The 61,695-nt window shown below is 40.2% G+C and overlaps 6 non-coding genes across 6 annotated transcripts; 2 read left to right on the plus strand and 4 right to left on the minus strand.

The window, feature by feature from the left end:
* Positions 1–14,072: 14,072 nt before the first annotated feature.
* On the minus strand, positions 14,073–14,154 carry TRNAL-AAG (transfer RNA leucine (anticodon AAG)). The gene has a single exon. It is a non-coding gene; the product is annotated as a tRNA-Leu (tRNA).
* A 4,271-nt stretch (positions 14,155–18,425) lies between these two features.
* Positions 18,426–18,497, minus strand: TRNAE-CUC (transfer RNA glutamic acid (anticodon CUC)). Its single transcript has one exon. It is a non-coding gene; the product is annotated as a tRNA-Glu (tRNA).
* Positions 18,498–28,890: 10,393 nt separating this feature from the next.
* On the plus strand, positions 28,891–28,963 carry TRNAM-CAU (transfer RNA methionine (anticodon CAU)). The gene has a single exon. It is a non-coding gene; the product is annotated as a tRNA-Met (tRNA).
* A 5,218-nt stretch (positions 28,964–34,181) lies between these two features.
* On the minus strand, positions 34,182–34,254 carry TRNAM-CAU (transfer RNA methionine (anticodon CAU)). Its single transcript has one exon. It is a non-coding gene; the product is annotated as a tRNA-Met (tRNA).
* Positions 34,255–36,875: 2,621 nt separating this feature from the next.
* TRNAQ-CUG (transfer RNA glutamine (anticodon CUG)) lies at positions 36,876–36,947 on the plus strand. Its single transcript has one exon. It is a non-coding gene; the product is annotated as a tRNA-Gln (tRNA).
* Positions 36,948–37,315: 368 nt separating this feature from the next.
* TRNAL-CAA (transfer RNA leucine (anticodon CAA)) lies at positions 37,316–37,421 on the minus strand. The gene is made up of 2 exons: positions 37,384–37,421; positions 37,316–37,361 (listed from the first exon to the last, which is right to left on the minus strand). It is a non-coding gene; the product is annotated as a tRNA-Leu (tRNA).
* Positions 37,422–61,695: the final 24,274 nt, after the last annotated feature.

Below are 61,695 nucleotides of genomic sequence, written 5' to 3' on the forward strand. Positions count from 1 at the left end.
AGTACATGCACCTCCAGTAGAACTACATGTAGACCCTTCAGTAACCCCCACGGGAAGAGGAGTAAAATTATGGTGTACTAGATGTGGATGGGACCCCCTTCCTGCTGCAGTCCTATCACAGGACCACTCTCTTGCATGCATCCTCCATGATGGACAATGTTTGCTTATGTTGGTTGCATTAAAACATGTGTCTTATTGCACCTAAGCTTTTGTGTATTGGGAACCTCCTCTGGCTTGAGGACTATTGTAATTTTTGTTACCTATATCAAAACCTTGTTGTATCTTAATTTTTGTTATTATCTCTAAGTTGTTGTTATCCTGTTGCTGCTGTGGAATCTGGTTACAGTGTTCCAGCTTTCTCACACAGGGACCACTGTGGAAGATTGAGAGTGTGTAGATTCTGAGGCTAGAATCCTGGAGGGGTGCAGTATGGTGAAAGTTAGGGCTCCTATGGCCCAGATCCTTTCGGAACCTAAACCATGTGATGATGTAACTGGCCTGTTGCTAGGCTACAGCTTTTACACCCATATGCAATAAGCTATTATTGATTGAGTCACTATATCAAAACTTCAGCCCAGTGCTCTGGGCAGAGGCAGAGACGCTAGTACTCGAAAACACACCAGTTAATAAAACACCCTTTTGCCCCAAGAACGTTCTACTATCATTTCTTTGGTTACATTGAATCCATAATTAACTTGCCCAGGGTTGAAATTCATTGGTAAAACAGACTGTAAGGAATAAAAACCTTTCTCCCAACCTACACTTTCCCTTGACTTCTTTTGGTTTCACTGGGGGACTGGCCCAGGGCCAGAAGCACCCTTTCCCCTGGAGCTACGCCTACATTTTTCACAGGTGTTTTTTGAAAGTTTTTAAGTTTGGGAAATGCTGGCTAGGTGGGTTTTTTTTATTTCCTTAAAAGACCTCTCAGGGTTTATAATATACTAATGTCCTTTCTGAATCTTAAAAGAGCTATAGGAAGCATTGCTTTCCAAAAGTAATAGACCATGCAATCCTGTTCAGAGGAGCAACTTTATATTTTCTTATTTCTCAGAAAACATTTTGGGAAATGGTTACACATTAACAATGAAGAAGAAATGTGGTTTTCAATAACAGATTCCAAATTGAATTACATATTTCTTATTAAAAAGGTGGACAAAACATTGTTCCTTGGGTACAGTTTCTAGAGGAAATTAGGGCATTTTCTTTACATGACTATTTCTTACATAGTTTATGAAAGTCAAGAGAAAACATTTAGGACATAACTCAGTGAAAACTGTGGAGGATGAGAGGATCAAAGCCTAATTTGGCTACACAGAAAACGAATTAAGATACGATATGAAGAAGAACTTGCAACATCAACATTCTCTGGAAGAGTCATTCCAGAAGATGATCATCAAAAAAACTTCAACAAAGATCCTGGCGCTGTTGCAGTTGTAGCTGCATTCATCCCACCAGTTCCTGGACTTGCCATTGGAATGAAGAAGGAGATATCTAAGCTGGCCTGTGCATACAGTAAAACAACAAATTTGTCTGGATCTATACTGTCGGAACTCAACCAAGAATTAGGAGAAGTGCAAGTTGCAGCGCTCCAAAATATTGCGACTATAGACTATCTACTGTTAAAAGAACATATGGGATGTGAACAGTTCCCAGGAATGTGTTGTTTTAGTTTGTCTGATTTTTTTCAAAATATTCAAATTCAGTTAGACAATATCCATCATATCATTGATAAGTTTTCACAAATGCCTAGGATGCCTAACTGGTTTTCTTGGTTTCACTGGATATGGCTGGTAATTGTAGGTCTGCTTTGGTTGTGTAGCTGTATTCCTATTATGGTAATGTGTGCACGCAATCTAATTAGTAGTTTAAAACCTGTACATGCTTATCTTACACTACAAGAAGATATGTCAAAGAAATAATCAACCTTCCCATGTTTTCTTCTGTCTGCTACTTCTATAGCTTTTCTTCTTCCTTCCTAATTACAACCCTTAAGTAGAATTCATGCCTCATATCAAAATTACCAAGTATCATAATTCTTCCAAGTGGTAAAGATACCTCAAGACAAATGCTGGGCATAGAAGCCACAGGGCATAAATCTGCAAAGAAGTAAAAAGCTAACCTTTTCAAACAATATTGCTTCTCTCTCACCTACCAACTTTACATTTCCCTGTATGGCCCCGGAAGATGACTGGTTAGCCAGAGACGGGTAAGATTCCTCAAGGGAGGGACAACCTAAGACAGGCACAGTCGCAGGGGGTGCATCAGGTGAGAAAATGGGGATCAACAGAGGTGAGGCTTAGAACCTCACCCCCCCTGTTTTGAGAGAAATCTTCTGCATCCGTGGATGTTTTGTTGCCCTTATCTAGCTCGGATTAATACTTAGTCTATAGACACACACCTGTCATCTACATTTGCCCTCTTACAGCACTAAACTATGTTTTCTACCTTTATCTTGCATCTACCTACCACTTCAGCATTTTATTATTATTAATAATAATAATAATAAGGGAGAAATGTGGGATTCACATATAAATCAAGTACAAAAATCAAACGAATAATCATATTTGACCTGATTGTTTATAGTTCATGATGCGTGATCAAAACCGAAAGTTTCTGTGATATGACTGCCTTGCACTGTTCACCATGTAAGAACTTATTCACTATGTAAGAACTTGTTCACCATGTAAGAACTCGTTTGTTATTGTTTAGAAGATTGGAGACTGTTGAAAATTAGGCTTGGGGTTGATTAATGATTGTGCATTGAGTCCCCTATACAGAATTTTATTGTTGTTAACAACCATCTGATCAATAAATATGAGAGATGTCCTCTCAAAAAAAAAGTTTAACTCAAATATATACTAAAACATTAGCGAAAATAAAAATTAAATCATCTTCACTGTACAATAAAAGACAGGAAAGTATAGGGACTTTAAAAAATTGTCTAAGCAGTTACATTTATATTCAAGAAATACATACTTATTATTATTATAAACATAAACGTAATATAAAACATGACAGAAATCTGTTATGTCATGAGGAAGGTTAAAAAATATAAGGTTAAATTAAATTTAGATCCTTATTTTGTTTCTTTAAAAAATGACTATAAATTTGAACAAATGGGCACATGTATATTTAAGAAATTGGGTAAAAGAGCAATTTAAAATGCTATAGATTATATATACAAAATAATAATCTAATATATATGATATGTATGGTGACTTCTGATTATAAAACATAAATTTGCTTGAATTTAAACATGAAAAAAAACTGTGGAGGATGAAACTGCTTATATGGCTTTTAGATGATATAACATGATGAAATAAGAACAGAGTTCAGGCTATGTCTGGAAAAGTGGCAGTGGTTTTATAATCTTTTTAAGTATAAAGAACTCTTATTTGATGATCAACATATCTCACCAACTCCCTCTCCCCCATGCATGCACAATGACAGTTACTGTACTTTAGTGCTTGATGACAAAAGATTGTCATGCTCTTCTAGAGAATCTGACATTTGTTAATCGTAAAAACATATATGTGATGTTGGAAAGTGTACATACATGTTCAAGACATTTGTTGTGTGCACAGGCTGCGATGTGCATATGGATTTTGGACTCAAAAGTCTTCAGCTCAGCCTGATAATCTTGCGGTTCATCTCTTCACATCATTTATTTTGTCAATTTTAACAGAATCTGGCAAAGTGACAATTCCAGTTTAAATTCTGGACCACCCAGGAGTGTTGATGTTTTGCGTTGTTGAGTAGAGCTTTTTTCCACAGACACCGTTACCTGGAGGGGGTGGCAAGCCTAACATCCTGTTGTGGAAGTTGAAAAACCTGTGTATCAAGCCCAACTAGAATACTCCTAGGCTCCATCCTCAGCAGTCCATCTTAAACATGATCATCACCTTCCTAAAATATTGCTATTATCCTGATATCTGCTTTAAAAGTCCCAGTTGACACTTAATCCTGCAGTAAGAAATCCGAAGTTCTAGATTGAACTCCAGAAATCTTTTGATGTTTCCTGAAGATTTAAAATGAACATCATGAGATAACATTGAAGAAATTTCAGGTATTTTACCTGGGAAAAAGTCTGTAAATTTAGAAGGAATCCTAAACTGGAACAGACTCTGCCATAAATTAGTGAGTTCTGTAGGTATAATGTAGAAGAAAATCAAAGATCAAATGCCTGGTTGAATGATAAAACTCATTAGTATTTCCTGAAATCTTAAGATTCTTGTAACTAATTATGATGGGTCATCAAAACAAGAGTAACTTATTTCACTATAATTTTCTTAGAAAAATCACCAGGTGAAACCATTTTTTAATCCTATGTGTTTTCTTTTTTTATTACAATTTTTTATTAAGGTATTATTATTACACACTCTTATGAAGGTTTCACATGAAAAGCAATGTGGTTACTACATTCACCCACATTATCAAGTCCCCCTCCATACCCCCACTGCAGTCACTATCCATCAGTGTAGTAAGATGCCACAAAATCACTACTTGGCTTATTTGTGCTGCACTGTCTTCCCCATGATCCCCCTCACACCATATGTACTAATCATAATACCCTTCAATCCCCTTCTCCCTCCCTCCCCACCCACCCAAACCAACCCTTTCCCTTTGGTAACCACTAGTCCCTTCTTAGAGTTTGTGAGTCTGCTGCTATTTTGTTCCTTCAGTTTTGCTTCGTTGTTATACTCCACAAATGAGGGAAATCATTTGGCATTTATCTTTCTCTGCCTGGCTTATTTCACTGAGCATAATACCCTCTAGCTCCAACCATGTTGCTGCAAATGGTAGGATTTGTTTCTTTCTTATGGCTGAATAGTATTCCATTGTGTATATGTACCACCTCTTCTTCATCCATTCATCTACTGATAGACACTTAGGTTGCTTCCATTTCTTGACTATTGTAAATAGTGTTGCAATAAACATAGGGGTACATATGTCTTTGCATTATCTAGGAATTTACCCCAAGAGAACTTGTATTCTTTGGGTAAATTACTAGCACTGGAATTCCCAGATCAAATGATATTTCTATTTTAAGTTTTTTGAGGAACCTCCATACTACTTTTCACAATGGTTAAACTAGTTTACATTCCCAACAACAGTGTAGGAGGGCTCCTCTTTCTCCACATCCTCACCAACATTTGCTGTTCTTAGTCTTTTTGATGCTGCCCATCCTAACTGGCGTGGGGTAATATCTCATTGGGGTTTTAATTTACATTTCCCTGATAATTAGCAATGTGGACCATCTTTTCATGTGCCTGTTGGCCCTCTGAATTTCTTCCTTGGAGAATTGTCTGTTCATATCCTCTGCCCATTTTTTAATCAGGTTATTTGCTTTTTTGGTGTTTAGGAATGTGAGTTCTTTATATATTTTGGATGTTAACCCTTGTCAGATATGTCATTTACAAATATATTATCCCATACTGTAGGATGCCTTTTTGTTCTGCTGATGCTGTCCTTTTCTCTACAGAAGATTTTCAGCATGATGTAGTCCCGTTTGTTCATTTTTGGCTTTGTTTCCAATGCCCGAGGCAATGCATTCAGGAAAAAGTTGCTCAAGTTTATATTCATGAGATTTTTGCCTGTTGTCTTCTAAGAGTTTTATGGTTTCATGACTTACATTCAGGTCTTTGACCCATTTCGAGTTTACTTTTGTGTATGGGGTTAGACAGTGCTCCAGTTTCATTCTCTTGCATGTAGCTGTCCAGTTTTGCCAACACCAGTTCTTGAAGAGGCTGTCATTTCCCCAGTGTAAGTCCATGGCTCCTTTATTGTATATTAATTGACAATATATCTTTGGGTTTCTATCTGGACTCTCTAGTCTGTTCCATTGGTCTATGGGTCTGTTCTCGTGCCAGTACCAAATTGTCTTGATTACTGTAGCTTTGTAGTAGAGTTTGAAGTCAGGAAACATAATCACCCCAGCTTTATTCTTCCTTCTCAGGAGAGCTTTGGCTATTCAGGGTCTTTTGTGGTTCCATATGAATTTTAGAACTATTTTCTCTAGTTTGTTGAAGAATGACATTGGTATTTTAATAGGGATTGCATTGAATCTGTACATTGCTTTAGGCAGGATGGCCATTTTGGCAATATTAATTCTTCTTACCCATGAGCATAGGATGGGTTTCCATTTATTGGTATCTTCTTTAGTTTCTCTCAAGGTGTCTTATAGTTTTCAGAGTATAGGTCTTTCACTTCCTTGGTTAGGTTTATTCCTAGGTATTTTATTCTTTTTGCTGCAATTGTGAATGCAATTGTATTCCTGATTTCTCTTTCTGCTAATTCATCATTAGTGTATAGGAATGCAACCAATTTCTGTGTATTAACTTTGTATCCTGCAACTTTGCTGAATTCAGATATTAGATCTAGTAGTTTTGGAGTGGATTCTTTAGGGTTTTTTATGTACAGTGTCATGTCATCTGCAAACAGTAACAGTTAGCTTCTTCTTTACCAGTCTAGATGCCTTTTATTTCTGTCGTGTTTATTGCCATGGCTAGGACCTTCAGTACTATGTTGAATAATAGTGGGGAGAGTGAGAATCCTTGTCTTATTCCCGATCTTAAAGGAAAAGTTTTCAGCTTCTCACTATTAAGTATGATGTTGGCTATCGGTTTGTCATATATGGCCTTTATTATGTTGAGGTACTTGCCTTCTATACCAATTTTGCTGAGAGTTTTTATCATGAATGGATGTTGAATTTTGTTGAATGCTTTTTTGACTTCTATGGAGATGATCATTTGGTTTTTGTCCTTCTTTTTGTTGATGTGGTGGATGATGTTCATGGATTTTCTAACATTGTGCCATCCTTGCATCCCTGGAATAAATCCTACTTGATCATGATGGTTGATCTTTTTCATGTATTTTTTAATTCGTTTTGCTAATATTTTGTTGAATATTTTTGCATCCATGTTCATCAGGGATATTGTTCTATAATTTTCTTTTTTTGTGGTGTCTGCCTGGTTTTGGTATTAGAGTGATGTTGGCCTCATAGAATGAGTTTGGAAGTATTCCCTCCTCTTCTATTTTTTGAAAACTTTAAGGAGGATGGGTATTAGGTTTTCACTAAATGTTTGATAAAATACACTGGTAAAGTCATCTGGTCCAGGGGTTTTATATTTAGGTCATTTTTTGATAACCAATTCAATTTCATTGCTGGTAATTGGTCTGTTCAGATTTTATGTTTCTTCCTGGGTCAGTCTTGGAAGGTTGCATTTTTCTAGAAAGTTGCCCATTTCTTCTAGGTTATCCAGTTTGTTAGCATATATGTTTTCATAGTATTCTCTCATAATTCTTTGTATTTCTGTGGTGTCCGTACTGAGATTCTTCCTTTCTCATTTCTGATTCTGTTTATGTGTGTAGACTCTCTTTTTTTCCTGGTAAGTCTGGCTAGGGGTTTATCTATTATGTTTATTTTCTCAGAGAACCAGCTCCTGCTTTCGCTGATTCTTTCTATTGTTTTATTCTTCTTGGTTTTATTTATTTATGCTCTTATCTTCAAAATGTCCCTCCTTCTACTGACTTTGGACCTCATTTGTTCTTCTTTTTCTAGTTTCATTAATTTTGAGGTTAGACTGTTCATATGGGATTGTTCTTACCTGAGGTATGCCTGTATTGCAATATATTTCCCTCTTAGCATGGCCTTTGCTGCATCTCACAGGTTTTGTGCTGTTGAATTATTGCTGTCATTTGTCTCTATATATTGCTTGATCTCTATTTTTATTTGGTCATTGATCCATTCGTCATTTACAAGTATGTTTTTAAGTCTCCATGCATTTGTGGGCTTTTCCATTTTCTTTGTGTAATTTATTTCTAGTTTCATACCTTTGTGATCTGAGAAGTTGGGTGGTAAAATTAAAAAATTTTTAATTTACTGAGGCTCTTTTTGTGCCTTAGTATATTATCTGTTCTTGAAAATGTTCCATGTTGCACTTGAGAAGAATGTGCATCCTGCCACTTTTGAGTGGGGTGTTCTGTAGATATCTGTTAGGTCCATCTGTTCTAATGTGTTGTTCAGTGCCTCCATCTCCTTACCTATTTTCTATCTGGTTGATCTGTCTTTTGGAGTGAGTGGAGTGTTGAAGTCTCCTAAAGTGAATACATTGCATTCTATTTCCCCCTTCAATTCTGTTAGTATTTGTTTCACATATGTAGGTGCTCCTATGTTGGGTGCATAGATATTTATAATGGTTATATCCTCTTGTTGGACTTAACATTTTAACACTATGTAATGTCTTGTTACTTTCTTTGTTTTGAAGTCTATTTTGTCAGATACAAGTACTGCAACACCTGCTTTTTACCCCTATTAGTTGCTTTAAATATCTTTTTCCATCCTTTCACTTTGAGTCTGTGTATGTCTTTGGGTTTGAACTGAGTCTCTTTTATAATGCATATAGACAGGTCTTATTTTTTTTTATCCATTCAGTGACTCTTTGTCTTTTCATTTAGGGTGATTATTGACAGGTATGTACTTATTGCCACTGCAGGCTTTAGATTCATGGTTACCAAAGGTGCAAGGGTAACTTCCTTACTATATAACAGTCTAACTTAATTCACTTAGTATACTATTACAAACATAATCTAAAAGGTTTTATTTTCTCTCCTCTTTCTTCCCCTTCCATTCTTTATATATTAGGTGTCACATTCTGTACTCTTTGTCTATCCCTTGGGGGTAGTTTATTTAATTTTGCATCTTTTTAGCAATGAATTGTTCTGCTTTCTTTACTGTGGTTTTTATTTCCTCTGCAGACAGCTATTTAGCCTTAGGAACACCTCTATCTATAGCAGTCCCTCCAAAATACACTGTGGAGATGGTTTGTGGGAGGTAAATGCTCTCATCTTTTGCTTCTCTGAAAATTATTTAATACCTCCTTCAAATTTAAATGATAATCTTGCCAGATAAAGTATTATTTGTTCAAGGCCCTTCTGCTTCATTGCATTAAATATATCATGTCTCTCTCTTCTGGCCTGTAATGTTTCTGCTGAAAAATCTGATGATAGCCTGATGGGCTTTCCTTTGTATGTGATCTTATTCTTCTCTCTGACTGCTTTTAATAGTCTGTCCTTATCCTTGATCTTTGCCATTTTAATTACTATATGTCTTGGTGTTGTCCTACTTGCGTCCCTTGTGTTGGGAAATTTGTGCACCCCCATGGTCTGAGAGACTACCTCCTTCCCCAGATTCAGGATGATTTTAGCAACTATTTCTTCAAAAACACTTTCTATCCCTTTTTCTCTCTTCTTCTTCTGGTGCTCCTTTAATGCAAATGTTTTTCCATTTGAATTGGTCACACAGTTCTCTCAATATTCTTTTATTCCTATAGATCCTTTTTTCTCTCTGTGCCTCAGCTTCTTTGTATTCCTTTTCTCTAATTTCTATTCCACTTACCATCTCCTCCACTATATCTGATCTGCTTTTAAACCCCTCCATTGTATGTTTCCTTTCTGATACTGTATCCCATAATGATTGGATCTCCATGCAGAATTCTTCCCAGAGTTCTTGAATATTTTTCTGTACCTCCAGGAGCATGTTTATGATTTTTATTTTGAAATCTCTTTCAGGAAGATTGATGAGTTCAGTTTCACTTGACCCTTTTTGCCATGTTTGTGGGATTTTGGTTTGACCCAAGTTCCTTTGCTGTTTCATATTTGTTTGTGGCGCCCTCTAGTGCCAGGAGCTCTACTCTCTGGAGCTGCTCTGTCCCTGGAGTGGTGTTGGGGGTCACAGGGGAGCAGCACTGGTGCCTGGGGGGGCAGGGAAAGAGCTGTTTCCTGCTTCTCGGCTGCTGTGCCTGCCTCCACTGCCAGAACCAGTGGGCCAAGCACACAGATGCAAATGCCTCTATGCTTTGTATTTGTAGCTGCCATAGATGGGGCTTCCCTCTGTCTGGCCTGAAAGCAGGGAAGGGGCTGCCAGTTTGTGAGCCAGGAGGAAGGTGCAGCAGGCTGAGTAGAGTTCCTTGGACTGCATCACCAGCCAGAGGGGTGGAACACCTGAAGCTCCTGAAAGTTCCCACCTTCTGAGCAGAGTGTGCCTGGACAATTTTGTCCACCTGTCCTTTCTCCTGATCAGCAAGCTCTGTGCAATCCTTGCCCCTTTAGGAGCCTTCTCACTGTTAGGAAGTCTCTCAGACTGCCACCTTTCTTTTTTCCAAGAGCAGCCAGATGTGAATCCTTGTTTTCCACAAGCTGCTGGAATCTCAATCTCTCCAGGTATTCTGCCTGTCTTGGCTTTCCAAACCCACTAATCTCCAGAGTTCCATGCAATGTAAGTTCGTGCTCCCAGAGAAGATCTCCAGGGCTGGGTGTTCAGTAGTCCTAGGCCTCCACTCCCTCCCTGCTCCATTTCTCTTCCTCCTGCCCAGTGAGCTGGGGTGGGGGAAGGGCTTGGATCCTGCCAGATCGTGGCTTTGTTGTGTTACCCTTTTCTGTGAGGTCTTCTCTGTTCTCCATGTGTGTGCAGTCTAGTGCAGCCTTCTTTCCTGTTGCTCTTTCAGGATTAATTATTATTTATATTTTCATATTATATGTGGTTTTGTAAGGGGGCCTCTGTCTCACCTCTCACATCACCATCTTTAATCCTTTTTAGCCTATACATTTTCTAAATGCAAAAACCAACAAATTTTACCGAGAACATTTGTATTATGAAATTGTTTTCACTTTACCTTCACAAAAGTAGTACAGAATGCCCATTTCACTCAATTTTTTTAAAGGGGAATAAGGTACAGATTTCAGATTTAGAACCACCAAAGTTTAGAAATGTCTTTCTGTAGCTTTTACCCATAGATTGCTGTTCTGTACCCTGGGATAATTGCAGAACAAGATTAACCCATTGCTCACAACAAGGTAGTCCTTCAAAATTTTCAAGACAAATCAAAAGCTTTTTCCATCAGGTAAAATATATGAGATTTTTTTCAGCGTTGTCTCAGAACATTCATTTTAAATGTCCAGGAAACATCAAAAGATTCCTAGAATTAAGCAAGGAACTTGAGGTTTCTTACTGTATATTTAAGTGTCAACTGAGAGTTTTTAAAATAGATATCAGAATCATAGCAATATTTTAGGAAGACAATGTCATTTGAAGATAAATTAATAAGGGTGTAGTCTAGAAATCTTGGTCTTTCTGCCTGTTCCACTGGTCATTGTCTATCCTTACACCAATGTCACACTGCTTCATTACCAGAGCTTTAAAATACCATGACATCTGGTAATTTAAGTCCTATTCCTTTGTTCTTCAAGACTGACTTGGCTATTCTTGGCCAAAAAGAAAGAAGTACCTAAAAGGCCAAATAAGCAAAAGCAGTAGGAATATGTTATTTTAGCTGAAACTAATTTTATGCACACATAGTATCCTGTATATTTCCTTTTACGGCATTGTAATTCTTAAATTTGAACTGCAACTTACACATAAATGGTAACAATTTAGACACCAAAGTGTAAAAGTGAAAATAATAGTTTCTGTCTCCATTTCTCTGCCTGTTGACAGTATGTAACTATCAAGAACTGTGAACAATCTGGTATTTACTGTATTAGCCTGCTACAGTTGCTCGTGGATGACAAGAAACTGCTGGGTCAGAGATGTAAATTAGGAAAATTTTACCTCTACTCTCTCAGGATTTTCAACTGGGCCTGACATAAGATAGATGAACAGGGGAAAAGCATACAAATTTATTTAATATAAGTTTTACATGACATGGAAACCCTCATAAGGAAATGAAGACCCAGAGAAGTTGCAAAACTGAAATGCTTTTATACTAGATTGAACAAAGAAGAGGCAAAAGTGCAAAGTAATTAAAATAGATTGGGAGGCTAAAGGAAGATAAGAATTATTTTAACAAGGTCTGTACAGAATTCTATCAGCTTCAACTTCCTGTCTTTGATAGGAATATTACTTTCCTGTTGGTATAGAGAGGACGTCTTCTACATGGGGGCTTTTATCTCCTGCTTCCCAGAAAGAGAAAAGAAAGGATCAGAGCATCTTTCTTGTGCTTTTTTTAAAGTGCCTTTAGCGCAATAATCCTTATACCAAAGTGCATATTCTGGTAGCCTTCAGAGACGAAGGATATTTTATTTTTCACAGCAGTAGCAGGAGCCAGAATATCAGCCTTTGTGCAGATTCTTCAAGCACCAGTTCTCACAGGATGACTTAAATGAACCAAGATGAATGCCTGCACGCAGAGGATGTTACAGGAGAGGAGCCATAAGTGTAGGAAACTCAGTAAGAATGCCTGTCCTGTGCTTCAGATGGAGTGCTATATCTTCCAAAGCTGTTTTTATATAAATATCCTTGAATGATATTCTGAACAAAAGGTAACTATGGGCTCTGTGGGACAATAAGAAATAAATATTTGGTCCCCAGTTCCTGGCACAGCTTCTAAATCCTTTAGAATTTCCTGGGTGGGAGAAGCCTCTTTTATTCTAATGAGGCCATGTTAGGTGGGTCCCTAGATAGTTTCAGGATGGAGGCTGAATACCAGAAAGACCAAGCCATGATTAGAAGCCTAGAACTTTCAGCCTACTCAACCCTCAACCTTCCTAGAAGGGGAAAGGAAGCTGGAGATTAATAATCTGTCATGCCTACATGATGAAACCTTCAGATAAACCACTAAATAACAGAATTAGGAGAGCTTCAGAGCTGATGAATCCATGGAGGTGCTGGGAGGGTGCATCACCTACAACCAGCATGGATGCTCTGGGTACCTCCCGCGTCCCATACCTTACTCTGTGCATCTCTTCCATCTGGGTATTCCTGAGTTATATCCATTTATAATAAAATGGTAAGTGAAAGTCAAATGTAGTCCTGAGTTCTGTGAGCCATTCTAGCCAAGTATCCAATCTGAGGAGCAAATCAGCAACCTCTGATTTACAGCTGATGATGGCCACCTAACATGGCCTCATTAGAATAACAGTAAGGGAAGCCTGAGACTTGCAAATGGAATCTGAAGTAGGAAGCAGTCTTGTGAGACTGAGCCCTCAACCTGTGGGATCTGCACTAACTCTGGGTAGTTAGAGTCAGAATTTAATTGAATTGTTGAACACCCACTTAGTGTCTGCAGAGTATTGATTATTGATCAGTAAAAACAGCACAGAGGCTCACAAGACATTCAGAAACTGAGACTGATGGAAAAACCACTGGGAACACTTTGGTATGTGTCTTCTATCTAACATGCAATGCCTATTATTTTCTAACTTTATTCTCTTAAATCTGGGACTTCATTCACTGTCTACACAGAGAACTCTTTTGGTAGAGATTGTACATTTAGGCAATAATTTTCCTAGTGCTTGTGAACCCCACTAGACTCTAAGTTCCATGAAGGCAGCGACCCTCTGCACTCTTCACCTCCATAGCCTCCCTAATTGTAACTCCGGAGCTGAGCTGGTAAAATGGAGAGGAGCAGATCAGGGAAGGTTTCCAGAAGGAAACAACGTACAAGTTAAGGTCTAGAAGATAATAAAGAGACGCGACGTGTCCGTAAGGACCTGCTCAGAGCAGAGAAAGCCCACGCCCACAAGCCACAGGAATGTGAGGTGCAGCCGAGTGCGAAAGCGGAAAAGTGCACAGAGAGGGGAGGGCAACAGGCCCTGGTGGGCTGTCTCCGCCAGTTGGGAAACAGGCGCTGAGGCTTTCTGTAGTGCCTTCTCGGATCCGAATACCTAGGGATCCAAACGTGAAATAAGCACGCTGCACAGAGGCTAAAGGAAGAACAGCGAATCTTCTGAATATAAATTATTCCTTCTGGTCATTAGCATGATCATGATCAGTCTTGAGTCACAAGCGGATTCCAGGAATCTTGACATCCATCCATTTGTTTGTAGTAAGGACTGCATGAGTAAAAGCACGTTTGTCTGTGTTGCTCATTGTTATATCCGCAGAGCCTAGAATATTTTGGCCTCTCAATAGTGGAGTACACTGAGTGTTCATTTTAGGTTGACTATTATTCTAAGGCAGTTGTCCCTGTCCCTGGGTAGACAAAAGTCAAAGGAATGGTCCTGATTTTGAAGAAAGAAAGAGAAATGTGTACAAAACCAAGGATTTTAGGCCAGACTTTTCTAAAGGAGATCATTGGCAGCGGTGGGATTCGAACCCACGCCCCCAGAGAGACTGGAGCCTTAATCCAGCGCCTTAGACCGCTCGGCCACGCTACCACTGCCAACAACTCTGCTTTTGCACATTTTCCCTAAGATCTAATGTCCTTCTGGCTCCCATTCCCCTCCCTTTGAGACCCTCTCTTCGCCCGTGCTTGTCCCAGAGCCACCAAAGAACTTCTGCCCGCTAGGCAGCCATCCCCCAGCCTAACACATGACACTCTGCTTCCCAACAACTGGAAATAGTGCGGGAGGAAAGTGCAAATCCGATATGCCCGTCCCTTTTGTCACCAACACTGGAGGAAGGGGCCGCGCAGACCGAGTGGGTTTCAGGTCCGCCGTGGACAGTGACACCGCCTGGACTCCGCTGAGGGGAGCCGGGAGTGGTTGCAGTGGACGGCAAGCTATGAAACAGCAACCCACCGGAAGGGGTGAGCGCGCAGCACTGGCCGCTTCCGGAGGTAAACTTGGAGGCCCGCCTCCACAGCAACGCCCCCACACCCACGGCGTTGAGCGGTTCGTTTTGAAAAGCCGACATTGGAATCGTTTAGAACTATAGTTGCTGCCATAATATACTTTAGCAGCAGTTTAGTAGGACTGCTGACTGAGTTTCTCTTCTTAGTGCAGGCGGTAGCGCGTGGGTTTCCCTGACCCACGTTTTGACTCAGACAAAAGTGTCCTAAAATGAAAATGCATTGTGCGGATTGTTAGAAATAAGGTCGCGATAAGGAAAGTGAGCTAACGCTGAATTGCTCTTTGTTTTATCATTCATCTCTAAGAAATTCAGCGCTTTGTCATTCATCTCCAAAAAATTCAGTGCCGCTAAGTGTTTTTATCCAATATACCAATGAAAATAAAGCTTTACTACAAATTCCTGTGCAGGGATTTTTCATATGGAATTTATTGCATTGTGCCTAAGTGTTAGTTTCCTCTGGCTACTGTAACAAATTACCACAAGCTGTGTGGTTTAAAACAACAGAAATGTATTCTCTCACAATTCTGGAGGCCAGAAGTCCAATCAATATCACCTGCAAAAATCAAGGTTTCTTCAGAGACAACCTCCCTCTGGAGACTCGAAGGGAAAATGCATTCCTTGACCTTCAGCTGTCAGTGGCTGCTGGCATACCTTGATTTATGGCCACATCTCTCCAATCTTCAAGGACAGCCTCTATAAATCATGTGCTTTGTCTTCATATGGCCTTCTTCTGTTAAAAAAAAAAAGTCAAAAATCGTTGCAATAATTTCTCATCATCCCTAACTGCTTTACTTTAGCAATTACCATACGTTATTTCCTGCGGGAATTACTTTAGGAAAATGATGAAGAAAAAAGGATTCTCAAAAGAGCAGAAGCAACATAGTCACCCCCTTCTCTTTCCTCCTAGCTAAAGCCTCACTTTCCCCTGTTCCTCCATAGCTAGGAGGCCAAGCTAGAAGCCTTTTTTCTCACCTGCTGTGTCAGTCTGAGCTCTCTGCCTGATTCTCTCAGTCCCTCACAACAGCAGTACTCTCCTGTCCACTCTCAAGACTGTGGACTCCCACCAGTTCTGGATCTCTTAGGGGAAGATGGACAGATATTGATGGAGACTGACCACTTTGTAACAACTTTAACCCTCAGAGACACAGAGCAAGAGCATTCTCCTACTAGGTGCTAATTGGTTTAATGCATCATCAGCTTTATCTAGACCCTTCAATCCAGGAACCAGTTTTCTCTCTCTAGTGTCTGCATTTCTGCATGGTAAACTAAGAGTGAGAAAAACAAAACAATGAAGAAATAATTTGAGATAAAGTGCTTATATCTATGAGTGGGCATCAAGAGTCCATTCATTCATTCATTCAACAAGTATTACGTGAATGCTTACTTAAGACAGACTAAGAAGCTCAGCACTGAGTATTCAGCAAAAACACTGCCAGTAATGGGTGGTCCTCACCCTCAGAACTGGCAGAGAAGGCAAACACTCATCAAGTAATAAAATCCTAGTGTTGTGCTTGAAGGGCTGGGGTCACTCTTAGTTGGGGAAGATCTGGAAAGGCCTGCTTGGAGGAATTATTAATCCACTGAGAAGAGGTGGAGGTAGGAGATTGGAGTGAGACAAGACTGCCCAGAAGCCTAATAATAAAAGAATAGTTTGAGTTTAGGGGGCCAGGTCAGGATTGGACCCAAGGTCTCTCCCCAAAAGGCCCTTTCCTATAGGGAAGATCTAGATTCCTGAAGGAGTCAAGGGTGACAAGACGGAGAAAGAGGTGAAGAAGAATGAAAAAAGGAGGGAGCACTTCTCCCACAGCCCCATAGACCAGTTAGGGTGACAGGGAGGTGTAGAGGTGTTCCTGGAAGCTGTCACTACCTGACTGTTTCCAAATCTATGATTCTGTTACTCCACTCTACCTTGGAATGTCTCTCTTTCTAGTTCCCTTCCTCTCTCTCTCTCTCTCTCTCTCTCTCTCTCTCTCTTTCTCACACACACACACACACACACATCACTGTACTTTTCCACATTTCCTTTTAGCAGATTACTCTTTCTGTCCAGTAGAAAACTTGTTCACAGTATCTGTCTCCTCCACTCAATTTAAGTTCCACAAGAGTAGTAATAGTAATGATAATAAAAACATATGGATTAGGATAGTACTATGGCTGTGTGTTATTTGTGCATTACTTGTGCACTTACTCCTCATAGCAACTCTATACAACAAATATTTTTATTCCCATTTTATAAATGAGAAAACTGGGTTTCAGGGGTGTTAAGAGGTGAGACTGTGTCTTGCTCATTGTTCATCTTCCATTGGGACTATGTAGTGCAAACCTACACTGGCCCTTAAAATTCAGAGATTGATTTATTGACCCTCAACTGTTGTCCTTTATCTTACAGCTATTCATGTTTCCCTTCTTCCTCTAGTCCTGATGTAGACTTTGGTTTTGTTATATTTTTATCATTTTCTCTCTGAGTTGACAAGTAATCAGGTAGTAGTCTGGTGAGTGAATATTGAAAAACAGAAAAAAAGAAAAAAGTCACATAGCTTTCAAAGAAGACTCCTTTGTCCTTGATCTAGTTAGCTTTATATAGAAAAGTTTTTAAAAGAGAAGAAAACTTAAGCACATTCAGGGTTCCCACCAAGACTGTTCCCTGAAAAAAGAGATAAAAAGAAATGAAGCAAAGGATTCTTGCTACATACAGAAGAAACCAAAAAAAAAAAAAATAAGACATATCTGTCAAAGTGTATTAACTCAAGGAGAGTATTGGCAAGATGACAAAAAGGAATGTCCCAGCTCAAAGAGCTTTTGGAAACTTTGACTTTATATGGGGGAGGAGGGTGTGCAGAAAATATGCAATTAATTAGAAAAAGTGCGCTGCTTCCTTTAACAAGATTATAAAAACATCATTTCCTCATCTGTTGGTAAAGTAAGATCAGGGACACCATGATCTTTGGACACTTGAGAAGAAGTCATATGTGAATCGAACTCTGATAAGAAATGAGAAGGAAATAATACATCTGTAGCTACTATTTAAAAAAACCAACTAACGATGATTCATGTCAGGAGCCAATTAGCAGACACACCAAATATTAAACCTTGTCAAGAGTAAAGAGAATAAGAGAGTCTGCCTTTTCTCGAGTAGCTATCAGTAAATGTCGCAGGTGAGCGTTCAGAGATGCTGAATACATTGTTTGCCTGTTTCTCAGTTTTGTGACAGCAGTTTTCCTTTGTTGCTATTGGCCTTCCTCTAATCCTTTTTAAGGAAACCGCAAACAAGTTATAGATCGCAGGAAAAGACAGGTGGGAGCGCTAGAGAGACAAGGCAGTCTCAAACGGCTTTGGCCCGGCATTAAGTCACTGTGTCGGGATTTCTAGAGCGGTAACCCGCACCCAGCTGGATCTGAGCAACGACAAAATACGCGGGAAACGGGGCTCGGTTCAAAATTCCAGCCGCACCCCAGGATTCAGAAACTCCCACACAACCAACCAGCTAAAACAAGTCTCCTAGAAGTGACCCCGACTTCTACTCTCTCATCAACGTGTCTCAACCAACTCCTGAAATTAACAGTTGTCTCCAAAATTTCTTGCTCACCTAATGATCCAACTGAATGAATTAAAATTTTAAGCACTTAGAATCTTAGGGCCAGGCTCTCTGTCAACGCCAAATCAAGTGTTTATTAACAAAATTTTTTTAAACCATTGAAAATATATCGCTTGTCACTTTGCACTTGGAAATCCAAAGCTGTTGCGGTTTCTAGGCGATGAACTCTTTATAAGAACATTTAAAACTTTACTTATGTACATTTTAATATTTAGTCTTTACAAGTTTTCCCTTAAGCCGGAATGAAAATTAGAAAAGGCATTCCCTGACCGGGAATCGAACCCGGGCCGCGGCGGTGAGAGCGCCGAATCCTAACCACTAGACCACCAGGGACCGCAAGGAATGCTTTCGGAAATAAGTTTACCAGTCAATTATTCCATTCATATAAATGTGTTTGCCGTTTGTCTATTTCTCAACAAACTAGTGTGAAATCGTATTCATTTATCCATAGGTCTACTGTTCCGCACCAACCAATAAAATCTGAACTGGGTGAGGTGTGGCGACGTCGAAAAAGGAGTAATCAGTGCCTGTCGTTGGATGGTGCCTCTGCTCCAGAAAAATGCAAATTTCAACTAAATCGTCATGGCAGTTCTTATGATACTAATTAGTAATTGTCGTGTTGTCTTTCTTCTCATTAAATGGTGAGCCGTTTGAAAACGGAAACCATTTTAAAATTTATCTTTGGTTTCTTCAAAAAAGCAAAAATCTACGTTATTTGCTACATAACTTTATTTATTAAGTTTATTAAGTGACTAACAATAGTTCGTGAATGAAAAGACTTCAAAAATAAAACCATTACACCTTAATTTTCAGAAAGGTGAGCGAAGTTCAAAAAGCTCAGCTTTGGAGCGCGTTAGGCTGAAAATCCGAAAGATATCTGGTTCGATCCCGGGTTTCGGCAGGAAGTTGCAGTCTTTTAAACCAATAATTAAATTACTGAATTCTCCCCAAACAAACAGGAAATTATTCACTGAACGGAAAACAATAAGAGACTCTTTTTTTCTCAAATTCATGAAGACCCAAGAGGATTGTGCAATAAAATGATTGTTCCATTAGGAGAAGCCTAGGGATGGGCTTCAACTTCTCACTAGAAATAGGAGGCAAAGCCAAACGAGCTAAAGAAAAAGCACTTCCTCTTCTTCTTTGTAATATTTAGTATCTCCTTTCTTGGTTAGGTCTCCGCTCCACTTACATTATGTTCCTCTTTTTCCATACCTACCTCACCTTCATTCCATGGAGTTATTCCAACAACCATAAGCCAAAGCAAGAGGCCCCGAATCACTCCTCTTTCTCTTGTTCGTTTATATTTCATGATTCCTCTTTTCCCCTTAACCTTACTCTGTGCCCATTACTAATGCAAAGGGGACCGATCTTCCAGAGAGATATGGAGCAGTCATATAATATGAGGAATACCAATTACATTTTATTCTCGATTTCATGCTCCTTCATAAATATTTGAATTAAGTGGATTCCTGTGCAACTCTGAAGAAAGAGAGGCAAGGCAGGGGAACTGGTACAGAGAGAGAAAGGGAAAGGGTCCTAGTACAGATAGCCATCTGAGTTGAACTGAAAAAGTGGCTCTTGCCTAGAGGGTGGGAGAGAGAGGCCGAGCCCTCAAGAGCCAGAATATTTCCTTAGCTTCCTTTTCCCTTACTCCTGATTTACTAGTTCTTCACATATCCCAACCTCTTCCTTCCTTTCCTCAGAGGAAAAGTTTTCCCTCGTTTCCACGGCTAATTAATACTCCATCTGAGCTTTTGGCTTCTCTTCCGGTTCCTTTCTGCCCTATCTTTGATCGCTTACCTACCTCTCTTCAAACTACAGAATGCCAAAATCTCAACAGAAAGGGAATACACGCCTTCCTGTCTTGTGTTCCTGCGTCTTCCCCCAGACTCTCCCACCCACCACCAAACTAGTGCAAAACAGTATTGCTCTCCACTTCCTTGCCTCATCATCTGCTCACCAGCTGAAGTCGGCCTTCCAGTGCCAGGAGACCACTACCTACATCTTTCAAATGCCCTGGCTCTTTCTTAACCGTAAATTTAATTTTGTGCTGTGCAGGATACAAGCTCCTGACAGCCCTTTCTTCCTTAAGCAGCCTTCCTTAAGTTATCCTCCTGATAGGCTCCTGCCATTCGCTAAAGGAAAGTAACCTTGCAGTAACCAACCGGCCTTTTTGCCTAGTATAACTTCCCTTTTCCTGCTTCTTCCGCCTGTAAGTCTTTCATTTTCTACATCTCCTCGGAGCCCTTTCTCTGCTGGATTGGATGCTGCCTGATTGAAATCGATTTTTCTTCAAATAAAATCTTCCAATTCTGAATGTGCCTGTTTATCTTTCGCCAGTAATGTACAGAACCACACCCGTGAAGTCAGGTGGTCCACTGTGCACAAAGCAGACAAGTAACAGTTTTAGAAAGGAAAATCCTGAAAAGGGAAGCCAAAGAAAAGAGACCGGGTCTCGTCGGATGTCCGAGCGGAACTGCAGGCATTGCTCGCAGGCGCGGTCCCACCGCCGCCCAGCACGGGGAGTTTGACCTGCTCCGTGTCCGGCCTGGGCCGGGTCCCCCCTCCTTAGACAACCTGGTACCCCCCGGGCTCCCCCGGAAGTCCCATGTTGGTGCCAGGCCCGATGCGGACGCCCGCTCTACACAGAGCCGCAGCTCCGAACCCCCGGACACCCACGATCCGCCAGCCTCAGCCTCCCGGGAAGCTGGGATTACAGGCGCGCGCCACCGTGCCCGGCGTCGGGTGGAGAAGCTCGGCTGGCCAGGAGGCCGCGGCAGGCGGTGCGGGCCTGGGGGGCGATTCCCGGGTGCTCACCTACCGCCACTCCAGATTGCCAGGAGTGGCTGATAGAACCGCGCTGCGCAGACGCAGAAAGCACTGGCGGAGATGTGACTAAACATCCCCTATCACATTGTCCTCGGAATCTTTGCTACAAAGATGGTTAAACAAATGGCGGTAAATGTAATACGAGAAAGGGTGAAGGACTATGTTGAGGAGGCCTCGAAAACTTCAATGCATATGTGAAATCACATGGGGATCTTACTAAAATGCAGGTTCTAAAGCTGTGGGTCTGGAGTGGGGTTTGAGATTCTGCACATCTAGGAAATCCCAAGTTAGGCCAATGCTGCTGATCCGCGGACCATGCTGCAAGTGACAAGGTCGTTGACGCTTTGGAACCTGATAGTTCTATACTTTTTCATTTAACAGACATAGCTTTATTATATTAGAACACAAGAGTAAAGAGAAAAATAAAAGATACCTACAGTTCCAGCCCACAACCAATTATGGACATTTCCCTTACAATTTTTAGGTCTTGTACTTAACGCATACATAATTTTTTGCATGGTTGAAACCATGACATTTGCACAAGGTCATGTTGGCTGCATTTCCATTTCATGGTAAGTGATAAGTATATGCAGAGAACTGTCCAATTACTAACTTTTGTCAGCCAACATTTACTAGGACCCTTCTTGTGCCTATACTAGGTCCATCTGGGAACTCTAAGAGTACAAATAACACTCTTCTGTGGAGTTTATGGCTGTGATAAAGAATACGAACAAATCACTGAAATTAAGATGCTCTTATTGGGGAGGAAAATTTGTCCTCTACCCTTCAAGGTTCTTCCCACTGGTCTAAGAATTAAATCGATGTGAGACGGATTAACAGAAGAAAATCAAGTTTAATTGCAAACCTATGAGAACCCTACATACTTATGAGGTCACAAGACAGGTTAAATCAGTATCTCTGCCATCCTGAGCTAAATAATGTGGTGGAGCCTGCGCCTTCAAAGGGAAGGAAGGCAGTTCAAGGGTAATAAAGAACAAATGTTTGGTAATTAGATGTTTCCCCAGCCATACTAATGGGTCACTCTGAGTCACTATCTAGAAAAATATTACATTGGAGTCTTTTCCCAAAAAGGGGTTATTATCACTGTAATTTTTTTCTATATAGTTAAAAGAGAAGTTAAGAAGGTAGTTAAAGCAAAAAATTTCTCTTGCGCCTGCAGAGTCCTGATTGCCTTCAGCTCAAATTGGTCCACATGAAGATGGGGCACATTTGGGGGTGGCTGCCCTTGGCCCAGCATACTCATATGTTCTTCATAGATGTAAGAGCAGGGTACTGTGTAAAGGATCACCAATACAGGCACCTAACCTACAAGAGAGATGGTTTATAAGAGGAGATAACAGCTGAAATGTGTCTTAAAGATGAGCTATAATTAAGTAGGTAAGGAAAGTGTGGTAATTGTAACTTATAATAAGAAATGTGTATTTGGTATTCATTGTATTCCCTGGCCACAAAGCTCCTAAAACAGTTGGAATTTCCTAAGTGATGAAAACCATAATAGTACCTTTTGTTATGTTAATATGTGGCTTTTGGAAAGTGACTATGTCACCCTTAGGTTAGGGTCTGGTTGCCAGGGGAACCAACCTTGTGATTAAGGGGTAAGAACTTTAAGTCCCAGCCACCCACCTCCCAGGAATGGAGAGGTGCTGGAGATGCAGTTAATCACCAATGGGCAATGATTTAATCAATTGTGTCTATGTAATAAAGCCTCCATAAAACCCCAAAAGGAAAGGGTTCATAGAACTTCTGGGTGGCTGAACACATGGAGATTTGAGGAGAGTAGTGGACTTGGACAGAGCATGGAAACCCTTTGCCCTTTCCCCATACCTTACCCTCTGTATCTCTTCCATCTGGCTGTTCTTGAGTTATATACTTTTAAAATAAACTGGTGATCTAGTAACTAAACTGTTTCTCTGAGTTCTGTGAGCTGCTCTAGCAAATTAATCAAACCCAAGGAGGGGGCCTTTGGAACTTCCCAGCCATAGCAGAAGCACAGGTGACAGTCTGAACTTACGATTAGCATCTGAAGTAGGGGGTATGGAGCAGTATTATAGGACTAAGCCCTTAACCTGTGGGATCTGATGCCATCTCCAGATAGACAATATCAGAATTGAGTTGAATTGTAGAACACCCAGCTTATGTCAGAGAATTGCTTGGTGGTGTAGAAAAACCCATCACACATTGGATGTCAGGATAAGAGCATGAAAAGATTCTTTCCATGAAGCATCGGCAGGAGAAAAGCTGAAAAGATGTGGATATCTAGGAAAATCACTAGTTCCTAGTTCACTTAGACCTGATGTCTTGCCAATGGTTTTCAGCCCCAGGCAAGTTCACTATGGATTCAGTGTGACCAGAGAAATAACAGTAGAATGTTCTTGGGGTGAAAGGGTTATACCCAACTTTATTTCCACAATGGCAGGTCAATCACTAAAATCCTGTTCACTCAGAGTGAGTCTGCATACAGCAAGCCAGTCTCTGCCTCTGGGCCCCTCTGCCCCAACAGCTGTTCTCTGGGCCTCTCTACCTGTATGACTGTCCTCAGCGCTGACACCACTCCAGCCTCTGCTCTGCTCTCCTGCAGGCTTGCAGCTGTGCCACCGTGTCGCCCAGAGCACTGGGCGAGCTCTTTATATAGAAACAACAGCAACGTATTGCTCACATGTGTGTAGTGAGATAGCCAACCAGGGCCAGGTGAGAATCCTGACCAAGGAACTTTCATTTTATCCATAGATATTATCTATGACCTTACAATTATCCTAAACTGTAGTCACCAGCCTGTCTTGCCAATGGGTTTCAGCCCCAGGCAAGTTTGCTATGGATTCAATGTGACCAAAGAAATTGACAACAAAATGTTCTTTGGGGTGAAAGGGTTTATCACCTGGCTTGTTCTCCCAGTGGAAGGTTGAGCACTAGTGTCTGCTGCCACCCAGAGCCCTCGGCGGAGCTCTCTACATAGTGCAATAATAGCTTATTGCTGCAAGATGTGGAAACAGTAGCCTAGCAAAAGGACAGTTACATCATTAGGTGGTTTAAATTCAGTGAGGATCCTGGCCATAGGAACCCCAACTTCTCCACACAGCCCAAGATTAAATTTCAATTATGTCTTATACTGAACAACACTTTTGTCTTTTTAGGTCATTTTTTTCTTGCCCACTGGTCAGTTATTTAATGCATCTCCTTCCTCCTCACATCTTTACTTCCCTCTTCCTACAACTTAGATTTCATGAATAATTACCAGCATTACTAGCTTGCATAATCTTCATCTCCTTTCCCCACTCCCAACCTCTGGTCAAATCAAACACACCACCACTTTCTCCAAACATGAATCTAAATAGATGAATAGAAAGTGAAGACCTCCTAACTTTGCTCCTGTCATTAATTCCCCCGAAACAAATTTTATCCCCTCTACTTCACTGAAAGTTCCTTACATGTTCCAGAAACTGCCATATTGCAATATTCAATGGTTAATTCTTAATCTTCCATGTGTTCACCTTCTCAGTAGCATCTGCCCAAGTTGATATTCCTTTTTATGGAAGCACATTCTTCACTTGACTTCTGGAACACCACATTCTCTTGGTTTACTTCCTAATTAAATGTTCTTCTTTGTTTCCTCCTCTTCCTAGTCTCTGAATTTTGGTACTCACTAGGGCTCTGCCCAGAGTCCTCATATATTCTCAATGTACATGCTCTCCCTAAATGAGCTCACCCAATCAGGTGACTTTAAATAACAAACATCTCTACCCTGATGTTATTATCCTTGACCTCCATCTCTCCATTGAGCATATCCAATTACATGACTGGTTTCTCCACTGAATGTCTTAAAATCTCCTCAAACTTAACGCATTCAAAGATCTCTTAATTTCCTCCCCACCTTCTGAAACTGCTTCTTCTCCTGTTCTCCTCATCGTGATAAAAGCAATAATTTGAACTCATGAAATAAAACCTGAATTCCAAGTAAGCTACACTTTTGGTAAAGAAACCGAGAAAATCCTGTTTAACTTGACTACTTGGTTGCCTTTTCAAATAACCTTTTATTAGTAGTAGTAGTATTAGTATCAGTATTATTTCATTCTGAAGCGGTCTTCTTCTCCCCAAAAATGAATCATTTTTTCACTGTATGAGTTTTGTCACCATCTACATAACATAATATCAAACAATGTTGGAGAAAGAGCATATATGTTTGTTTTACTGTAGTCCTTTTCTCCATTTTCATCTTCAAACTATTTCCAAATTTAAGGACGTTCTTCTTACCCCACACTTTGAAAATAAAGATTTTACAGCAGGCGAATATTTCAACATTTCTTCTTTGGCCAATAACAATGATAGCCATCTTGTAGGCTCATGTCTAAGGAAGCTATCTCCTTCAATTTCTGTAACATCAAAAATACCATTAAGTGCTTCTGCACATTTTGAATAAACTAAAAAGTGACCATAAACCTCAACAAACCATGAAAGCCTCAATATCATGAATAAGCAAACCACAGTCTTTTTAAGCTGTGTTGTGTACACAGTGTGCAGGGCATTTAGCAGATAAGATCCTTTTATTTTCTTTGGTAAGAAGTTTATAGGCTAATAAGAAAGAAACAAATCCTTCCATTTGCAACAACATGGATAGAGCTAGAAGGTATTATGCTCAGTGAAATAAGTCAGAGAAAGACAAATACCAAATGATTTCCCTTATTTGTGGAATATAACACCGAAGCAAAACTGAAGGAACAAAATAGCAGCAGACTCACAAACTCCAAGAAGGGACTAGAGGTTACCAAAGGGGAGGGGTGGAGGAGGGCAGTTGAGAAGGGAGGGAGAAGGGGATTGAGGGGTATTATGATTAGTGCACATGGTATGGGGGTGGTCACGGGGAAGACAGTGTAGCACAGAGAAGACAAGTAGTGACTGGCATCTACTACACAGATGGATAGTGACTGCAGTGGGGTATGGAGGGGGACATGATAATATGGCTGGATGTAGTAACCACATTGTTTTTCATATGAAACCTTCATAAGAGTATATATCAATGATACCTTAATAAAAAAAAGTTTATAAGCTAAGTGGAATTTGCCAAAATTTACATTTGTCTTGTCTGCCCAATATGAAGATAATAGCAAAGTCTAGTTTGTATTTGAAGAAGTTAACAATTGTGTGTTTTGTGAATCCTATGGCTTCATTAAATATACATATAAATCAAGAAGACAGTTTTCAAAGCAATGTTGCCATGTTTCAAATTAAAGCAGGTAAGAGCTGGGGGAAACATTTTTTTTTGTTGCCACAATTTGACACATCACTTGAAGCCAAAATTTTGCAGAGAGCATGTCATCTGACAAAATCAGAAACAGCTCCACAATGCAAAGGGCCAATACAGAGTATAGAAATTCCTCTTGTTTGCTCACAGGTAACAACCTTTGATTCAGGCAATAGAATATTCAATAAGATAATTCATGTTTTTAGGATTATACCCAATGTTATTTTCAACTAAGTGTGTCATTTTGGAAGAAGAAAAAAATTTTGATTAATCCATGAGTTCTTGCCTTGTCTTTTTCCAGGTTTGTGAAATTCAATCTCCCTATACACTTTGACACCTTGTTCCCCAAGCCTAATACCAAATCCTTTTCTATGTATTGTGTGGTACTCTGTTTTGGTTATTCACTTCCCGAATCCTGTTGTATGTGCCCTTCCATCTGTTACTAAATAATATAGCCTTTTGACTTTTTCAGTGATTTCTGGGTCATGCTGGCATTCACATGATAATCACTCTAACCGTCATTATCTAAACCCTTAGAAAATATGCTCATAATATTCACAATATTAAAAATTATACTAGCACTATTTCCATACAAAGCAGAACAGTTCACCTGCAGGCAGAGCCAAACTGTGTAATGCTCACGACTTCAAAATACTTTCTTCACATATTGAAGTCACATCTCTCAGACTGAAGCAACACTAAATGGTCCATTATTGGGAACCAAAAATTGCCGTTGTGTTGGTAGGCAGCTGCATCTGGGGAGGTCTCTCCCTACACACTAGCTGAAACCTCAGTCTGAACGGGGGGAGGGTTCCTGACTCTGATCAAGAAAGAATTCATGAACAGTGTAGGTAAGGAAGAAATTCAGTAAAACAAGAGTAGTAGTGAATGGCAGCAGCCATGCAGGCAGTAGAGAGCAAGGAAGAACAGAGAGAGGAAAGGGAAGTCTTGAACTCCCTCTTGGCATAGGGCAGATCCCTTGCCAACCCCTGAAGCCAGGGTCACAAGCCCAAATCAGAGAACTTTGGTAGCCCTCCCTACTTGTCTGAAGTAGGACAGAGACAGTGAAGACTTGTGCTTAAATCTAGAAAATTGAATGAAATAGCCAAGTAAGAAAGACGCTTACCACTGGTAAAAGGGGCCTCATTAATCTCCTAAGAAGTTTGGAAGAGTGTCGGGACAAAACGCACTAAGTTGAACAGCAAGAAGGCATTATTTAAGGCAACGGACACACTTGAAGAAAAGAGGAGGGTGGACAGCCTCGGAGAGGAGGCGTGCTTAAAGGCTTAGGATTTGTGTCTTTCAAGGATTTCAACAATGGGGGAAAGGGCCAAAGGGGCGTTGGCTTGACGTGTGGTCTCATGATCACTATCTCCAGTGACAGACATTATGTCACCATCCATAGTCAGTCCTCTAGATATTCTGTAAGATGCACCTAAAACAAGGAATTTATTAATCCTGTTCTTCTCCACGATATTGGTGACCCTCAAGCAGTGGGGACTTATCTTTAGTGGGACTGCTCGCCCTGCCTTAAGATAGGATCGGCTGTTGGCTAATCACCATAAAGTATGTTAGAATCTTACCTCCTAACTCCCTGGTTTTTAAAATGGAATCTTAGCCTTAAGATGGAGTCCCTCCTGTTCTTACCATACTACTTATATCTTGGCATTTTTCGTCAAAGGCAGGAAACTAATCACAGTGCTTGCCCCACGTCCCTGCTATGCCTCAGTTGCCATCGTTAGTGGTAGGTGCGCAGGGTTAAAGCTGCCACAGGGCTGTTTGTCCTTGCCCCAACCTTCCGCACCCATCGCTGAACAACAAAAATCCCGACTTCTTGCACCCTGGGAAGGGGTTTCCCGGGAGGTGGGATTTTCAGTGCTAAACCAGAACATGGACATTTCGGGCAAACCAAAACTGTAGGTAAAGCAGGCTTTTTCACCTCTTCCTGTTCCTATGACTACTGCTCGCTCATACTAGCAGTTTCCCAAGAGTTTGCACCAAGGGTACTTTATTCTTTAAACCATCCAGCCCCACAAGTTCCGAACCCCCTTGGACGTCCAGACTGAGGAACGGTGGGAGAAGACTGCATTGTGTTGCAAAGCTAATGGGACTTGAAGAGGTGTTTTCTTAAAATGAGGACAGACAGCTTTATGAGAAATTTGTGAAGAATCAAACGAGATAGAAGGTAGCTGCAGACTGAGGCTCTTAGTCAAACGACATGTTTTGTTTTTTAAGATACTAAACAATTGAATGTGCTTACTGACGGGGAAGATCCAGTATGGATGGAGAGGGATAATGGGAGAGGAAGCGGGTTAGTTTCCTCTTCCATCCAGACGGAATAGGCGGCCGCCAGGGCAGGTAAGTGTGCAAGTTCTGGAAAGGAAATCTGGGAAATTTTTCTTGTGGTGTGGGGGGGTGACGGGGGGGTCATTAGTTTAGACTGAGAGCGAAGGTAGTAGGCTCAATAGCGACTTTCTTCATCTGATTCAGGTTTTAGAAGCTATTGCACTTTTAAGAAATCGCAGAAGAGCACTTCATTTCCAAAGTTCAAAGTGAAGGTAAATATGCCTCAGAACTAGTTTAAGCAAAGAAAAATCCAGTGTTAAAATACATAGGATAAAAACATAATCGTTGTCAGCCTCCTTAGCGCAGCAGGCAGCGCGTCAGTCTCATAATCTGAAGGTCCTGAGTTCGAACCTCAGAGGGGGCACACATATTTTGCTGTCTGGCTCCTTTAAAATGCTATAGTCTGTGTCCATTGGGCGATTGTGCGAGTCGCGAAGAGTTCAACTACAAACTTTCTCCCTCATGACTGGTAGGTATATAGAAATAGATGTTCTTTAGTTCTTTACATGTAATGACTTGTTATCTGCATCTCTTTACAATGGTTTCCTTTGTCCAAGTTCCTCCCATTTCTGTTCCTTCCAGGGACAGTATCCTTTTATTGGTGCAACTTAATTCATAGAAAAATAAAAATGAATGGACAGATAATGAGAACCTGATATTCAATTTTCCCAGCAAGTCTTCTTGTTTCCTTTTCTTATATGCATGCAAACTTCTTGCCTCGTCCTCCATATATAATCTGGTCCTGACTGGGTTTCCCATTTGCTCTGCACTGAATAGTGTTCCACAAAACCACATGTCCATCCAGAACCTCAGAATGTGACCTTATTTGGAAATAAAGTCTATGTAAATATAATTAGTTAAATAAAGATGAGGTCATACAGGATTACAGTGGATCCTAAATCCAATGACTGGTGTCCTTATAAGGCCATGTGAAGACAAGAGAAACACAGAAAGAAGAAGGACATGTGCAGATGAAGGCACAGACTGAAGTTATGCTGTCACAAGGCAAGAAATACCAAGGATTGCCAGCAACCACCAGATGCTGGGAAGAGCAAGGAAGGATTATTCTCTAGGGCCTTCAGAGGGAGCACAGCCCTGACAATACCTTGATTTTGGACATCTAGCCTCCAAAATGTCTCTGTAAGAAAATTAATTTCTGTTGTTTTAAACCACCCAGTTTGTGATAATTTGTTATGACTGTCCTGGGAAACTAATACACCATTTCATCCCTCATTCCCCAACCTCCCATCATATATAACCTCAACCTATTGTATTTTCTTCAAAGCATGCACTTATTACTATATGAATTGCCTTGTCCTTTCAATTGTTAAACATCTTTATTGTCTATTCTCCACCTATCCCCTTAAATTGTAAATTCCATGAAAATCATCACTGGGTCTATTTTATCCATTCCTGTATTTCCAGTGTCTAGCACAGCATCTGAAAAACAATAAACACTGGTCAAATAAATCAATGAATTAATTCGCATATTAATGTTACTTTTTACCTTTCCTATCACTTCCCTGTTCCCTATCACTATCTTACTCCATGCAATCAATATCTCCAATTTGGATTTTTGCAGCAATTTCCTCAGGTGTGTCCCTCAGAAGACACACACCTACTGAAATTCATCCTGCAAGGCCATACCTCTCTGGAAAAAGAGAGAGCAAGACTTGGGCTGCTCCTGCAAAAGACCTGGACTTTGGAGAGTCTGTATTTCAGGATAGCTCTCTCAACAGTTCATTCTAGTACAGACTTAGGGAGCATACAAAAGGGACATCTTAATGGTGCCTTCTGGACCTTGACCTTCTGATTCCGAGAGCCTGCATCTCTCACAGTTTAAGAGATGCAGTTAAGAATCTGGGAAAGGATAAAGAGCTGGATTGCTGGTTCCTTAGAGAACATTTGATTCCTGTTGGAGGCATCACTAGTCAGAATCTGTTCCTCTCCTTTGTAGAACCAGAAACTACTTTTTAGTCCACCCAGAGTTTTTCAGGCTTGCAGAACTGACACAAAAACCATATGTCAGAGACATTCCAAGCCAGGGTGTGAACATATTATAGCCATACTAGCAGCTGATCAGCATATTCTCTCATATGTAAATTTTACAGAGGAAATTAAATAATATTATAACCTGTAATCAGAGTAACAGAAGTAATAAAACATTAATGACTATGATATCAAACAGTAATGGTCTGGGGCATTCACCACCAAAGAGTCAAGGCAAACCAAGCCACACCAAGCCAACTTAAAGCTATATTGGTCCATGTGGTGGTCCCTGGACAGAGATGGAAAGAGAGTTGTGATCATTGCATGCTATTTTTCTAAACAATGTTACAATATCATTGGTTAGATGAGATTTTTTAGTTCTATTTAAGTTTTATGCTCATTCCCTTTTTCAAACTTTAGATGTGCAGAAAACCTTTCTCAGCCACTCATTTACCAACCCAACACCTGAGTAGAGCACTCCTACTTCACTCTCAGAGATTTCTACAAATGGCTAACCACATCCTTTACAAAGGGGATGTAATAACTTTACTCTGGCTTAACTGTTTTTTAGTCAAATGGGGTTAACAGCAAAGAACAGAATTCTGGCGCAAGGTTATATACTCTTAAGGTACTCCTTTTATGTTACCTGAGACCATCTTACCAGAGAGGTCCCATGTGTTCATCTCACTTGTCTGAGAGTCAGACTGGTATCCATTTGGGGCCCAAAATCTTTGACCACAAAGGTTCTTTCCTAGTTTAAAATGCAATGTGTTTCACAAAAGTGGAATTAGAATTAGGTGCTGAAGCCCAAGAGGACACCCAGACAAGGACTTAGACATAGAACCTCAAATTGAGTCTGATACACAAATGACTGAGCCACTCAGACCCCATGAAACAGCTGTTCTCCTCTATGTTCTGGGGTAAGGAAAGCACATAGACAAAGTCTGAATGTCTTCTTTTTAAATTCTGGCCATGTTCTTTTCCCTTATTCCCAAATCCATCCTTGCCCTCTGAATATGCACAACTACTTCAGTTCCCAGCCCATGGGAACGTTTACTGTGGGGACTGTAACCCAAAGAATTACTTCTGAAAGTTGTATATAACCAAAGACATAAAAACCTGGTTATTGAAGTCCTAACCTTTTCTACCTCAGAACATGGCTGTATTTGGAGACAAATGGTGATTAAATTAAAATGAGGGCCTTAGGCTGGGCCCTAACTCAATCTAATTGATGTCCTTATATGAAGAGGAAATTTGGACACACAAAGGAACACCAGGGATGGGGGTGCACAGAGGAAAGACTATGAGAGGACACAGTGGGAAGGCCATCTGCAAGCCAAGGAGAAAGTTCTCAGAAGAAACTAAATCTGATGACACCTTGATTTTGGACTTCTAGCCTCCAGAACTGTGAGAAAGTAAATGTCTATTGTTCAAGCCACCTAGTCTGTGGTATTTTGTCATGGAAGCTCTAGAAATCAAATACAACTACACAGCAGGGCCTCCAGTGATTTCATATTTTGATTTTTACAACACATGAAATAACCAAAGATGGACATATATGAACTAAGGACAGTATGAAGGGCTAAGAACAAAGACTGGATTGATTCACTATTTGGGAGTTGAAGGGTACTGTCATGTTAACATACACCTAGAAAAAGCAGATTTGTTTGCCTGCTATTTGTTTCCATCAGCTCTGCCATAAAGAATGATCTTTGACCTGGAATGTATAAACAATCCATATATCTGGACCAGTGGAGAAGTAGAGCGAAATGAGGTTAGAGAGAAAAGGCAGACAGAAACCATGTAGGGAGGTGCTTTGTGTGCCGTGAGACTCAGAATGTTTTTCCTATTTGGGGAGTTTTTTAAAGGTTTTAAACAGAAAAGCAATGTGATTTAGGAAGATCACTCTGTCAGTATGTGATTGGATAGGAGGAAGATGATGCAAGGAGACAGGGAAGGAGGCTCTCTCTCGGGTATTCCAGGTAGCAAGATAGAATCTGAAGGCCTTTGACACTGACTGATAAGTTAAAAGGCAGGCCTAGGATGACTCGCAAGCTTCTAACTGGGGAGACTGGGTTGCTGGAATAACCTAAGAGAGTAACTCTAGGAACAAGAGTATTTGAAGGAGTACAGAATGTGAGAGTCTCAGTGTGGGGTGCAGGAGATCCAAGCAGGGATTCCTGCAAGCTAGAGAAGCGCAGTAGAACCCTCTAGATTAAAGGAGTAAATTGGAAGATAGACAAAAATATTGGTTCAAATGAGGTCACTTGAAAATCCTTCAGAGAAGAAAACAGCACTGAGGAGGGAGCCCTGAGTAACCCTGATAGGTAAACAGAGAAGGGAAGAGGCGTTCTCTGAGAAGACTGAGAATGACCCGGTCACAGAGGTATGAGGACCACTTGAAGAAAGTAATACCTCAGCAGTTCAGCAAAAGACTGAATGAGTCAAGAAGGGTGTGGTCACCAGTGTCAAATGATATTGAGAGACATCTTTTATATTTAGTTGAGTTTATTGTCTGTCATTCTCCACTAAAATATAATAACTCAATTAGGGTAGGAGTATTTTCTGTTGTATACTGTGCTGTACCTTCAGCCCCTGTATATCACTCAAGGTCTAGTTAAGAAATAACACTAGGAAATTCAATGGGGGAACACTGTGATAACCAAGAGATTATAACTACAGAAACTAGCTATCACTTTCTAGGGCTGGAAGAACAAAACGAAAGAGGTTGGGACCGTGGAGCTCTAAGGAGGAAGCATTGTACTGCACCACTGATGCTGCTAGTATGTCTATAGGGCACAGTGAGATGATTCTGGGAATGCATACAGAAAATGTAGGTTAGAATCCACTGCCACTGTTCGGGTAACCCTGACAGGAAGAGCAAAAATCAGAGAAGCAGTCCTTCTTCCCTTTTCCTGCCTTCCAGGCTCCCTTGACAGAGAAAGCCAAGAGAAATTAGTTATTAGATCACCTAGCATAAATAGGGAGGGTTTCAATAAGCACATGTATAATTGGATTACATACTTACATGTATGTTGCCAATTCATTTTGTGTAGCATTAGCATATAAAATCTCCACCTAGGGGTGGGAAATTTAGCGTAAAATGAGGAAAAGGCAATCATCAGACACCAAATTTTTCTTATGCACATGTTACAAGTTGTTTGTCTTGGTTCATTGATTATCTGACCAAGAGGTCTCTAAACCCAGGACATAGTGGCTCTAAAACTTGTTAGAACAATAGGTTGACATGAAAAACAAAAAGTATTGGAGCCCTACAGAGCCAGTGGTCTGAGTCACAAGGCATTTATCAGGACTTAGGTATGTGGCGTTGGACTGGTCTCTCCATTTTTTCTCCCTATCTAAAAAGGACCATAAGAAGTTTGGAATATTTAAGTCTTGGTGAAAAAGTCACTATTTTGTGACTATTGCATGGTTCAGTTAAACAACAGAAAATTACCCTTTCATTTTCATGAATCAATTTCCTATATTTAAAAAAAGACATATTGTACACTTTTCGACTGATAAAATAAAGAACAAGAAACCGTTTTTTCACTATGTTGCTTTCTTTGGCCGCAGAGCAAGAAGTCTGTGTTTGCCCCCTCTGAGGTTCGAACTCAGGACCTTCAGATTATGAGACTGACGCGCTGCCTACTGCGCTAAGGAGGCAACTGCTTTTTCAGTTTGTACCACCCTTCTACCAGCAACACAAGAAATATTCTTAAATTCTTTGAATAACAGTGTTTCAAAGTATGACAGAACTGAGATTTAATTTGTGTCCAAAAATATTCAGACTTCGGATGGCAAAGCCACGCAGGATAAGCCAGGGTCGACCACCAGCCCAACCCCACTTCCCTCGCGGACGCTTCCACGAAAACTAGGGGGCTGAGGGCACCGCAGTTCGGACTTGGCGGGAAGTTCTGTTCGGTAGGATTAGAGAGGCACCCTTCCGCGAGGCAAAGACTCAAAGCTGGGACTGCCCTCTTCCGCTTCGCTTGTGCGGTTTCATGGTGGCGCTCGGTCCCCGAGACGGATGCAGAAGGACCTTGGGATTCTTTACTTGCTTCTCCTTAGTGGCCCCCGGGCTCAAAGCAAATGCCCAGGCTGAAGGCCGAGGGCTTACTCCCAGGTCCAGGTGGAGACCGCAGCTTTCACTAGCATTCTTGGTCTGCGTGACTCTTTCCTGCGTTGGAGACAAACGGGGAAGGAGCCACCTCCCTCGCCACCTGCGGCGTCCCCTTTCAGGGTCAACTTGGGAGCCGTGAGAAAGCGAATGTCGGGGGTCACACAGGCCGGGCGGTTCTCGGGCTGTGCTCCTGCGGGTTGGGGACAACGCTGGAGGAAGGGTCCTAGAGGAGGCGCGGCGGTTCACGAAGAAAGGATGAGAAAGGGGCTAATTCCAGTCGGAGAAAAGCAAATGAAAAAGCGGCCTGTGGGTGGTACCGTGGCCGAGCGGTCTAAGGTGCTGGATTAAGGTTCCAGTTTCTCCGGGAACATGGGTTTGAAACCCACCGCTACGAGGGGTGTTTTCCACCCTCTCTAGCACGGAAATACTTTTTTATGCCGAATAACAGCTCTTCCAGGCTTTAAGTGCAGGCAGGCTCCTTAGCTCCTACCACCTCTGTTTTCCCAGAAGCTACAGATTACAGCCATATACACTGTCCTCAAGTCACATGATAGGCCTTCAGTTAGTTAAGTCAATTAATAAAAAGTTGATGAGCATCTAGCGTGTGTATTACTCCCTACATCATTGTATTTTCACACACACCCCTTCCCCAGAAATATCCAACATATAACAGACCTTCATTTAATTCATTCTTTTATTTAAAAAAGTGTATTCAGCGCCTACTATGTGCCAGGCACTTACTGCAGTAAGATACAGCAGTACTTTCTCATTATTGCATACATAATTACATACATTGTTCGATAAATGTTGGATGAATGAATAGCTCTCAGTCTCCCTGAACCCTCTTGCAACTGGAGACAAGTCCTGTCGACCACTGTTCTCAGCGTCCCCGCAAGCCTTCTCATTTCACATTTTGAACCTTAATTATGCTGACCTGAGCTGTGGCGACTCACTGCAAGGCGCCTCCCCTTGTCACTCAACTGCCCCTCACATCCCAACTAGGGTCACTCTCGCCACTCTGCAAGCGTTTCTGCGTCTTCAAGGCTTAGGCGCCCTCTCTCTCTGCTCCTGGCAGTTACCTCTGCCCTCAAGGCTTCTCATTCTCAAGATCTCAGCTTGGAAGTTGCTTTCTCCTGGAAGCCTCCTGTGCTCTCTCCCTCCAGAATTATAATTAGACACTGAGGATATGGAGAGAACTAGAGAGAGTGTTGCAAGGGATTTTGCATTAGAATTATAATAGCCCCAAGATGATACAACTTCTACTGTAGTAAAGAGTGAGATTGAACTGTGAATGACATCTTAGACATATTGTTACCAGAATAAAGAACGTTACGAAATAGTAAAACAGTACAATGTACAGAAGTACACCCCCAAGATGCAACATTTATACCCTTTAGACTTGACAGGTTTAGCCTATGGAGGGAAGGAAAAAAAAGCTCAAAGAAGTCTAACGCTGGGCTATCCCACTGAATATTCATTACTCGTTCATTTATTCATTCATTTACTCGTCCTTTCATCTGTGCGTTCATGCAACAAGCATTGATTAAGCTTGTACTACGATACCAGACCTTGGTGTATCAAAGAGGAATGAGAGCCCGTCCTACACTTAAGGTATTTGGGAATGAGAGGACAGATTTTAAAATTTCAAGCCTATACTTACAGCTGAGCAGGAGGCACCAAGACACTCCGAGGTTGCTCTAGAGGCATCTGCAGGTATTCTAGAATGAGTAAGTGAAGCTGTTGAAAGGAGATATTATATTTTCTTTCCTCCCTTTTAAACGGCGCAATTAAAATCCACAGTTTCTGCGTGGTGGGAATGAAGGAGAATCAAACCGTCAGAGGAAACAATATTCTCGGATCAAAACTCTCCCCTGCTCCTGTCATCTAGGGAAAGAAACGTGGGAAGAGGACGCAATGGAAACAGAGAAAAACGTCTCCCAGTCACTTCCCACCCTGTTTGGCTTTTCTATTGCCCTATGGTTGGAAAATGCAGAAATTTTTCCATCCAAAAAAAATGTCCCCATAAATTTTTAAAAAATCAATTAGGAAGAAGAGGCAGAACTTTTGTTTAAAGTACTGGTTCATTTTCAGTTATATTCTACATGTCTTTCTCATTTAAAATAAAAGTTAAAGATAAATAGAGTGCGTTGGTTTACGAAAAGCCGGTTCCATGGTGTAATGGTTAGTACTCTGGACTCTGAATCCAGCGATCCGAGTTCAAATCTCGGTGGAACCTTTGGTGTTATTCTCTCTCCTTTTAATCTTCCAAACATACATAATGTACAGGGAACCCTTCCGGCACTTCGGTTTTTGATGCGCTCGGGCAATGAGGAAGAACACAAGACCATGGTCCCTATGTCCCGTGAGCTCAAAACCTGCCTGTAATTACGGAGTCTGGATATAAGGCTTTCATCTGCTTTCATCAGATAAATTTTCCTCTCAGAACGCCCCCGGGTTTCGAACGGTTACTAATCGCGTCTTTAATGAACAACCAGGGCAGAGTAGAACGTAATCCATGATTAAGCAGCAACCAAAACGGAGAAGAAAGGGGACAGAAAACATGGAAGTGATGAAACAATGATTGAGATTAAAGGAAAGAAAGTATGTCAGAAGTGGGATTCGAACCCACGCCTCCACAAGGAGACCAGAACCCTCCAGGTGAGGAAGAGTATCTTGAGTCTGGCGCCTTAGACCACTCGGCCATCCTGACGTACATACACCCTGTTTAATAAGTAAATCCTTGAGTTATTATAAGTGTGTGCTCATTGTAAGGCACTAGATGTCTTTCGCAGCGGAGGGCTTGTTCAAGAAACGGGAATCTAAATGCTTACAAACTAATTGAGCCTTTCTCTCAGTGTTTCAGTGGGAGCAGGAATGAGGCTGGCGAGGCTTTCTCTTTGATCCAAGCCACAACTGGCCTTTTCTCTCCTCTCTGCAGTTCCCTGCACGTCCAGGGCACCGGAGCGCAAGGATCCCAACCATCAGGAACCGACTCCAGACTGAACAAGAGAGAACCCCTTTACCCCGACAAGAAGAAGCACCTGGTGTGGGGTGGGCTAGCGAAAAGACGTCTGGCAAACCAACCCAACTGACGGGAGCTCAACGCGGGGAGAAGCGAGCGAGCCAGTGTAGACCTGGGGAAAACCGCCGAGTTAGTATGCCCAGAGAGGGGCAGTGAGTGGGGTTTAGGGGCCTTGAGCGTAAAGACTGGCTGTTGTGAGTTGGAGGAGCTGGCCTTTTCGGGAGTTGAAAGAGGGACAATCGCGCGAGTGAAAAATAAGAGTGGCGTGAAGAGGATGCCGGCTCTGAGCCCAAATCCCGAGATCCCTTCCTCCGCCAAACTCCAGAACCCGACAGGCAGGTTCAGCCCTGCTTGGTCTCCTTGTGGCAAGAGGTTTAAGGTTTGTCAGTGAAACTGATCCCAGGGATAAACCACAGACATTGACATTTGAAGGTCCCCCAAGGAAATGGCCGGGTCTCCAAGCGATCCCCAAAGACCCTCCGAGTCTGCAAGGTTGGTCCATCCCCTCGCAGCTTTCATAATCGGGTTTTTAGTTCCTTATTTTAAATACGAACGACGACCAAGAATCACCAGATGTTTTTGAAACAGTCCCACAGACAAGGACTGTTACAAACAGGAGGCAAGGCAAGGAACTAAGATGAAACAAACACAATGCAAGAAACTAGATTTTTTGTTGTTGTAATTAAATCTTTGGTAAGATACTGAATTCATGAAACAAGAGGAGGAGAGTTCTTAAAATTAATATCATGATGGCAGATTTTTTTTTTAACTTTTTCAAAAAAAGATGTAGAAATTGCCCAGAAAGTGTGGGGTAGACATGGAAAGTAGGAGAGAATAAGAAAATAAAAGGGTGTAAACCACAATGTTGCTCATGTAATTGTATATTAATGATACCAAAATTTAAAAAAAGAAAAGAAAAAGGTGTATAGTAGAAAGTATGGCGTCAGATTACCGGGCTTTCCAGGAAGAGAAAAGGAGAAAATGAAAGAAAGGAGATAAAGACGTAACACAAGATTATTTTCTAGAATTGAAGATTTTAAATCTCCAGATTAAAAAAGGCTCATCAGAAGCCTCACATCAATGCTCATCATCATGAAATATCAGAACCTAAGGGATAAAGTGAAGATCCTCAAAGTTTCCACAGAGAAAACAAACAGGTTGAATGTAAAAGATTAGTAATCAGAATGGCATCTTTCTTCTTAACAGCAATACTGAAAGCTGGAAGGCATTAAAACAATGCCTTCTAAATCATTTCCATGAAGGAAAATAATTTCCACACTAGATTTCTGAACCCAACAAAACAATCAAGCATGAGGGGACATTTTCAGTCTTGCAAGGTCTCAAAAAAAATTTACCTCCCATGACCCCTTTCTCAGGAAGCTTCTGAGGAATTATTCCACCAAACAGGGAATTAAACTCAGAAAAAGGAGGATGTGAAATCCAGTAATAGGGGACCTAACACAGGAAAGAGGTGAAGACAAGTTCCAGGGTGCCACTGCGTAGAGAGCAATCAGTCTAAAGTGAAGCAGAAGAATGAAGGACAAAAGGAAGTTTTCAAGGAGAAGAATGGAACTGACATGTTGCCTCATGTGTTTGACCACAAAATAGTGTTAGAAAACTGGTGTTAAATTAGGAATCAATATTTAGGAAAGTAAGACATGAAAGGCAATCATTAATTCCAGCAAGAACAAAGGTTGTCAAAGAAAGAAAAAGTAATTGTGTATATCACATAGCTCAGATGTGAAAAGTATTATGAAGTCATACTGATGAAAACTCTGAATATTGATTTAACTAAAACTGAAATGTATATGAATATAAATTATTATATTCAAGTATTTATTTAATAAATATTGTTGAATTAATGAGTGAATAAATAAATATATCCACAAGAAGAGATTCATGAAGAATACATGCTGAAGTATAAAGGATTCCTATTAATATAGTCTTATAATAAAATACATTATTGCTTATTATATCTTCATGAATACGTTAGTTTTATGTTACTCATTCTTTCCTCCGTCTGCTCAACTAAGGATAAATGAAATCTTTCCTAAAATGCTATTATTAAAACAAATAACCATCTTAATGTCAGTTATAACACAGAAATCTTTAAAAGCTACTAAAACCATCCCAACATATATGAATTGATGTAGATTTTATAATCAGTTAAACAAGTAGATTTGGCGAATTAGTTTTTCCATTAGTGCATTTGTTTTTTGCTTTTAGGACAAAGTGTTAAGATGAAGTGAATGCACATATGCATTTACAAATTTGTGGTATAACTTTCCAATAAATGATGCTGGGCCAACTGGGAAAAAAAAATAGACCTAGACTCCGATCTACACAAAATGCAAAAATGAATTCAAAATGGATCATCCACCTAAATATGAAAGGGAAAGTAAAGCTACTATCTTACTGAACTTATCTTAATGAACTTAGGGAGACTATCTTAATGAACTTGGGGTTGGCAAGATTTCAAAAACAGGAAGTGGAAACCAAAAATAAAAAAGTTGATAAAGTGGAATTCATCAAAACTAAAAACTTCTACCCTCCTACACTGTTGGTGGGAATGTAAACTGGTGCAGCCACTACAAAGCAGTATGTAGGTTCCTCAAAAAACTAAAAATAGAAATACCATAGACCAGTAACTCTACTTCTGGGAATTTACCAGAAGAAAACAAAATCTCTGATTTGATAAGATATATGACCTCCCAAGTCTATTGCTGCATTATTTACAATAGCCAAGGTATGGAAGCAACCTAAGCATCCATCAATAGATGAATGGATAAAGAAGATGTAGTATACACAGCATGGAATATTATTCAGCCATAAAAAAGAAAGAAATCCTGCCATTTGTGACAACTTAGATGGACCTAGAGGGTATTATGCTCAGTGAAATAAGCCAGGTGAAGAAAGACAGATACTACATGGCTTCACTTATATGTGGAATCTAAAAACAAACAAAACAAAATGAACAAAACAGTAGTAGATTCATAGGCACTGAGAGGTGACTGGTGATTACCATGGGGGAGGGACTGGGGTTGATGAAGGGGGTGGGTGAGGGAGATAAATGGGGACAAAAATCTCAATCATAATATAAATGATTCACAGGGATGGAAATGCAGCATGGAGAATATAACCAATGGTTCTGTAACATCTTTCTATGTTGACAGTTCGTAACTGCACTAGTGGATGTGAGGATTTAATAATGTATGTAACCGTTGAATTACTGTGTTGTATACTTGAGTGCAATATAATGTTGTGTATCAGCTATACTTCAATAGAAAAACTAAAAACTTCTATTCATCAAAAACGCCATTAAGAAGTTAAAAAGGAAGCCACAACTGGTAGAAAACATTTGCAAAACACATTATCTGACCAAAGGGATCATCCTGAATATATAAAGCACTACTACAAATCAACAAGAAAAACACAAATACCTTATTTTTTTAATAGGCAAAAGACTTGATCAGACACTTTACTGAAGAGGCCATTCAAATGCTCAGTAAACTTATGAAAAGATGATCAATATCGTTAATTATCAGGGAAATGTAAACTAAAATCACAATGAGATACCATTACAAATCTACCTGAATGACTAAAATTTATAATTATATAATAATTACATATATATTATATACAATATTTGGTATGTTGGTGAGTAAGTGGAGCAACTAAAATTCTCATGCATTGTTAAAAGAAATGTAAGTTGGTACAATCACTTCAGAAAATTGTTTGGCAATATCTGAAAATTAAACATATACCTATCCTGTGATCCATCAGTTCCACTCCTAGAAATGAGTACATTTGTCCACCATATATAAGACATATATAACAATGTCCAAGGTAACTTTATTCATGAAAGACAAGAACTTAAGACAGCTCAATACCCATTAATGGCAAAAATTATTTTTAAAATGTTATACATTACAGTGAATCATTATACAGCAGAAAAATCATTGAATTACTGCTATAGATAAGAATGAATCTTACAGAGAAAAAGTACTTACTATATGATCCTATATGAAATTCAAACCAGTATTGCTAGAAATTTGGAATAGTGATTTCTGTGGGTAACCGATGGGTTGGTATTTGTGAGGAAGAAGCATGAAGGAGCCTTCTGAGATGCTGAAAATATTCTTCTTTTTGATTTGGACAGATAGTTCATCCAACACATTGGATGTATTTGAATGCATAGTTCATTAAGCTATCCACTGACAACTTGTGTACTTTATGTACATTTTGTCTTGATGAGTTCAAAATTACAATATAAGACAATTTCTTATTCATGGTCAATTAGATGCCACACAAGGTAAGCTCTGAAGATATTGAAAGATAGGAGAAATTGTGTCTTGAGAAGATAGGGAAAGTTTTATGAGAGGCTGATTCTGGAGGGAGTTGGGTCACCTGCAAGGAAAGCAGAGGCATCTGCTTGTTCAGGTTTAGTGCAGAAAGGGAAAAGAAATGGTGCCAGAGCTCACAAAGCTGTAATCTTCTTCAGGCCCAACATACCCTAGACTCTTTGATAATTTCTCCCTTGCAGTTCAAGACTCCTACCTGCGCTATTTTTTTTTCATCGCATCTGTCTCTTCCTTCATAGCACTTGTTATAATTAATAACCATATATGAATTTGTTTAATAACCTAATGTCTCTCCTTATTCTAATTATTTTGTACTAGGAAACAAACTGTCCCAAAACCTAGGGCTTACTGGGGTAATTCTTCTACACAGGCATGGACTATTGTCTCAGAATGTACCCCTTTGGTGGTTGGGCTGCTCTTCACTCGACGTACCTAAAGCTTTGTCAGGGAATAGCTCAAAGGCTAACTCAGTTTAGCCCCTCTACCCCTCTACAGAGTCCCATGTTGGACTCTATAGTGCCAGATGTTGTTATGGACTGAACTGTGTCCCCTCAAAATTTCTATGCTAAATCTCTAATTCCAAGTGTGACCGTATTTGGAGTTAAGACCTCTATGGAGGTAATTAAGGTTAAATGAAGTCATATGGGTGGGCCCTAATGCAATAGTACTGGTGTCCTTACAAGAAGAGGAAGAGACACCAGGGGTAGTTGTGCACAGAGAAAAGGCCATGTGAGGAGACAGAGAGAAGGTGGCTGTCTTCTCTCTGCCAAGGAGCAAGGCTTCAGGAGAAACCAACTTGCTAACACCTTGATCTTGGTACTTCCAGTCTCCAGAAAATAAACTGAGAAAAAAACACTTCTGTTGTCAAACCACATAGTCTGGTGTTTTGCTATGGCAGCCTGAGAAAATTAATACAGACATCTTCCTTGGTGGCTAAGGACTCAAAGAGACCAAGGTTGAGCATGTCAGTCTTCTCACAGGCCAGGCCTGCTATGGTGCAGTACCTCTCTGCCATACTCTATTGATCAGAGCATTTGTAGGCCAGCCCATATTCAAGAAAGCTCCTGACTATCTTTGGAATCTATGTCTATTTATTCCCCAAAAGTAAATGGTTAAACTTTGATTTTTTTCTCCTGTAAACCTTATGTCAATTTGATTCTTAAACCAGGTAGAAGACCCTTAAGATGTGAAGGAAATGTCTTCCTCTCCAATAACTCCAAAGCAGAAATGCCTCCAGGCTACTGAGTCCTTTGACCACTTATTTCCAAGGTTCTTTAATTGTAGTCCTAGTGATACCCTCCACCTTATTTTCTGTACACCCTTCCCCAGCCATCCATAATTTCCATATCAATGAGAGATCAAAGGCAGGAAGAAACTGTTATAAGGAAAGATACAGGTCCAACATGGAGTCACTTCCACTAGGGCAAGTCACCAAATCAGGCCTAATACCTAAATCTAATTATATTTTCACCCTCTTCCATAAAATGTAGTCAGTCAGGAATTTCCTGGTCAGCATCATCAATAAGATAATCCATCACATGAACTTTCTCCATCTTCTCTAAAAGAAGATGAGGTCATTGGCATCATAATGAGATAGGGCAGGGAAATGGGGCAAGGGTCATGCCATTGTAAAATCTTAGCCTTTAAAAAAGGCCCAGGGTATTCTTTAACTTAATTTATATGCTATTCTTCTTCTTCTTCTAACCCCTAAGTCATTTAAGTAACTTTGTAACCAGGACAGGAGATAGACCTCTGAAATGTAAATGAACCTATGTGGATAAAGAATGCTGAGATCTGGACCAACACAGTCACTAAATAACCCTATTCTTAAGATAAAAATTTAAAGGAATTATGGATCAGCTGTACACATCATGCCTTATCCTGACCCCTACCCAAAACTCATAAAACCCCAAAGCCTAAACCCTTAAGTGCACCTCTCTGAGGTTGTGTCTGAGTGTGTACTGTCTCAGATAAAATAAACTTCCTTGTTGCATAAGCCCATTGCACTTGTCTCTGAATTCTTTTCCATGATAAAGATAAGAACTTGCTGTTGACCCCCACCTCCGGGGGTAAATGTCTTGTCACTTTGCTATTTCATTCAGCTTTCCTGTCTTAACACAACCCTTTTCTCTGTGACTCAGTTCAGACCAGTAGGAAACTGGAAGTTCTCAGAACATAAACTCACTCCATCCAGTACTCTGTAGCTCCCCCAAATCCTGGTATGGTAAGGGCTTAGTTCCCACACTGTGCAGATTCAGTGGACACTACACACCAGGTGATCCTGGCTTTAGGAGTTGGCAAGGGACTTGCCCCATTCAGAACAGGAGTTCAATGAGCTTCCCTTTCCTCCCTCTGCTCTTCCTGCTCCTTCCTGCCTGCATGGCTACTGCCACTCACTACCTCTTGCTTTAATGAATTCCTTCCTTACCTACACTTGTCCAACCTGGGCAAGAATTCTTTCTCATCAGAGTTGAGAATCCTCCCATCTCAGCTGAGGTTTCACCTAGTGCACAGGGAAAGATGTCCCCAGATGCAGCTGCCTGACAACAATAAGACCCGAAGCTCTCCCCACTGAGAGAAAGTGACCTTGACTGAACAATCCTTTTTCTTTTGCTAGTAACTTATCCGCCTCCTTCCCCCACTCTCCTGTCTATAAAAACCTTTCATTCTTTATGATTCCTCAGAGCATCTCCCTACTTGATGGGGAATTTAATAATCACTTAATAAAGTCAACTAAATCTTCAAATTTACTTGGATGAATTTTGTTTCTTAATAAAGCTGAAAAGTAACTGCAACAGTTCCTATTTTGCCCCTTTTTCCAAACTACCCTGAAATGCTTTTCCAAGTTGGAGTAAGATGAATGATCAAAGAGCAGGCTTTTAACTTACACAGAATTTGAGACATTTCTAATAGTTTTGGGAAGGTTTTCTCATCTTGTGTTCATGGTATTTGTGTAGTAAGGAATTTGGCCATACCTACAAAGAGATCTGGCCTTTGTCTTCTTTGGGCAGTAACCACTAGACACTTGAAATGTCCTTAGTGATAGGGCTGTCTGTTATTCCTGGTGGGTCCTCTGAGCACGATAACAGTTTATGTTAATAAATGACATAGCATGGGCTGTGCACATGCTTCACAGAGCTGTTTCAGGAGAACTATTGGTTTGGCTGAGGAAACATTGGAAAATAAAGGAGAAAAGGAAAAGAGGAGGACCAAGGAGGATTTGACCCTAGCCATATTTCACATACTATTTTGAGTGACTTTGGAGAGAAGGGTGAAAGCCAAGAGTTCAAAAGAAGTATTTCATATTCTGAAAATTAGGTCAACAATAGTGTTAATTCAGGGCTTGTGACAGAAACTGCTAATTGCCATTCTCACCTTCTTTCCTTGCTTACAAACCCAGGTTTTTATCCTGGCTAGCAATGTGTTCAGAAAGACAGCACCCCCTAACCTCCTTTTGCAGTGGCTGAAGATACTTAAGTGGAAGTTATTGCAGAGTAGAAAAGCCTTCTGAGTAGGATCTTCAAAGGCAGGGTGATGATTTGCCCTGATTTATCTGGGATACTTCCTATTTCCATCTGTTGTCCTTGTAAAATTAGTAACACAACCCTCCACCCTGATCCCACCCATCTCAAAGGTGTTCAAGTTTGGACAATGAATTAAACAGCCACATTTTTAGAAAGGGGGTTCATTTAGTTGGGGGTCAAGTATCTTTTGCCCTTTCCCCTTCCCTTCCAGATTATGAAACACCAGCAAGCATCTTGGACTAGGAAATGACCTTGAGGGTAGATGCCATGCCAAGAATGTGGAGCACAAAAATAGAAAGAGACTGAGCCACTGGGGGTGATGAATCTGACATGCTAGCCCTGAACCACCTTCTTCTGGTCTTCTTTACATGAGAGAGATAAAAGATCTGTCATGTAAAGAAGACCAGAAGAAGGTGGTCATAACCAGAAGAACCTAAAGGGTGTAAGGCCCAAGTGACTAGCAGAGTCAGAGTGGAGGAAGATGACTTATCAGACTTTGTTTCACCAGCAGCTGGTCCAGTCCACTCTGTAATACCCATGAGGTTTACAGGGTTTACAGGTTTACTATGGATCTTGGCTGGCACTGACCTGTGAGCATGATCTTAGCCCCTTGCAACATTGGTTCTGGGATGAGTACTAAAACCAAACATGAACCAAGCAGCACATAGCATTCCTTTGTCCACAGTGATTAGTGCAAAATACAGGGCTTTGCTGGTTGTGAGAAGATAAAACATGGAAGATAAAACATGGAAGCTGAGATAGGCAGAAAGTTTTTAAAATGTTTTTTACTTTGAGATTATTTTATACTCATATATAGTTGTAAGAAATAATAGAAATACAGTATACCCTTTACCCAATCTCCTCAAATGGTAACATCTCGCAATCTTGCATTAGAACAATATCACAACCAGGAAATTGACAGTGATATCATTATTCAGATTTCAGTCATTTTTATATGTACTTGTGTGTGTGTGTATTTAGCTCTATGCAATTTTATCATATGTATAGATATTGAGGGGGAGCAGATTTTGCCACGCTAAAATATGTCTCTTTGGCATGAGGATTATTTTGAGCTAAAGACAATCAAAACCCAGCAGACTCAGAAAAAGTGCTTTACCTCCCACTCAGCTGCCTAAACTTACATTGGAAAGGGGGCCTGTACCAGGAAAAGAGCTATTATCAGAGATACCAGTTTACCTACCCACTTATCTGCATAACAAGGCAATCTTTATGTTCCAAAAGTCCCTCTCCTTCCTGTGAATGGTTTTCGTCCTCTTTGTGTTCCCAGAACCCTCCCCCTTTCCTTAGCTCAGGTTGGTATATAAGCCTCATTTACCTCATTGCCCTTTCTTTGTGTCTCACATTTTAGTGGGGCTCCTGTACACATGAAGTTTGCTTGTTTTTCTCGTACTAATCTGTCTTATATCAGTTTAATTATTAGTTCAGCCAAAGAACCTAAAAGGAAGAAGGGAACAGTTTTCCAACCCTACAATATCATGTGACCAACACCACAAACAAGATACAGAACTGTTCACAATCATAGGGATCCCTTATGCTACCCTTTTATAGTCATAGATATCTCTTCCCTTCTCTCTAAACAGTGACAACCACTACTTTGTTCTCTATCTCCATAATTTTGTTTTTTCAAGAATGTTATGAATGAAATTATGCACAATGTAACCTTTTGAGTTTGACTTTTAAAATTCATCATAATGCCTTTGCGATCCATCCAAGTTGTGTGTTTCAATGATTCATTCCTTATTGCTGAGAAATATTGCTAATTAGGGATGTGCCACAGTTTAACCACTCACCATTGAAGGACATTTGGGTTGTTTCCAGTCTTGGCTATTATGCATAATGCTTTACGCAAATTTTTGTGTGAATGTAAGTTTTCATTTCTCTGGGATAAATGCCCAATGATATCCAGATTTTGAGACTTTAAGCCATGATAGCCATTTGGCTACTTCATCAGCAAGACCTCCCCTGACCACCCAGTATAAATAATACCCAAGTCACTCTCCATCCTCCATATCCAGATTCATTTTTCTTCATGGCGTCTTTCATACTAAGTATTTTTTTCACACTATGTATTATTTCTTGGTTTGCTTTATTGTCCATCTTTCCCTCTAGACAGCAATTCAGAGTCCAGGAACTTTGTTTTTTTTCTTGCAGTATCCCAGAGATTTGAAAAGAGCCTTGCACACAGTAGGAAGTCAACAAGCACTTAATAATAGGTGAATGAATGAATGAATGAATGAAGCTCAAACATCTTTCCATATTAGTACATATAGATCTAATTTTTTTGGAAAATAGCATTCTATTGTATTCCTGCATAGTATTTTCATTCAATTATCTCCTATTGAAGGATATTTATGGTGGTTTTAGTATTTTACAAATCTAAACAATGCTATAATTACATTCCAAATATAATGAATCATATTTGTGCAAATGGGAGAGAAGTGGACTAAATGGTTCAGAGTACGTATTTAAAAAAATTTTTTTAGCTATTGCTACATTGCTCTCAATAATATTCCCCAATTTACATTCCCACAGTGTACTGGAATGCCTATATGCTCACATTCTCACTAATACTGAGTATTATTGAGTTTTTAAATGTTTACTCTCACAAATTAAAAGCAGCATTACATTACTTTATTTCATTAATAGTGAGTGCATTAGGCCTCTTTTCACATATTTATCATCTATTTGATCTTTTTCCCTATACTTTTTGTTCATATCCTTTATTCATTCTCTCTCTCCCCACTACTCTGCTTTTTACTTATGTTTGTAAAAGTATTTTGTCTCTCAAGGAGATTCACCTTTTGCTTTACTTGCTAAAAATACTTTTTCCTAATTTACCTTTTTCATTTGACTGTCTGGAGGTACTTTTCTTTATAAAAGTTGTTGATTGTTGTCATGGGAACATGGCGGCGTGAGTAGTTCAGTGGAAATATCCTCCCCAAAACATATATTTATGAAAATACGATAAATACAACTATTCCTAAAAGAGACACCAGTGGATGCACTACAACAGCCAGGATACATATACATCTGCGAGAACTCAACATCACATGAAGGGGGTAAGATACAAGCCGCGGCCAGGCAGGACCCGAACGCCCCCCCCAACCCCAGAACCCGGCGAGAAGAAAGGAGTTGGAAGGAGTAGGGAGTGAAAGCCCAGGACTGCTAAAAAATCAGCTATAAATCTGCACCCAGAGCACAGACACAAGGTGCACGGGGTGCTGGATATTAGAGAAACGGAAAAGCAAAACCTGTGGGCAGGTCCCCACAAACGGCACCTCTGAGACAAAAGAAAAGTGAGTGCTTTCTGCAAGTCTTAAAGAGACAGGGACCCCACAGCTGGACAAAATCGTCCCGGCACACTTAGCCAGCAGCTGGGAATCCCAGGGAATATTAGGCGCCCTAAACCCCGAGGCGGCAGTGAAGCTCTGAAGCTCCTCACAGCACTAAGCAGCCTGCCAGTCGTTGCTCCAACTGGCGCAGACCCTGACACACTGGCCCACTAGTGGGAGAGTGGCAGCGTGCGCCCGGGGTGGCAGTGCCAGAGGGGACCGGGAGTGGATCATGTGCGCTGGCGGCGCTAGAAGGGACCAGGAGTGGCTCTTGCGAGCCCGACGCAGCAGCGACCAAACAGCCCAGGTGCGTATGCACGCGCCGGCGGCAGTGGCACCAGAGGAGTCCGAGAGAGGCCCGCGCGCACCTGCAGCGGTGCCAGAGGGAGCAGCCAGGCTCCCAGCAGCCAACCAGAATCCCAGCCCAATGCACACCTGCCCAGGCCAGACCCAAAGGCCACTGCTGGCACAGAGCTTCCCAGTAGGGGCAACGCTATTGCGGAGGAGCGCACCTGGCATGCCTGCCATTCCCCACAGGGATCCGCTGCTCTGATGGAAAACCCACCCATAGCAGCTTAGGGGATTAACCCGGTGGCTGCTCCAGGAGGGCAGGTAATTGACACAGGCAGCGGAGAAGGTCAGGGCATCCAGCAAGCAGGAAAGGACTTTCTCCTCCCAGCTGACAGACCCGCAACCTGCCTACAGTCACCACTATCACCATGAAAAGTCAAAAAAATTGAGTCCAGTCCAAGATAGTTCAGACAACACCTGAGAGAGGATCTGCAGAGACAGACCTAACCAGTCTCCCTGAGAAAGAATTCAAAATAAAAATCACAAACATGCTGACAGAGCTGCAGAGAAATATAAAAGAGTTAAGGGATGATGTGCGGAAGTAGATTACAGAAGTGAAACAATCTCTGGAAGGATTTATAAGCAGAATGGATAAGATGCAAGAGGCCATTGATGGAATAGAAACCAGAGAACAGGAATGCATAGAAGCTGATGCAGAGAGAGATAAAAAGGATCTCCAGGAATGAAACAATATTAAGAGAACTGTGCGACCAATCCAAAGGAACAATATCCATATTAAAGGGGTACCAGAAGAAGAAGAGAGAGAAAAAGGGATAGAAAGTCTTTGAAGAAATAATTGCTGAGAACTTCCCCAAACTAGGGGAGGAAATAGTTGCTCAGACTACGGAAACACAGAGAACTCGCGAGAGACGGGACCCAAAGAGGACAACACTAAGACACGTAATAATTAAAATGGCAAAGATCAAAGACAAGGACAGAGTATTAAAGGCAGTCAGAGAGAGAAAAAAGGTCACCTACAAAGAAAAACCCATCAGGCTATCATCATACTTCTCAACAGAAACCTTACAGGCCAGAAGAGAATGGCATGATATATTTAATGCAATGAAACAGAAGGGCATTGAACCAAGGATACTGTATCCAGCACGATTATCATTTAAATATGAAAGATGGATTAAAAAATTCCCAGACAAGCAAATGTTGAGGGAATTTGCCTCCTACAAACCACCTCTACAGGGTATCTTAGAGGGACTGCTCTAGAGGGGAGCACTCCTAAAAAGTGCACAGAACAAAACACCCAACATATGAAGAATGGATGAGGAGGAATAAGAAGGGAGAGAAATAATCATCAGACTATGTTTATAATAGCTCAATAAGTGAGTTAAGTTAGACAGTAAGCTTAGTAAGTTAGTAAAGAAGCTAACCTTGAAACTTTGGTTACCACGAATCTAAAGCCTGCAATGGCAATAAGTACATATCTTTCAATAATCACCCTAAATGTAAATGGACTGAATGAACGAATCAAAAGACACAGAGTAATAGAGTGGATAAAAAAGCAAGACCCATCTATGTGATGCTTACAAGAGAAATCACCTCAAAACCAAAGACATGCACAGATTAAAAGTCAAGGGATGGAAAAAGATATTTCATGTAAACAACAGGGAGAAAAAAGCACGTGTTGCAATACTAGTATCAGACAAAATAGACTCCAAAATAAAGAAAGTAACAAGAGATAAAGAAGGACATTACATAATGATAAAGGGCTCAGTCCAACAAGAGGATATAACCATTATAAACATATATGCACCCAATACAGGAGCACCAATATATGTAAAACAAATACTAACAGAATTAAAGGAGGAAATAGAATGCAATGCATTTATTTTGGGAGACTTTAACACACCACTCACTCCAAAGGACAGATCCACCAGACAGAAAATAAGTAAGGACACAGAGGCACTGAACAACACACTAGAACAGATGGACCTAATAGACATCTATAGAACTCTACATTCAAAAGCAACAGGATACACATTCTTCTCAAGTGCACATGGAACATTCTCCAGAATAGACTGCAAACTAGGCCACAAAAAGAGCCTTAGTAAATTCCAAAAGATTGAAATCCTACCAACCAACTTTTCAGACCACAAAGGCATAAAACTAGAAATAAACTGTACAAAGAAAGCAAAGAGGCTCACAAACACATGGAGGCTTAACAACACGCTCCTAAATAATCAATGGATCAATGACCAAATCAAAATGGAGATCCAGCAATATATGGAAACAAATGACAACAACAACACTAAGCCCCAACTTCTGTGGGACACAGCAAAAGCAGTCTTAACAGGAAAGTATATAGCAATCCAAGTATATTTAAAAAAGGAAGAGCAATCCCAAATGAATGGTCTAATGTCACAATTATCGAAATTGGAAAAAGAAGAACAGATGAGGCCTAAGGTCAGCAGAAGGAGGGACATAATAAAGATCAGAGAAGAAATAAATAAAATTGAGAAGAATAAAACAATAGAGAAAATCAATGAAACCAAGAGCTGGTTCTTTGAGAAAATAAACAAAATAGATAAACCTCTAGCCAGACTTATTAAGAGAAAAAGAGAGTCAACACACATCAACAGAATCAGAAATGAGAAAGGAAAAATCACGAAGGACCCAACAGAAATACAAAGAATTATTAGAGAATACTATGAAAACCTAAATGCTAACAAGCTGTAAAACCTAGGAGAAATGGACAACTTCCTAGAAAAATACAACCTTCCAAGACTGACCCAGAAAGAAACAAAAAATCTAAACAGACCAATTACCAGAAACAAAATTGAATCAGTAATCAAAAAACCACCCAAGAACAAAACCCCTGGGCCAGATGGACTTACCACGGAATTTTAACAGACATACAGAGAAGACATAATACTCATTCTCCTTAAAGTTTTCCAAAAAATAGAAGAGGAGGGAATACTCCCAAACTCATTCTATGAAGCCAACATCACCCTAATACCAAAACCAGGCAAAGACCCCACCAAAAAAGAAAACTACAGACCAATATCCCTGATGAAAGTAGATGCAAAAATACTCAACAAAATATTAGCAAACGGAATTCAAAAATACATCAAAAGGATCATACACTATGACCAAGTGGGATTCATCCCAGCGATGCACAGATGGTACAACATTCGAAAATCCATCAATATCATCCACCACATCAACAAAAAGAAGGACAAAATCCATATGATCATCTCCATTGATGCTGAAAAAGCATTCGACAAAATTCAACATCCATTCATCATAAAAACCCTCAACAAAATGGGCATAGAGGGCCAGTACCTCAACATAATAAAGGCCATATATGATAAACCCACAGTCAACATCATACTGAACAGTGAGAAGCTGAAAGCTTTGCATCTGAGATCGGGAAGAAGACAGGGATGCCCACTCTCCCCACTGTTATTCAACATAGTACTGGAGGTCCCAGCCATGGCAATTAGACAAAACAAAGAAATACAAGGAATCCAGATTGGTAAAGAAGAACTTTAAACTGTTACTATTTGCAGATGACATGATAGTGTACATAAAAAATCCTAAAGAGTCCACCCCAAAACTACCAGAACTGATATCGGAATTCAGCAAAGTTGCAGGATACAAAATTAACACACAGAAATCTGTGGCTTTCCTATACACTAAAAATGAACTAATAGAAAGAAAAACCAGGAAAACAATTCCATTCACAATTGCATCAAAAAGAATAAAATACCTAGGAATAAAACTAACCAAGGAAGTGAAAGACCTATACTCTGAAAACTATAAGACACTCTTAAGATAAATTAAAGAGGACACTAACAAATGGGAACTCATCCCATGCTCCTGGCTAGGAAGAATTAATATCATCAAAATGGCCATCCTGCCCAAAGCAATATACATATTTGATGCAATCCCTATCAAATTACCAACAGCATTCTTCAATGAACTGGAACAAATAGTTCAAAAATTCATATGGAAACACCAAAGACCCCAAATAGCCAAAGCAACCCTGAGAAGGAAGAATAAAGTGTGTGTGGGGGGGGTATCTCACTCCCCAACTTCAAGCTCTACTACAAAGCCACAGTAATCAAGACAATTTGGTACTGGCACAAGAACAGAGCCACAGACCAGTGGAACAGAATAGAGACTCCAAACATTAACCCAAACATATTTGGCCAATTAATATACAATAAAGGAGCCATGGACATACAATGAGGAAATGACAGTCTCTTCATCAGATGGTGCTGGCAAAAACGGGACAGCTACATGTAAGAGAATGAAACTGGATCACTGTCTAACCCCATACACAAAAGTAAATTCAAAATGGATCAAAGACCTGAATGTAACTCATGAAACCATAAAACTCTTAGAAAAAAACATAGGCAAAAATCTCATGGATATAAACATGAGTGACTTCTTAATGAACATATCTCCCTGGGCAAGGGAAACAAAAGCAAAAATGAACAAGTGGGACTATATCAAGCTAAAAAGCTTCTTTACAGCACAGGACACCATCAATAGAACAAAAAAGTATCCTACAGTATGGGAGAATATATTCATAAATGACAGATCCGATAAAGGGCTGACATCCAAAATATATAAAGAGCTCATGCACTTCAACAAACAAAAAGCAAATAATCCAATTAAAAAATGGGCAGAGGAGCTGAATAGACAGTTCTCTAAAGAAGAAATTCAGATGGCCAACAGACACATGAAAAGATGTTCCACATCGCTTGTCATCAGAGAAATGCAAATTAAAACCACAATGAGATATCATCTCACACCAGTAAGGATGGCTACCATCCAAAAGACAAGCAACAACAAATGTTGGCGAGGTTGTGGAGAAAGAGGAACCCTCCTACACTGCTGGTGGGAATCTAAATTAGTTCAACCATTGTGAAAGCAGTATGGAGGTTCCTCAAAATGCTCAAAATAGAAATACCATTTGACCCAAGAATTCCACTTCTAGGAATTTACCCTAAGAATGCAGCACTCCAGTTTGAAAAAGACAGATGCACCGCTATGTTCATCGCTGCACTGTTTACAATAGCCAAGATATGGAAGCAACCTAAATGTCCATCAGTAGATGAATGGATAAAGAAGAGGTGGTACATATACACAATGGAATATTACTCAGCCATAAGAAAAAAACAGATCCTACCATTCGCAACAACATGGATGTACCTAGATGCTATTATGCTCAGTAAAATAAGCCAGGCAGAGAAAGACAAGTACCAAATGATTTCACTCATATGTGGAGTATAAGAACAAAGGAAAACTGAAGGAACAAAACAGGAGCAGAATCACAGAACCCAAGAATGGACTAACAGTTACCAAAGGAAAACTGAAGGAACAAAACAGGAGCAGAATCACAGAACCCAAGAATGGACTAACAGTTACCAAAGGGAAAGGGACTGGGGATGATGAGTGTGAAGGGAGGGGAAAAAGGAAGTGGGCACTACGATTAGCATGTATAGTGTGTGGGGGGGCACAAGGAGGACTGTGCAACACAGAGAAGACAAGTAGTGATTTTACAGCATCTTACTACGCTGATGGACAGTGACTGTGAACGGGTATGTGGGGGGAACTTGGTGAAGGGGGGAGCCTAGTAAACATAATGTTCTTCATATAACTCTAGATTAATGATACCAAAATTTTAAAAAATTGTTGACCTTAAAAATAAAATCAGTTATTTTACCAGCAAAAATGGTTTTAAAATAGTGAGTTGGGAGGGTTGTTCTAAGCAAAAAGTCCATTGGAGTAAACTGGGAGTTCCATACATTGTTTCTTCTCACTGGCTGAGTTGTGACAGCTTCTCATTGGCTGGGATGTTGGGGGAGAGCAGGAGGCTGAAGCCTTTTTCCTGCTGGGTAGTAATATAGCTAACAGTGTGGCATCCATCTCTCTCAGTGGATTATAGATTTATGAGGAGTACTGGGCATGTGAACTTCCCTTGCAGGCCTCCTGACATCACGTCAGTGAGTTTTCCCTTTATTAATTTTCACACTCATTTGATTTTTAATTTTGTGCAATCAAACATATCCATTTATGGATTCTGGATTTGGGTTTATGTTTAGAGAGAACTTCCAGATGACTGCATTTTTAAAAATCTGTTTTTTAAAGGGTTTTTATGAATTCACTTTTTAAGAGGTAAATATTTTATTTACCTATATTTTGGTATAAAAAGATGGGATCTTTTTGCACCCAAAACAAGCTAGCCAGTTGTTGAGGATCATTTACTGAATGTGGGACACCAACCTGCAATTTCCCCTTCATCCTATAATGAATTCTTATTCAGATTTGAGTCTACTTCTTAGTTTCTATTGTGTCCCATTGATCTATCTCCGATTCTTACTTTGTTGTGGACTTGTGTTTTCGCTTACTGTTCTTTACTTATACGTTCTCAAGCTAACTTCGTATGACTTGGTAAAGGCAGGTAAGAAAAGAGAAGACAGAGGAAGCAGAAATACCTTAGGCTTCATCAGGTCCTAGCCAGTTTGGTGCCTGGAAGAATAAGCCAGGGAGGGAGAGGTCAATAGTGCTAAATGCCTTTAACTCTGGGGAGAAGAAACCCCAGAGCAAAATACCTAGCTGAAATTGAAATCAGTCAAAGGGAGCACTAAAATTTTAAACTCGTTTTGCTTACAAACAGCGGTCCAGGGGCCATCTCTCTCCTGCTCCAGAGAAGCAAGCGAATCCTCCCCCCAACCTCTCAGGTTTAGATAAAACCTCAGTTGCCCAGGTAATTACCCATTGATATGGAGATGAACTACTTCTCTCCACCCCTTAGGAATGACTGTTGATATGGAGATGCACTGAAGCCAGGCAAGAGATTCTGGAAATACTGCAATTTTACCCACAATGCCTTAGAAACATTAAGATAAAGATGAAAAAGTACTCTAGATTTAGCCAATACTAACAGAAATCAGGGGCACCCTTAGGGCAGATAGGTTGAGTAGAGGGCGTGGGAAAGAATGTTTTAAAATAAAACATTTTATTAATAAAACTTGTATTTCGAGAGAGAGAAGATTAAAGATGGCAATGTGAGAGGTGAGACAGAGGCCTCCTCCAAAAACCACATATAATACAAAAATATAATTAATACAACTAATCTTGAAAGAGCAACAAGAAAGAGGACTGTGCCAAACTGCACAGACCTGGAGAAAAGTAAAAACCTCACCGAACAGGGTAATAACGTACCAAAGCCATGGCCTGGTGGGACCCAAGCCCTTTCCCCACCCCAGATCACTGGCGGGAGGTAGAGAAACATAGGGAGGGGCAGGAGGTCTGGGACTGCTGAATACCTAAATCCGGAGATCTACTCTGGGGGCACAAATCTACATTTCATGGTGCTTTCATGGTACTCTTGTGATTAGGGGGTTGGAAAGCTAAGACAGGCAGAATACCTGAAGAGACTAAGAATCCAGCTGCTTGTGGAAAGCACAGATCCATATCCGGCTGTTCTGGGACAAAAGAAAGGAGGGTAGTCTGAGAGACTTCCTAACAGCAAGAGGGCTGCTAAAGGGGCAAGGACTGCACAGAGCTTACTGCTCAGGAGAAAGGACAGGTAGACAAAATTGTCTGGGTGCACTCTGCCCAGCAGGTTGGGAACTTTCAGGATCTTCAGGCACTCCAGCTCTCTGGCTGGCTACACAGCTCCAAGGGGCCCCTCCATGATACGCAGCCTACTGTGCCTTTCCCCCAGCCAGCCCCACCTGGCTCACAAACTGGCAAACCCCTACCATGGCGTTAGCCCAGCCAGAGGGAACTCCACCTGCAGCAGCTACAAACACAAAGCATAGAGGCTTATACCTGTGTGCTTGGCCCACTGGTTCTGGCAGGGAGACAGGCATAGGAGGCAGGAAGCAGGAAACAGCTCTTTCCTCGCCCCCAGGCACCAATACCACTCCCCTGTGACCCTGGACATTGCTTCAGGGGCTGAGCAGCTCTAGAGAGTAGAGCTTCTGGGCACTAGAGGGTGCCATATACAAATATGAAATGCCAAAGGAACCTGGTTAAAGTAAAATTATGAATACAACACCTGAGAAAGATTCAAATCAAATAGACCTCATGAATCTTCCTGAAAGGGATTTCCAAATAAAAATCATTGACATGCTCATGGAGGTACAGAAAAATATTCAAGAACTCAGGAATGAATACCGGTCAGAGATCCAATTATTATGGAACACAGTATCAGAAATTAAACATACAATGGAAAGTTTTAAAAGCAGATTAGATATGGTGGAGGAGATGATAAATAAAATAGAAATTAAAGAAGTGGAATAAAAAGAAGCTGAGGCACAGAGAGAAAAAAAGGATCTCTAAGAATGAAAGAATATTGAGAGAACTGTGTGACCAAATCAAAAAGAACAATACTCGCATTATAGGGGTACCATAAGAAGAAGAGAGAGAAAAAGGGATAGAAAGTGTCTTTGAGGAACTAATTGCTGAAAACTTCCCCAATCTGGGGAAGAAGACAGTCTCTCAGGCCATGGAGGTACACAGATCTTCCAACACAAGGGACCCAAGGAAGACAACACCAAGACATATAGTAATTAGAATGGTAAAGATCAAGGATAAGGACATACTATTAAAAGCAGCCAGATAGAAAAATAAGATCACATACAAAGGAAAGCCCATCAGGCTAACATCAGACTTCTCAGCAGAAACCTTACAGGCCTGAAGGGAGTGGCATGATGTATTTAATGCAATGAAGCAGAAGGGCCTTGAACCAAGATTACTTTGTCTGGCACGATTATCATTTAAATTTGGAGGAGGGATTAAATAATTTCCAGAGAAGCAAAAGCTGAGAGAATATACCTTTCACAAACCATCTCTGCAGTGTATTTTGGAGAGACTCCTATAGATGGAAGTTCCTAAGGTTTAATAGCTGTCACCAGAGGTACTAAAACTACAGTAAAGAAAGAAAAGTAGTTAATTACTAAGCAAATGCAAAATTAAATCAACCATCCCCAAAGTCAATCAAGGGATAGACAAACTACAGAATATGATACCTAATATATAAAGAATGGAGAAGGAAGAAAAAGGAGAAAAAAAAGACCTTTAGATTGTGTTTGTGATCGCATATTAAGTGAGTTAAGTTAGACTCTTAGAAAGGAAGTTAACCTTAAACCTTTGGTAACCACGAATCTAAGGTCTGCAATGGGAATAAGTACATACCTATCGATATTCATCCTAAATGAAAATGGTATGAATGCACTAATCAAAAGACATAGAGTCACTGAATGGATAAAAAAACAAGACCCATCTATATGCTGCCTACAAGAGACTCACTTTAAACCCAAAGACATACACAGACTAAAAGGAAAGGGATGGAAAAAGATATTTCATGCAACTAATAGGGAGAAAAGAGCAGGAGTTGCAATACTTGTATCAGACAAAACAGAGTTCAAAACAAAGAAAGTCACAAGAGACAAAGAAGGACATTACATAATGATAAAGGGGTCGATCCAACTAGAAGCTATAACCATTATAAATACTATGCGCCCAACACAGGAGCACCTACATATGTGAAACAAATACTAACAGAATTAAAAAGGGAAATAGAATGCAACGCATTCATTCTAGGAGACTTCAACACTCCACTCACTCTGAAGGACAGATCAACCAGAGAGAAAATATGTAAGGAGACAGAGGCACTGAACAACACATTAGAACAGATGGACCTAACAGACATCTACAGAACTCTACACCAAAAAGCAGCAGAATACACATTCTTCTCAAGTGCACAAGGAACATTTTCAAGAACAGATCATATACTAGGCCACAAAGAGACCCTCAGAAAATTAAAAAAGATTGAAATTCTACCAACCAGTTTCTCAGACCACAAAGGTATGAAACTAGAAATAAATTATGCAAAGAAAATGAAAAATCCCCAAAACACATGGAGGCTTCACAACATGCTTCTAAATAACCAGTGGATCAATAACAAAATAAAAACAGAGATCAAGCAATATATGGAGACAAATGACAACAATAATTCAACACTGCAAAATCTGTGGGATGTAGTGAAGGCTATGCTAAGAGGAAACTATATTGCAATACAGGCTTACCTCAGGAAGGAAGAACAATCCCATATGTACAATATAAACTTACAATTAACAAAACTAGAAAAAGAAGAACAAATGAGACCCAAAGTCAGTAGAAGGAGGGAAATAACAAAGATTAGAGCATAAAAAAGTAAAATCGAGAAGAATAAAACAATAGAAAGAATCAATGAAAGCAAGAGCTGGTTCTTCAAGAAAATAAACAAAATAGATAAACCCCTAGTCAGGCTTATCAAGAGAAAAAGAGAGTCTACACACATAAACAGAATCAGAAATGAGAAAGGAAGAATCACTACAGACACCACAGAAATACAAATAATTATTAGAGAATACTATGAAAAATTATATGCTAACTATCTGAATAACCTAGAAGAAATGGACAACTTTCTAAAAAATACAACCTTTCAAGGCTGACCCAAAAAGAAACAGAAAATCTGAACAGACCAATTACTAGCAATGAAATTGAACTGGTAGTCAAAAAACTATCTAAGAACAAAACACCTGGACCAGATGGCTACACCAGTGAATTTTATCAAACATTTAGTGAAGACCTAATACCCATCCTCCTTAAGTTTCCAAAGAGTAGAAGAAGAAGAGGGAATACTTCCAAACTCATTCTATAAGGCCAGCATCACTCCAATATGAAAACCAGGCAAAGACATCACAAAAAAAGAAAATTACAGACCAATATCACTGATGAACATACATGCAAAATTACTCAACAAAATATTAGGAAACCGAATTCAAAATACATCAAACAACCATCTATCATGATCAAATAGGATTTATTCTGGGGATGCAAGGATGGTACAAGATTTGAAAATCTATCAACATCATCCACCACATCAACAAAAAAAAGGACAAAACCACATGATCATCTCCATATATGCTGAAAAGCATTCGACAAAATTCAACATCCATTCATGATAAAAACTCTCAACAAAATGGGTATAAGAAGGCAAGTACCTCAACATAATAAAGGCCATATATGACAAACCCACAGCCAACATTATACTTAACAGCAAGAGACTGAAAGCTTTTCTGTTAACACTGGGAACAAGACGAGAATGCTCACTCTCCCCACTTCTATTCAACATAATACTGGAGGTCCTAGCCATGGCAATAAGACAACACAAAGAAATAAAAGGCATCCAGATTGGCAAGGAAGAAGTTAAATTGTCCCTGTTTTCAGATGACATGACATTGTACATAAAAATATCCTAAAGAATCCACTCCAAAACTGCTAGATCTAACATCTGAATTCAGCAAAGTTAAAGGATACAAAATTAATATGCAGAAATCTGTGGCAGTCCTATATACTAACAAAAAACTAGCAGAAAGAGAAATCAGGAAAACAATTCCATTCACAGTTGCATCAAAGAGAATAAGATACCTAGGAATAAACCTAACCAAGGAAGTGAAAGACCTATACTCTGAAAACTACAAGACACTCATGAGAGAAATTAAAGAAGATACCAATAAATGGATACACATCCCATGCTTATGGATAGGAGGAATTAATATTGTCAAAATGGCCATCCTGCCTAAAGCAATCTACAGATTCAATGCAATTCCTATGAAAATACCAACAGCATTCTTCAATGAACTAGAGCAAATTGTTCTAAAATTCATATGGAACCACAAAAGACCCCGAATAGCCAAAGCAATCCTGAGAAGGAAAAAAAAGCTGGGGGGATTAAGCTTTCCAAGTTCAAGCTCTACTGCAAAGCCATAGTAATCAAGACAATTTGGTACTGGCACAAGAACAGACCCATAGATCAATAGAACAGACTAGAGAGCCCTGATATTTACCCAACCACATATGGTCAATTAATATATGACAAAAGAGCCATGGACATACAATGGGGAAATGACAGCCTCTTCAACAACTGGTGTTGGCAAAACTGGACAGCTACATGCAAGAGAATGAAACTGGATTATTCTTTAACCTCATACACAAAAGTAAACTCAAAATGGATCAAAGACCTGAATATAAGTCATGAAACCATAAAACTCTTAGAAGAAAACATGGGCAAACATCTCCTGAATATAGGCATGAGCAACTTCTTTCTGAACGCATCTCCTCGAGCAAGGGAAACAAAAGCAAAAATGAACACATGGGACTACATCAAACTAAAAAGTTTCTGTATGGCAAAGGACACCATCAACAGAACAAAAAGGCATCCTGCAGTATGGGAGAATACATTTGTAAATGACATATCTGACAAGGGGTTAACATCCAAAATATTTAAAGAACTCACACGCCTCAACACCCAAAAAGCAAATTACCCGATTAAAAAATGGGCAGAGGATATGAA

The sequence above is a fragment of the Manis pentadactyla genome, chromosome 16 (assembly GCF_030020395.1).
Source record: "Manis pentadactyla isolate mManPen7 chromosome 16, mManPen7.hap1, whole genome shotgun sequence".
Classification (NCBI taxonomy): Eukaryota; Metazoa; Chordata; class Mammalia; order Pholidota; family Manidae; genus Manis; species Manis pentadactyla.